Raw genomic sequence first — 60,909 nt, 5'->3', positions numbered from 1 at the left:
CTGCCTTTTCCTGCAGCTTTGGTCTCATCCTTCGACCATTATATGCATTTCGTCAGTGGAGCTGAAAGAACAGACCACTTAACCTTTCACCTCGTTAAATCAATTTACTTTAAACCCTAAATAAAACAGAAAACGCTGGAAAAACTCAGCAGGCCAGGCAACATCTGTGGAGAGAGATACAAAGTCAACGTTTCAGGTCTGGGACCCTTCATCAGTCCTGACGAAGGGTTTCGACCTGAAACGTTGTCTCTGTTTCTCTCTCCACGGATGTTGCCGGGCCTGCTGAGTTTTTCCAGCGTTTTCTGTTGTTATTTCGGATTTCCAGCATCCATAGAAACATAGAAGATAGGAGCAGGAGTCGGCCATTCGGCCCCTCGAGCCTGCTCCACCATTTAATGAGATCATGGCTGATCATCCAAATTCAGTACCCTGTCCCTGCTTTCTCCCCATACCCCTTGATCCCTTTAGCCTTAAGAAATATATCCAACTCTTTCTTGAATATATTTAATGAATTGGCCTCAACTGCCTTCTGTGGTAGAGAATTCCACAGGTTCACCACTCTCTGGGTGAAGAAATTCCTCCTCATCTCTGTCCTAAATGGCTTACCCCTTATCCTTAGACTGTGACCCCTGGTTCTGGACTCCCCGACCATCGGGAACATCCTTCCTGCATCTAGTCTGTCTAGTCCTGTCAGAATTTTAAAAGTTTCAATGAGATCCCCTCTCATTCTTCTAAACTCCAGCGAGTACAAGCCCAATCGTCCCAATCTCTCCTCATACGTCATTCCTGCCATCCCAGGTATCAGCCTGGTGAATCTTCGCTGAACTCCCTCCATGGCAAGAACATCCTTCCTCAGGTAAGGTGACCAAAACTGCACACAATACTCAAGGTGTGGTCTCACCAAGGCCCTGTACAACTGTAGCAAGAAATCCTTGTTCCTGTATTCAAACCCTCTCGCTACGAAGGCCAACATACCATTTGCCTTCTTAACCGCCTGCTGCACCTGCATGCTTACCTTCAGCGACTGGTGCACAAGGACACCCAGGTCTTGTTTCACTTCCCCTTCTCCCAATCTATTGCCTTTCAGATAATAATCTGCCTTCCTGTTTTTGCCACCAAAGTGGATAACCTCGCATTTATCCACGTTATATTGCATCTGCCATGCTTTTGCCCAATCACCCAACCTGTCCAAATCATCCTGGAGTTTCTCGGCATCCTCCTCACAGCACACACGCCCACCCAGCTTTGTGTCTGTTATGTCTGACATTTGGTGATAGGTACTCGATTGCCTTGGCCTGAGCACATGGAGTTTGATAGTGCTGTGATCATTGTATTGTGTATAGGTATTCGATTGCTTGTGCCTGGAATTGTGTGTGTGTGTGGCAGCCATATTAAAAGCAGCATGAACTGAACTCACTGACGGTCTCTGGATTATCTTTGCAAACGCAACATTTGGCGACAAGGATGGCTGAAATCTCTCTTCCACCACCTCCTCCCTTCCTTGCACTACCCGGTGAGCCCCCAATCCCATGGGTTCGCTGGTTACAGTCCTTTGAAACCTACCTCATTGCTCTTGGACTAGAAACTGTGAATACGGCTCGGAAAAAGGCACTGTTATCCCATTGCTTGGGAGCGGAGGGCCAGCGTGTTCTTGGGACATTATGCACAGCAGACTCGATCCAAACATATGATGAGGCTGTGGCTCTGTTAAGCACACACTTCTCTGCCCCACAAAGTGCCGTCCTGCGGCGATTCATTTTTAGACAGCGTCACCAACTCCTCGGCGAGTCAGTGCTAATTTGAGGGGGTTAGCTAGCTCGTGCAAGTTCGGTGCATTACAAGATAAGATGGTGCGTGATCAACTAATAGAGCACACAAACAACGTGCGAGTGCGTGAAAGACTGTTACTCAAGTCCGACGATCTGTCGTTGTCACAGGCAGTCAACATTGCCTTTCAAGTGGAGTCTGCAGCCGAATGTGCAGCGAAACTAGCACACACACCCAGTGACAGCGCCCTCGGCCCCGACAGCTCTGACACGGTAATGCTCGTGCGACGGCAGCAACACGCGCTACCGCGGCAACAGTGTGGAAACTGCGGATCTCGTTCACATGCTACCAGAGCGCAGAATTGCCCCGCGCGCGGCCAAGCCTGTCGCAATTGTGGAAAACAAAATCACTTTGCCAATGTCTGCCGCTCTGCCCCGGTTGCTACAAATGAACACTCTCAGTCCTCAAGCACTATAATTCACAACGTGAGCTCTGGGCCAGTAGTGGCTTTCAAATCATGCACAATTAACCTGAATGATGTGTGCATCCCGCTGTTGTTGGATACCGGTGCCAGCGTCTCACTGCTGAATGTGGACACATTCAAACGCTTTTACAGCTCCCTGCCACTCTCTGCGCCCTCCACTACCCTTTGCGGGTATGGTCATTCGAAAATTGGACTAGTGGGCTCAGTCAACCTCACAGTACGCTATGGAACAAAAGTTTTGCCAGATTTTTGTTTTCATGTGGCACGCCAAGGAGCTAACCTGATGGGACTGGATCTTTTCACTGACCTGGGTTTTTCTCTCTTGGACACCGGCGGGTCTGCGATTCTGCACGTCGCCTCACCATGGCACCAAACATGGCCAGCACTCTTCGAGGGTCTGGGCTGCCTGACTGCCTTCACCCACCAGCCCATGGTTGACTCCACTGTTACCCCTGTCATTCAGCCACTGCGCTGCATCCCGCTTGCTCTCCGTGACGGGGTCACAGCTGAACTAAAGCAGCTACTGGAAGCCGGCATCATCGAACCAGTTGATGCCTCCCCATGGGTCTCCAACCTGGTGGTTGCAACGAAAAAGTCAGGTGGTCTACGCGTCTGTGTCGATCTTCGAGCAGTGAATAAGGCCGTAATCCCTGACAAGTATCCACTGCCCACGTCAGAGGAACTCACAGCGCAGTTCTATGGTTCCATCCTGTTCTCGAAACTGGACCTTCGACAGGGCTATCTACAGGTTCCCCTCCACCCCAGCAGCAGGGACCTCACTGCTTTTGTGACACATGCTGGCGTCTTTCGGTACACCAGGATGCCATTTGGACTTAGCTCTGCACCCAGCTGCTTCCAAAAGGTGATGGCCTCTGTGCTCGCGGGCATTCCTGGGGTGGCCATCTACCTGGATGACATTGTCGTGCATGGGCCCTCGACCTCCACTCACGACGAACGCCTTCACAGAGTTTTCACAGCTCTAGCAAAACACAAGCTCACACTGAATGGCGAAAAGTGTGTCTTTGCTGTTTCAGAGATCGAATTTGTGGGGTTTCGGTTGTCGGCTGACGGTATATCCCCACTCCAGTCAAACGTGGATGCCATTCACAGCATCCCAGAACCCAGCTCTGCAGCACAGGTTGCCTCCTTCCTTGGCATGACTGGGTACTACCTGAAGTTTTTGCCCCAGTACTCAGCCACCACAGCCCCACTGCGCCAGCTCCTGCGAAAGGATGAGCCCTGGGTGTGGTCACAAGCCTGTACGGAAGCTGTTCGCCTCCTCAAATCGCAGCTCACGTCGCCTCCAGTGTTGGCTCACTTTGACGTCGCCAGCCCCACCCTCGTCACCTGCGACGCGTCCGCTGCAGCTGTGGGGGCGGTGTTATCGCAGATACAGAGTGGAGTGGAGAAACCAATCGCCTTTGCCTCCCGAGCCCTTAGCCCCACCGAACAGAAGTACTCAGTAGGCGAGCGTGAGGCGCTGGCGTGCATCTGGGCATGTGAGCGGTGGCACCTGTACACGTATGGCCGTGCCTTCACCCTGCGAACCGATCACCAGGCTCTCACTGCCCTGCTGTCGACATCCGGCACGGGCCACAGACCACTGCGTCTACATCGCTGGTCTGACCGCCTCCGCCAATATAATTTCAGTCTCCAGTTCACACCAGGATGTGACAATGTTGTTGCAGATCTGCTCTCCCGCACTGTCTCTGCCCCAGCCCCACTCGTCGGGTCTGAACAAGTGGAACAGGATATCGTCCAGATGCTGCACACGCCTCTCCAAACCACAGTCTCTCTCCAGGAGCTCAAAGAGGCCTCTGAACAGGATCCGGCCCTCACCCAGCTGTGCACCTTCATCAGAGATGGCTGGCCTCGCAAGGTGTCTGAGGAACTGTCTGCCTACTCCAGAGTTAAAGAGGAGCTCTCCTGCTGGAATGACTCCTGTGTTGCACGTGGGCTCTGCACTGTGGTCCCAAGTGCCCTTCGTGCGCGTGTTTTATCCATGGCGCATGAGGGCCACTTGGGCATAGTGAAGCTCAAACAACGATGCCGAGACCTAGTGTGGTGGCCGGGTATCGACAGGGAAATCGAGGCCCTGGTCAAGGACTGTGCAGCCTGCCTTGTAAGTGGCAAGACTGGCCACCAAGCTCCCCCACCCCTGCAACCCCTTGCCTGGCCCTCTCAGCCCTGGGAGCACCTGCAGCTGGACGTCTGCGGGGAGATCCATGGTGTCCCCCACCATCAACGGTTCCTAGTGGTGACCTATGACCTGCACTCAAAATGGCCAGAGGTCACTGCCGTGGGCTCTGTCACCTCTCGGGTCATCATTGATATCCTTGAGTCCCTCTTCTCCCGCTGGGGGCATCCAAAGGCCATCACCACAGACAATGGCCCCCAAATGGTCTCTTCGGAACTCTCCTCTTACCTTGAGAGCAAGGGCATCCGTCACATACACACAGTGTACTACCACCCCGAGTCAAATGCGGTGGGGGGGGGGGTGGAGCGTTTTAACCAGACACTGAAAAATGGCCTCAGAGCACACCTATCCCAGGGGTGTGCGTTTGACAAGGCCCTCCTCCACACACTGCTGCACGACAGAGCCTCCCAGCATTCCACTACAGGGGTCTCACCCGCATCCCTCATGCTAGGCCGTGAGCTCATGCTGCCCCTTGGCAGGCTCCGCCCCTCGCTAGCTCAGAGCCCTGCTCCACCGGCTCAAGCCACAGTCGCTAGACAGCAGGAGAAGATGAAACTCCGCTTCGACCAGTCGAAGAGGGCCAAGGCGCCCAACATCTCAGTCTCCGATTGGGTCAGAGTCCGCAGGCCTCACCGCAATAATAAGATGGCGTCATTCTGGTCCTCCCCTCGCCAAATCAGCTGCCAACTTGGACCAGCCACTTTCTGCCTCACTGACGGCTCTCGGTGGCATGCCAGCCGCCTGCGGAAGGTGCCAGCACCCCCTGATGCGGGATTATACGGACCTAACCCCCAAGCCTTACCCCCAGAGTGGCGGGATGCACATGTGGCTCAGCCAGCCAACCCTCAAGCAAATGTTGTGCCTCAGCCTGCTCCTCATAGTCCCCACTTCGGCCTGCTCCTCACCAGTCCACACCTCGGCCTGTTCGTACACGTTCTCGCCCTGGCCACCTACAGGACTTTGTCACTACATTTCATGTTTGAAATTCTGTGAGGGGGGAGGAAATGTTATGTCTGACATTGGTGATAGGTACTCGATTGCCTTGGCCTGAGCACATGGAGTTTGATAGTGCTGTGATCATTGTATTGTGTATAGGTATTCGATTGCTTGTGCCTGGAAGTGTGTGTGTGTGGCAGATATTAAAAGCAGCATGAACTGAACTCACTGACGGTCTCTGGATTATCTTTGCAAACGCAACAGTGTCGTCTGCAAATTTGGAGATATTACATCTAGTTTCCTTGTCTAGATCATTAATATATATTGTGAATAGCTGGGGTCCAAGGACTGATCCCTGCGGTACCCCACTAATCACTGCCTGCCACTTGGAAAAGACCCGTTTATTCCAACGCTTTGCTTTCTGTCTGCCAACCAGTTCTCTATCCAAGTCAATACCTTGCCCCCAATCCCATGTGCCTTAACTTTACACGCTAATCTCTTATGCAGGACCTTATCGAAAGCCTTCTGAAAGTCCAAATACACCACATCCACTGGTTCTCCCTTATCTATTTTACCAGTTACATCCTCAAAATATTCCAGTAGATTAGTCAAGTACGATTTACCTTTTGTAAATCCATGTTGACTTTGTCCGATCCTGTCACTGTTTTCCAAGTGCTCTGCTATTACATCTTTTATAATGGACTCTAGCATTTTCCCCACTACCGATGTCAGGCTTACCGGTCTGTAATTCCCCGTTTTCTCTCTACCACCTTTTTTGAATAGTGGGGTAACATTAGCTACCCTCCAATCCATGGGTACTGTTCCAGATTCCATCGAATGCTGGAAGATGACCAGCAATGCATCAACTATTTCTAGGGCCACTTCCTTAAGTACCCTAGGATGTAGATTATCAGGCCCTGGGGATTTATCGGCCTTCAATCCCATCAATTTCCTTAACACCATTTCCCTACAAATACTGATTTCTTTCAGTTCCACCCTTTCATCAGACCCTATGTTCCCCGACATCTCTGGGAGGTTATTTGTGTCCTCCTTTGTGAAGACAGAACCAAAATATGTATTTAATTGGTCGGCCATTTCTTTGTTCCCCATTATAAAGTCCCCTGATTCTGACTGCAAGGGACCTACGCTTGACTTCACCAATCTTTTTCTCTTCACATATCTATAAAAGCTTTTACAGTCAGTTTTTATGTTCCCTGCAAGCTTACTCTCATATTCTATTTTCCCTTTCTTAATTAATCCCTTTGTCCTCCTTTGTTGAATCCTAAACTGCTCCCAATCCTCAGGTTTACTGCTTTTTCTGGCCAATTTATATGTCCTCTCCTTGGATCTTATGTTATCCCTAATTTCCCTTGTTAGCCACGGTTGAGTCACCTTTTTTGTTTTATTTTTATGCCAAATTCTGTAGTTCATAATAATAATAATAATCAACTTTTATCGTCATTGTTAGTGCACAAGTGCAGTACAACAAAATGTAGGCTTGCGGCTCCCGAGAGTGTACATTTAGATTAAGACATTTAACATACATTTGGCTTGTGACATAAACATAAACATAACCATAATAAAGTGCATTGACAGATGTGCAGGCTTTAGAGTTTATTTGTGGAGTTCAGTAGGATGACAGCCCTGGGAAAGAAGCTGTTCCTAAATCTGGTCGTTTGGGTGCAAATGCATCTGTAGCGTCTCCCAGATGGCAGGGGGGGCGAACAAACTGTGGCTGGGGTGGGTAGGGTCTTTGATGATGGTCAATGACCTCCGTAGACAGCGTTTCTGGTAGATGTTCTCAATGGTCGGTAGCCGGGTGCCGGTAATGCATTGGGCAGTTTTGACTACCCGCTGCAGGGCTTTCCGGTCATAGTAGCTACAGCTGCCATACCATACTGTGATACAGTTTGTCAGGATGCTCTCTATTGTGCAGCGGTAAAAGTTAGAGAGGATCCGGGGTGACAGGTTGCATCCCTTCAGCCTCCTTAGGAAATATAGGCGCTGCTGGGCCTTCTTCACCAAAGAGGAGGTATTGAGGGACCAGGAGAGGTCTTCTGTGATGTGGACTCCGAGGAACTTAAAGCTGCCCACCCTTTCCACCACAGTCCCTTGGATGTGGATGGGGGTGTGTCTTCCGCCTTTAGACTTCCTGAAGTCCACAATGATTTCCTTGGTTTTCTTGATGTTAAGGGCCAGGTTGTTGTCGGCGCACCACTTCATGAGGTATTGGACCTCCTCCCTGTAGGCTGACTCATCGTTGTTGGTGATCTGGCCTACCACCGTGGTATCATCCACAAACTTGATGATGGTGTTGGAACCATGAACAGCCACACAGTCGTGGGTGAAGAGGGAGTAGAGGAGGGGGCTCAGCACACAACCATGCGGTCTTTGAATGTTTGCCATTGCCTATCCACCGTCAACCCTTTGAGTGACATTCCCCAATCAATCTTACCCAACTCGCGCCTCAGACCATCGTAGTTTCCTTTATTTAAATTCAGGACCCTAGTCTCTGAGTCAACTACTTCACTCTCCATCTTAATGAAGAATTCGATCATATTATGATCGCTTCGACCCAAGGGGCCTCGTACAACCAGATTGCTAATTAATCCTTTCTCATTACATAATACCCAGTCTAAGATGGCCTGATCTCTGGTTGGTTCCTCGACATATTGGTCCAGGAAACCATCCCTTAAACACTCCAGTAATCCCTCCTCCACAGTATTGTTACTAATTTGGTTAGCCCAATCTATATGTAGATTAAAGTCACCCCTGATGACTGCTGTGCCCTTATTGCACGCTTCTCTAATTTCCCTTTTAATGCGGTCCCCAACCTCCGCATTACTGTTTGGAGGTCTATATACCACTCCCACTAATGTTTTCTGCCCCTTGGTATTTCTCAGTTCTACCCATACAGATTCCACCTCATCAGAGCTAATATCCTTCCTTACAATTGTATTAATCCCTTCTTTAACCAGCAATGCTACCCCACCTCCCTTTCCTTTTTGCCTACCTTTCCTGAATATTGAATAACCCTGGATGTTGAGTTCCCAGCCTTGGCCACCCTGGAGCCACGTTTCCGTAATCCCAATCAAATCATATTCGTTTACCTCTATTTGCGCAGCTAATTTATCCACCTTATTATGAATGCTCCTCGCATTAAGACACAAAGCCTTCAGGCTTGTTTTTTGAATGCTCTTAGACCTATTAGAATTATTACTTACTGTGGCCATGTTTGATTTAAACCGTTGATTTCTCTGACTGCCACTTTTGTTTTTCTCCTTCCTATCTTTTGCTTTTATCCTTGTTTCCCTTTCCTCTGTCCCCTTGCTCAGGTTCCCAAGCCCCTGCCATTTTAGTTTAAACCCTCCCCCAGAGCACTAGCAAACACTCCCCCTAGGACATCGGTTCCAGCCCTGCCCAGGTGCAAACCATCCGGTTTGAACTGGTCCCACCTCCCCCAGAACCGGTTCCAATGTCCCAGGAATTAGAATCCCACCGCCTCGCACCATTCCTCTAGCCACGTATTCATCTGAAATATCCTTCTATTTCTACTCTGACTAGCACGTGGCACTGATAGCAATCCTGAGATTACTACCTTTGAGGTCCTATTTTTTAATTTACCTCCTAACTCCCTATATTCCGCTTTTAGGACCTCATCCCGCTTTTTACCTATATCGTTGGTACCTATATGTACCACGACAACTGGCTGTTCACCCTCCCCTTCCAAGATGTTCTGCAGCCGCTCTGAGACATCCTTGACACTTGCACCAGGGAGGCAACACACCATCCTGGAGTCTCGTTTGCGGCCGCAGAAACGCCTATCTATTCCCCTTACAATATTACAATAGAATCCCCTATTACTATAGCTCTCCCCCTCTTTTTCCTCCCGTCCGGTGCAGCAGAGCCACCCCTGGTGCCAGGAAGTTGGCTGCTGCTGCCTTCCTCTGGTAAGCCATCGCCCCCAACAGTACTCAAAGTGGTGTATCTGTTTGAGAGGGGGATGTCCACAGGGGACCCCTGCACTATCTGCCTGTGCCTAGTACTCTGTCTGTTGGTCACCCATTCCCTTTCTGCCTGTCCAACCTTTGCCTGCGGTGTGACCAACTGATCAAACATGATATCCACGACCTCCTCAGCCTCGCGAATGGTCCAGTATGAATCCAATCGCCGCTCCAGCGCCGCTATGCAGTCTGCCAGTAGCTGCAGCTGGACACACTTCCTGCACACATAGTTGTCAGGGACACAGGAAGTGTCCCTGAGTTCCCACATAGCGCAGGAGGAGCATACCATGGTTCTGTCTTCACAAAGGAGGACACAAATAACCTCCCAGAGATGTCGGGGAACATAGGGTCTGATGAAAGGGAGGAACTGAAAGAAATCAGTATTTGTAGAGAAATGGTGTTAGGGAAATTGAGGGGATTGAAGGCCGATAAATCCCCAGGGCCTGATAATCTACATCCTAGGGTACTTAAGGAAGCGGCCCTAGAAAGTTGATGCTTTGCTGATCATCTTCCAGCATTCGATGGAATCTGGAACAGTACCCATGGATTGGAGGGTAGCTAATGTTACCCCACTATTCAAAAAAGGTGGTAGGGAGAAAACGGGGAATTACAGACCGGTAAGCCTGACATCGGTAGTGGGGAAAATGCTAGAGTCCATTATAAAAGATGTAATAGCAGAGCAATTGGAAAACAGTGACAGGATCGGACAAAGTCAACATGGATTTACAAAAGGTAAATCATGTTTGACTAATCTACTGGAATATTTTGAGGATGTAACTGGTAAAATAGATAAGGGAGAACCAGTGGATGTGGTGTATTTGGACTTTCAGAAGGCTTTCGATAAGGTCCCGCATAAGAGATTAGCGTGTAAAGTTAAGGCACATGGGATTGGGGGCAAGGTATTGATTTGGATAGAGAGCTGGTTGGCAGACAGAAAGCAAAGAGTTGGAATAAACGGGTCTTTTTCCAAGTGGCTGGCAGTGACTAGTGGGGTACCGCAGGGATCGGTCCTTGGGCCCCAGCTATTCACAATATATATTAATGATCTAGACAAGGGAACTAGATGTAATATCTCCAAGTTTGCAGACGACACAAAGCTGGGTGGGCGTGTGTGCTGTGAGGAGGATGCCGAGAAACTCCAGGATGATTTGGACAAGTTGGGTGATTGGGCAAAAGCATGGCAGATGCAATATAACGTGGATAAATGCGAGGTTATCCACTTTGGTGACAAAAACAGAAAGGCAGATTATTATCTGAATGGCAATAGATTGGGAGAAGGGGAAGTGCAACGAGACCTGGGTGCCCTTGTGCACCAGTCGCTGAAGGTAAGCATGCAGGAGCAGCAGGCGGTTAAGAAGGCAAATGGCATGTTGGCCTTCGTAGCGAGAGGGTTTGAGTACAGGAGCAAGGAAGCCTTGCTGCAGTTGTACAGGGCCTTGGTGAGACCACACCTTGAGTATTGTGTGCAGTTTTGGTCGCCTTATCTGAGGAAGGATGTTCTTGCCATGGAGGGAGTTCAGCGAAGATTCACCAGGCTGATACCTGGGATGGCAGGAATGACGTATGAGGAGAGATTGGGTCGATTAGGCTTATACTCACTGGAGTTTAGAAGAATGAGAGGGGATCTCATTGAAACTTATAAAATTCTGACAGGACTGGACAGACTAGATGCAGGAAGGATGTTCCCGATGGTCGGGGAGTCCAGAACCAGGGGTCACAGTCTAAGGATAAGGGGTAGGCCATTTAGGACAGAAATGAAGGGGAATTTCTTCACCCAGAGAGTGGTGAATCTGTGGCATTCTCTACCACAGAAGGCAGTGGAGGCCAATTCATTAAATATATTCAAGATACATTTCTTAAGGCTAAAGGGATCAAGGGGTATGGGGAGAAAGCAGGTACCGGGTACTGAATTTGGATGATCAACCTTGATCGCATTGGATGGCGGAGCAGGCTCGAGGGGCCGAATGGCCTACTCCTGCTCCTATCTTCTATGTTTCTATGTTTCTAATCAAAATATGTATTTACAGGAAACTCTCTTTTAACCGGCAAAATTCAGGAGAAGGTTCAGGTAAGTTTTACTATATATTAGTGGCCGTGTAACCGGGGCTCCTGGATCTGTGGCCGTGTAACCGGGGTTCCTGCACCTGTGGCCGTGCAACAGAGGCTCCTGCACAAGTGCCGTGTAACCAGGGCTCCTGCACCTGTGGCCGTGTCCGGAGCTCTCGTACCTTGGTAAGTATACCTCTCTGTAATCCGGACTTTTTGATCAACCGGTACCACGCCGGTCCCGTCGGTGCCGGATAAAAAAGAGTTTCCTGTAATTGGTCTGCCATTTCTTTGTTCCCCATTATAAATTCCCCTGATTCTGACTGCAAGGGACCTACGCTTGACTTCACCAATCTTTTTCTCCTCACATATCTGTAAAAACTTTTACAGCCAGTTTTTATGTTCCCTGCAAGCTTACTCTCATATTCTCTTTTCCCCTTCTTAATTAATCCCTTTGTCCTCCTTTGTTGAATCCTAAACTGCTCCCAATCCTCAGGTTTACTGCTTTTTCTGGCCAATTTATATGTCCTCTCCTTGGATCTTATGCTATCCCTAATTTCCCTTAATAGCCACGGTTGAGCCACCTTTTTTGTTTTATTATTATGCCAAACTGGGATGAACAAATTCTGTAGTTCATCCATGCGGTCTTTGAATGTTTGCCATTGCCTATCCACCGTCAACCCTTTGAGTGACATTCCCCAATCAATCCTACCCAACTCGCGCCTCAGACCATTGTAGTTTCCTTTATTTAAATTCAGGACCCTAGTCTCTGAGTCAACTATTTCATTCTCCATCTTAATGAAGAATTCGATCATATTATGATCACTCCGACCCAAGGGGCCTCGTACAACAAGATTGCTAATTAATCCTTTCTCGTTACATAATACCCAGTCTAAGATGGCCTGATCTCTGGTTGGTTCCTCGACATATTGGTCCAGGAAACCTTCCAGTAAACACTCAAGGAATTCCTCCTCCACAGTATTGTTACTAATTTGGTTAGCCCAATCTATATGTAAATTTAAGTCACCCATGATGACTGCTGTGCCCTTATTGCACGCTTCTCTAATTTCCCTTTTAATGCCGTCCCCAACCTCCGCATTACTGTTTGGAGGTCTATATACCACTCCCACTAACGTTTTCTGCCCCTTGGTATTTCTCAATTCTACCCATACAGATTCTACATCATCAGAGCTAATATCCTTCCTTTCAATTGTGTTAATCCCTTCTTTAACCAGCAATGCTAACCCACCTCCCTTTCCTTTTTGCCTATCTTTCCTGAATATTGAATACCCCTGGATGTTGAGTTCCCAGCCTTGGCCACCCTGGAGCCATGTTTCCATAATCCCAATCAAATCATATTCGTTTACCTCTATTTGCGCAGCTAATTCATCCATCTTATTACGAATGCTCCTCGCATTAAGACACAAAGCCTTCAGGCTTGTTTTTTTACCGCTCTTAGACCTATTAGAATTATTACTTACTGTGGCCATGTTTGATTTAAACTGTTGATTTCTCTGACTGCCACTTTTGCTTTTCTCCTTCCTATCTTTTGCTTCTATCCTTGTTTCCCTTTCCTCTGTCCCCCTGCTCAGGTTCCGAACCTCCTGCCATTTTAGTTTAAACCCTCCCCCACAGCACGAGCAAACACTCCCCCTAGTACATCGGTCCTGGCCCTGCCCAGGTGCAAACCGTCCAGTTTGAACTGGTCCCACCTCCCCCAGAACCAGTTCCAATGTCCCAGGAATTTGAATCCTTCCCCCTCGCATCATTCCTCTAGCCACATATTCATCTGAAATATCTTTCTATTTCTGCTCTGACTAGCACGTGGCACTGGTAGCAATCCTGAGATTACTACCTTTGAGGTCCTATTTTTTAATTTACCTCCTAACTCCCTATATTCAGCTTTTAGGACCTCATCCCGTTTTTTACCTAGATCGTTGGTACCTATGTGCACCACGACAACTGGCTGTTCGCCCTCCCCTTCCAAGATGTTCTGCAGCCACTCTGAAACATCCTTGACCCTTGCACCAGGGAGGCAACACACCATCCTGGAGTCTCGTTTGCAGCCGCAGAAACGCCTTTCTATTCCGCTTACAATAGAATCCCCTATTACTGTACACTCCGCAGTATTTTGCTATCGTATTACTTTAAACCCTGTTTCTTTTCTCTTCCACAAACTGCAGCAAGACTCACCCCAAATCTGCCCAGCTCCCCATTGAGTTAGAGCGCTAGGTCAGCTGGAATTTATAAAGCACCTGGGAGACAGAAAATCCTCCCGAGGAGATTCACAGAGGAGCAGTCACAAAGGACAAGTCTAGTGACACTGCGTTGTCAATAGTGGTTTCTAACCTTCACCCCCTAACCCTAACCCTAACCCTAACCTTAACACCCTAACCTTAACACCCTAACCCTGACCACTATCCCTAACCCTAACCCTAACCTTAACACACTAACCCTAACCCTAACCCAAACCTAACCCTAACCCTAACCCTAACTCTAACCCTGACCACTAACCCTAACCCTAACCTTAACACCCTAACCCTGACCACTAACCCTAACCCTAACCCTACCCTTAACACCCTAACCCTAACCCTAACCTTGACCACTAACCCTAACCCTAACGTTAACACCCTAACCCTAACCCAACCCCTAACCCTAATCCTAACCCTAACCCTAACCTTAACAACCTAACCCTAACCCTAACCCAACCCCTAACCCTAACCCTAACCTTAACACCCTAACCCTAACCCTAACACTAACCCAAACCTAACCCTAACCTTAACACCCTAACCCTAACCAAACCCCTAACCTAACCCTAACCCTAACCTTAACACCCTAACCCTAACCCAACCCCTAACCCTAACCCTAACCTTAACACCCTAACACTAACCCAACCCCTAACCCTAACCTTAACACCCTAACCCTGACCACTAACCCTAACCCTAACCTTAACACCCTAACCCTGACCACTAACCCGAACCCTAACCTTAACACCCTAACCCTAACCCAAACCTAACCGTAACCTTAACACCCTAACCCTGACCACTAACCCTAACCCTAACATTAACACCCTAACCCTGACCACTAACCCTAACACTAACCCTAACCTTAACACCTTAACCTCTAACCCTAACCCAAACCCTAACCCTAACCTCTAACCCTAACCCAACCCCTAACCCTGACCACTAACTCCTAACACCGACCCCTAACCCTAACCTCTAACCCTAACCCAACCCCTAACCCTGACCACTAACTCCTAACACCGACCCCTAACCCTAACCCCTAACCCTGACCACTAACTCCTAATACCGGCCCCTAACCCTAACCTCTAACCCTAACAAAACCCTTAACCCAACAGAAGAACTTAAGAATATAGGAGCAGGAGTCGGCCATTCGGCCCCTCGAGCCTGCTCTGCCATTCAATGAGATCATGGCTGATCTTCTACCTCATCTCCTCTTTCCTGCACTATCCCCATATCCCTCGATACCCTTAATATTCAAAAATCTATCGATCTCTGTCTTGAATATACTCAGCGACTGAGCCTCCACAGCCCTCTGGGGTAGAGAATTCCAAAGATTCACCACCCTCTGAGTGAAGAAATTTCTCCTCATCTCAGTCCTAAATGGCCGACCCCTTATTCTGAGACTGTGACCCCTGGTTCTAGACTCCCCAGCCAGGGGGAACATCCTCCCTGCATCTACCCTGTCAAGCCCTGTAACAATTATGTATGTTTCAATGAGATCACCTCTCATTCTCCTAAACTCTAGAGAATGTAGGCCTAGTCTACTCAATCTGTCCTGGTAGGACAATCCCCCCATCCCAGGAATCAGTCTGGTGAACCTTAGTTGCACTCCCTCTATGGCAAGTTTATCCTTCCTTAGGTAAGGAGACCAAAACTGTCCACAATACTCCAGGTGTGGTCTCACCAAGGACCTATATAATTGCAGTAAGTGATGTAATAAAACTCACTACCCACTTGGTTTGAATATAAAGCAAGGCTTTAATCAACTTGTTTCAGAACATGGAGGTCTAGTTGTACTTCACTAGTTCCTTGTCTTACAAAATGTCCCTGGTTAGCTGGGCCCACGCCCGAGTATTTATACTCCCTGGGCGGCGCCACCAGCTGGCCGTCCAGCGTTATTTCACGAGTAGTTTCTTGATGAATGATGAGATTTATAACAGTAAGCACTAACTCGTAACACCAGCCCCTAACCCTAACATCTAACCCTAACCATAACCCTAACCCTAACCCTAATCTCAACCCCTAACCACTAACTCCTAATCCTAGCACCTAACCCTAACCTCAATCCCTAACCACTAACTCCTAATCCTAGCACCTAACCCTAACCTCAATCCCTAACCACTAACTCCTAATCCTAGCACCTAACCCTAACCTCAACCCCTAACCACTAACTCCTAATCCTAGCACCTTAACCCTAACACATAACCCTAACGTCTAACCCAAAACCTTAAATCGTGCGTTGCCAATAGCGTGACGCAGGTTCGATTGTGGTGCCAATAGACGCTGTGACATCATCGTTGATTGCAGGTTGGTTACACTAGTTACTTCAAATTAATAAATGGATTGCCGAGCCAAGGAAGGAGATATTCGGAGGGCGACCAAAAGCTTGGTCAAGGAAGCGTGTTTTAAGGGGGCTCTTAAAGAAGGAGAGGGCGGTGAAGAGGCGGAGGTGTTTATGGGGGAATTTACAAATCATGGGGCCTCGATGGCTTATGGCATGGCTGCCAATGGTGGGGTGAAGGGAGGGAGGGATACACAAGAGGAATGGAGAGTTTGGAGGGGTGTAGGGGCTGGAGGAGGTTACAGAGATAGGGAGATGTGAGGCCATGTAGGGATTTGAACACAAGGATGAGAATTTTAAAATCGAGGCGTTGCCGGACCGGGAGCCAATGTAGGCCAGCGAGCACAGGGGTGGTGGGTGAACGGGACTGGGTGTGAGTTAGGACACGGGGCAGTGAGCTCAGGGGGTGATGGGTGAACGGGACTGGGTGTGAGTTAGGACACGGGGCAGTGAGCACAGGGGGTGATGGGTGAACGGGACTGGGTGTGAGTTAGGACACGGGGCAGTGAGCACAGGGGGTGATGGGTGAACGGGACTGGGTGCGAGTTAGGACACGGGGCAGTGAGCACAGGGGGTGATGGGTGAACGGGACTGGGTGTGAGTTAGGACACGGGGCAGTGAGCACAGGGGGTGATGGGTGAACGGGACTGGGTGTGAGTTAGGACACGGGGCAGTGAGCACAGGGGGTGATGGGTGAACGGGACTGGGTGCGAGTTAGGACACGGGACAGTGAGCACAGGGGGTGATGGGTGAACGGGACTGGGTGTGAGTTAGGACACGGGGCAGCGAGCACAGGGGTGGTGGGTGAACGGGACTTGGTGTGAGTTAGGACACGGGGCAGTGAGCACAGGGGGTGATGGGTGAACGGGACTGGGTGTGAGTTAGGACACGGGGCAGTGAGCACAGGGGGTGATGGGTGAACGGGACTTGGTGTGAGTTAGGACACGGGGCAGCGAGCACAGGGGGTGATGGGTGAACGGGACCTGGTGTGAGTTAGGACACGGGGCAGTGAGCACAGGGGGTGATGGGTGAACGGGACTTGGTGTGAGTTAGGACACGGGGCAGCAGGGTAACCACTTGATGTGCCAAATAACTGCCCGAATCCGAAGTTAAAGCTCAAGACTGAAGCCTTTTATTAAATAAGAATCATGGCAGAGTTAACAGAGTACATCATCGACCGAGCCCTTGGTAGAACATACCAGGAGAGGGGCGGGGCCAGGGAGGAGCATTAGTGGTTCCCCCCGGTGGAACATTCCAGACATTACAGTACAAGTACAAATATCAGAACACAGTTATTTCATCACATTCACCCCCTGCTATAGATTCAGTCTGTCAGGAGGTCTGATAATCCACTGGGAACGACGTAGCTCTTGCTGAGGCTCCTCCCGGAGTACTAACTCCGGTTCATTCGAATTCCCAGAATCATCAGTATTTTCCACACTGAGGGTTTGTGTCTCTGAAGGTCCAATACCACGATTGAAAACTCTACTCTCAGAGTCGAACTCTTTTCGAGCTCCAGCAGGTGCAAGATCTTTAATAGAGACCGTATCCTCTCGCCCATCCGAATATTGAATATACGCATACTGGGGATTAGCATGGAGGAGTTGTACTTCCTCCACCAGTGGATCAGTCTTGTGGCCTCTCACATGTCTGCGCAACAACACAGGGCCCGTGGTCGTCAACCATGTGGGTAACGATACTCCATTAGTAGCTTTTCTTGGAAAACTAAATATCCTTTCATGAGGGGTGGCATTCGTCGCTGTACACAAAAGAGACCTTATGGAATGCAGCACGTCTGGCAGGACATCCTGCCAGCGAGAGGTCGGCAGGCCTCGTGACTTCAGAGACAGTACAATAGCCTTCCACACTGTCGCATTTTCTTTCTCGACCTGCCCATTACCACGAGGGTTATAGCTGGTAGTTCTACTCGTTGCAATCCCCTTCGATAGCAAAAACTGTCGTAATTCTTCGCTCATAAAGGAAGAACCCCTATCACTATGTATATAGTTAGGCATGCCGAACAAGGAAAACAGTTGGCAGAGGCATTTAATTACAACAGCACTAGTCACATCTGGACAGGGGATAACAAAAGGGAACCGATTGTACTCGTCTATAATATTAAGAAAATAGACATTACAGTCGCTCGATGGAAGGGGACCTTTAAAATCGAGACTCAAACGCTCAAATGGTCGAGTTGCTTTAATAAGATGAGCTGGCTCGGACGGCTTATAGAAGCGGGGTTTGCATTCAGCACAAACATGACAGGTTCTGGTCATTGTCCGGACCTCCTCAATAGAGTAGGGTAGATTGTGGGACTTAATGAAGTGGTTCATTCTGGTAACACCAGGGTGGCAGAGTGCGTCGTGGAGACTTTGAAGCTTATCTGTACCTAGACTAGCACATACTCCTCGTGACAAAGCATCCGATGGCTCATTAAATACTCCAGGCCTGTACTGAATATCATAGTCATATGTTGACAGTTCTATTCGCCATCTTAAAATCTTATCATTTTTGATCTTGCCTCTCTGCTTAGTGTTGAACATAAAGGCCACAGATCGCTGGTCAGTAATGAGCGTAAAACGTTGGCCAGCAAGATAATGTCTCCAATACCTGACTGCTTCAATAATTGCCTGTGCCTCCTTTTCCACTGAAGAATGTCGAACTTCTGGTCCTTGCAATGTACGAGAGAAGAAAGCTACTGGTCTACCAGCTTGGTTAAGAGTTGCTGCCAACGCAAAATCAGATGCATCACTTTCCACTTGAAGTGGGATCTTCTCATCCACGGCACATACCACTGCCTTCTCAATGTCCCGTTTGATATTAAGGAAAGCCTCCTGAGCTTCCACCGATAGCGGAAAAGACGTCGACTTAATAAGAGGTCGGACTTTATCTGAGTAGCTAGCCACCCACTGGGCATAGTACGAGAAGAATCCCAGACACCTTCTTAAAGCTTTTACAGTGTGAGGTAAAGGTAATTCCTTAAGTGGGCGTAATCTTTCAGGGTCTGGCCCGATTACCCCATTCTCCACAACGCAACCAAGAATACACAAACGTGTAGTATTGAAGGTACACGTGTTTTCATTGTAGGTCAGGTTTAACCTCTTTGCAGTCTCTAGGAACTTCGTGAGATTTTGATCATGCTCCCGTTGGTCACGCCCACAGATGGTAACATTGTCCAGGTACGGGAATGTTGCTTCCAACGCGTATTCATCCACCATACGATCCATCTCCCGTTGGAAGACGGATACCCCATTCATCACTCCAAAGGGCACCCGAAGGAATTGGAACAGGCGCCCATTAGCTTCGAAGGCCGTATAAGGTCGGTCTTCTATTTTGATGGGGAGTTGATGGTAGGCAGACTTTAAATCAATGGTGGAGAACACGCGGTACTGAGCTATCTGGTTCACCATCTCAGAAATACGAGGCAAAGGATAGGCGTCTAATTGGGTATACAAGTTTATAGTCTGGCTATAATCGACCACAAGTCTTTTCTTCTCATTAGTTTTAACCACCACCACCTGGGCACGCCACGGGCTACCACTGTGTTCGATGATTCCCTCCCGTTGAAGCCTTTCCACTTCCTCTTTTATAAATGTTTTATCTTCTGAACTATACCGTCGACTCTTAGTCGCTATAGGTCTACAATTAGGAGCAAGGTTCGCAAACAAAGAAGGCGGACTTACGTTTAAAGTAGAAGGGCCGCAGACTGTGAGCGGAGGCTGAGATCCACCATACTTAAGGGTAACGCTCTCATGCTGACACTGGAAGTCCAAGCCTAATATTAAGTTCACACACAACTGAGGTAATATGAGGAGTTTAAAGTCCTTATACTCCGTATCCTTAACGGTCAATGTGACTTTACAATATCCAGTTACCTCCGAAGTAAGGGATTTGGACGCCATCACAATTTCACTTCGAGTAGGATACACCTTCAATGAACAGGAGTTAACAAGGTTGGGGTGTATAAAACTTTCAGTACTGCCACAGTCTATCAAACACCCAGTAGGACGACCATTAATCTTAATGTCCATCATAGATTTTGACAAGGAACACGGTATGGTCTGGTCAACCGTAGCCGAGGCTAGAGTAAAATGATAGGCGGCAGTAGAGAAGACATCGGGTACAGGATTACCCTTACACACTTTACTAAAATGTCCCCGTTTCTTACATTTAAAACAGGTAGCCTCTCTGGCTGGGCAACTTTGCCTGGGGTGTTTAGATTGGCCACAAAAATAACACTTAGACCCATGGGGCACAGCCGCAACAATAGGATTAAGTGGGGGCTCCATTGGTGTTATGGATGCCTCCATACTCGGAACACACGAGGCTGAGAGAGATGCATGGGCTGATGCATACACTTCTGAATTCTTCTGGGCTACATCTAACGATCGAGCAGCAGCGACAACCATTTTTAAAACTAACGAGTCGTTCTCGAGGAGTCTCTGTCTAATATAATTAGATCGGAGGCCAGATATGAAAGAATCGCGGATGGCTTCTTCCTGATACACTATGGCAGAGACAGCCTTGTAGTTGCAACCCTTAGCCAAAGCCTTAAGGTCCTACAGGAAATCGTCCAGAGATTCCTCGGGTAATTGCCTGCGAGTAGACAGGAGATACCTGGCGTATACTTCGTTAACCGACTTAAGGTACTGGGCTTTAAGAGCTGGGAGGGCCTCTTCATATGTAGTAATATCTTCAATTATAGAGTCAGTTTGATGACTTACTAAGTTGGTTAGAAGACCCAACTTGTTAACCGTCGGATCGGTCGATGATGCGATGAAGTGTTCAAAACATCGGAGCCAATGCGTAAATTTCTTCGACGCATCTGCCGAATGGGGATCGATATTCAGACGCTCTGGTTTCAAAAATCGATCCATCTTCCAAAAGTTGTTATTTAATAAAATTGATGTGCCAAATAACTGCCCGAATCCGAAGCTAAAGCTTAAGACTGAAGCCTTTTATTAAATAAGAATCATGGCAGAGTTAACAGAGTACATCATTGACCGAGCCCTTGGTAGAACATACCAGAAGAGGGGCGGGGCCAGGGAGGAGCATTAGTGGTTCCCCCCGGTGGAACATTCCAGACATTACAGTACAAGTACAAATATCAGAACACAGTTATTTCATCACACCACTGCACGATCGCACCCAGACAAAGACTGGAACGTAGAACCTCAGCGAGGTTCTGATTCTAGATCAATCTATTGGCAACACAAAAAAAAAACCCAGCATTCTGGAACCTTCTTGTTTTTTTTTAGAAAAAAAAGAGAATTTGGAAAACAGGCTCGAAGGAAACGGCACAAACTGATCAATAAAGGAGGGGAGAGAGTCACACCCCAAACCCTCTCACCAAACCTTCAATGGGATGAGAGATTTCCTGGCCATCTGTACGTTTAATCTTGACGTTTCCGGAGGAATAACGCACATCAGCCATGAATTGAGTGATTTGGTCATTCCTCCGCCTCCTCCTTCTGTATTTTCTTCTTCCCTCGTTCTTTCCTTCCTACCTGCGAATAGTCAAACATGCCGACCTGCACGGATGAGGTCGCGGAGGTCAAGGTGGATGAGGTCAGCGAGTGCAGGGAGCGTGGCTACCTGCTGACCCAGAAGAAGATTGGCTCGGGGTCATTCTCCAAGGTTTACCTGGGCATCCCCACCCAGGAGAAGATCGGCTGCAACTTCCGACTGTCTCTGGGGCTCCGGAGTAAGAAGGACAACATGGTGAGTGTGGCGGGGTGGTGGGGGGCTTTGGGAAACACTGCGGGCGTGGGGGGAGGGGGAGGGGGAGGTAGTGGGTGGCGCAGCGCGCTGTGCCACGGAGATTGGCTCAAACCCCAACCCCCGCCCCTTGACCCTCCCCCATGGAGCAGGCTGCTCTATAAGATCTTTAAAAACAAAGGGCTAAAAATTCAGTTTGGGGCGCCAAGCTCGCCTGGGCGCCGGAATTACCGCTGCGAGCGGAGCCACTTGCGCCATCCCGATATTCAGTTTCTGCGCCCCAAACGGAAGCGGGCCGCTACTCGAGGCTCCCCGCGCCCCGCTTGGGGCGCTCACCCTGAATATCGGCGTGCTAAGGGCCGCAGCGCCACACGCTGCGGCACGGCACGCTGCGGTACTGCAGGCCTTCCTCCCACTGTTAAGGAGGAGGTGCCTGCAACAGCGCGATCCCCGCTCGCGAGTGCCGGCAAATGAGCCCGGCACCAAGGAGAAGTGCCGGGCTCTCGGGAAACAGCCAGCAATGCCGCGGGGGGGGGGTTAGGAGGCCGGGGACGGAGGTGCTGGCAGGCGGCCGCCGAAAAAGCGGCCGCCCGCACCTCCACCTTAACTAGCGCCACTACCGCCACAGGTAGGCCCCGTGAACCGGTCGCGATTTGCGACCGGCGTTAAAGAGGCGGGCGCGACCAAATATGGTGATCGGGGCGGGAGCGGGGCGCTGCGCACACTGATGACGTCATCGGTGGCGGCGCAGCGCTACAGGCTAACGCCGCCATTAGCGCCCCGCTAAATATCGCGTGAGGTGTGGCCAGTGGCGCTAAAGCCACTGAGTGCCCTCTTTGGGTGCAAACTGGTGGCGCAGCCCACTGAATTTCGAGGCCAAAGTTCTTACCCGTTCTCGGGGGTCCAGGGCACTGGGATGTTGCCTGGTTTGAGGAACTCCAAATACAAAGAAAGGCCAAACAAATTGGGTCTTGTCCTATCAGAACAGCACAGATTCCAGGGCGATATGACGGAAATGATAAAGATGGGATTGGGGTAAGTAGAAGTAGACTGTTTCCTGCAGTCATAGGTATACATATCAGAAATGCGAGGGTAGACATATCAGGAAAGGATGAACAGGCTGGGTCTCTTTTCTCTTGAAAAAAGAAGGCTGAGGGGTGACCTAATAGAGGTCTTCAAAATTCTGAAAGGTTTTGATAGAGTGGATGCAGAGAGAGTGCTTCCACTTGTGGGGAAGAGCATAACTAGAGGCCATCAATATAAGATAGTCACTAAGAAATCCAATAGGGAATTCAGAAGGAACTTCTTTACCCAGAGAGTGGTGAGAGTGTGGAACTCGCTACCACAGGGACATAAGAACATAAGAAATAAGAGCGGGAGTCGGTCCTTTGGCCCCTCGAGCCTGCTCTGCCATTCAATGGGATCATGGCTGATCTGATCTTGGGCTCAGCTCCACTTCCCTGCCCGCTCCCCATAAACCTTGACTGTTTATCGTTCAAAAATCTGTCTCTCTCCACCTTGAATATATTCAGTGACTCCGCCTCCACAGCTCTCCGGGGTAGAGAATTCCAAAGATTCACGACCCTCTGAGAGAAGAAATTCCTCCTCATCTCCGTCTTAAATGGGCGACCCCTTATTCTGAAACTATGCCCCCTAGTTCTAGATACCCCCACGAGGGGAAACATCCTCTCTGCATCTACCCTGTCAAGCCCCCTCAGTACCTTATATATTTCAATAAGATCCCCTCTCATTCTTCTAAACTCCAATGACTATAGGCCCAACCTCCTCAACCTTTCTTCATAAAGCGTAGTATAGATGCATTTAAAGGGAGGATAGACAAGCATATGAGGGAGAAGGGAATAGAGGGTTATGCCGATGGATTTAGATGAGGAAAGACAGGAGGAGGCTTGAGTGGAGCGCTCCCTCAGTACTGTCCCTCCGACAGTGCAGCGCTCCCTCAGTACTGTCCCTCCGACAGTGCAGCGCTCCCTCAGTACTGCACCTCCGACAGTGCAGCGCTCCCTCAGCACTGACCCTCCGACAGTGCAGCGCTCCCTCAGTACTGACCCTCCGACAGTGCAGCGCTCCCTCAGTACTGTCCTTCCGACAGTGCAGCGCTCCCTCAGTACTGCCCCTCCGACAGTGCAGCGCTCCCTCAGTACTGACGCTCCGACAGTGCAGCGCTCCCTCAGTACTGTCCCTCCGACAGTGCAGCGCTCCCTCAGTACTGCTCCTCCGACAGTGCAGCGCTCCCTCAGTACTGCCTCTCCAACAGTGCAGCGCTCCCTCAGTACTGACCCTCCGACAGTGCAGCGCTCCCTCAGTACTGACCCTCCGACAGTGCAGCGCTCCCTCAGTACTGACCCTCCGACAGTGCAGCGCTCCCTCAGTACTGACCCTCCGACAGTGCAGCACTGCCTCAGTACTGCCCCTCCGACAGTGCAGCGCTCCCTCAGTACTGCCCCTCCGACAGTGCAGCGCTCCCTCAGTACTGCCCCTCCGACAGTGCAGCGCTCCCTCAGTACTGCCCCTCCGACAGTGCAGCACTCCCTCAGTACTGCCCCTCCGACAGTGCAGCGCTCCCTCAGTACTGTCCCTCCGACAGTGCAGCGCTCCCTCAGTACTGCCCCTCCGACAGTGCAGCGCTCCCTCAGTACTGCCCCTCCGACAGTGCAGCGCTCCCTCAGTACTGCCCCTCCAACAGTGCAGCGCTCCCTCAGTACTGACCCTCCGACAGTGCAGCACTCCCTCAGTACTGACCCTCCGACAGTGCAGCACTGCCTCAGTACTGCCCCTCCGACAGTGCAGCGCTCCCTCAGTACTGACCCTCCGACAGTGCAGCGCTCCCTCAGTACTGCCCCTCCGACAGTGCAGCGCTCCCTCAGTACTGCCCCTCCGACAGTGCAGCGCTCCCTCAGTACTGCCCCTCCAACAGTGCGGCACTCCCTCAGTACTGCCCCTCCGACAGTGCAGCGCTCCCTCAGTACTGCCCCTCCGACAGTGCAGCACTCCTTCAGTACTGCCCCTCCGACAGTGCAGCACTCCCTCAGTACTGCCCCTCCGACGGTGCAGTGCTCTCTCTGCACTGTCGAAGGGTCAGTACTGAGGGACCACATCACTGTCGGAGGGGCAGTACTGAGGGAGAGCCGCCCTGTCAGAGGAGCAGTACTGAGGGAGCGCTGCACTGTCGGAGGGGCAGTACTGAGGGAGTGCCGCACTGTCGGAGGGGCAGTACTGAGGAACCGCCGCACTGTCAGAGGGGCAGTACTGAGGGAGTGCTGCACTGTCGGAGCAGTAATACTGAGGGAGTGCTGAACTGTCAGAGGGGCAGTACTGAGTGAGTGCTACACTGCTGAAGGGGCAGTACTGAGGGAGTGCTGTACTGTCGGAGGGGCAGTACTGAGGGAGTGCTGCACTGTCGGAGGGGCAGTACTGAGGGAGTGCTGTACTGTCGGAGGGGCAGTACTGAGGGAGTGCTGCACTGTCGGAGGGGCAGTACTGAGGGAGTGCTGCACTGTCGGAGGGGCAGTACTGAGGGAGCACTGCACTGTCGGAGGGGCAGTACTGAGGGAGCGCTGCACTGTCGGAGGGGCAGTACTGAGGGAGTGCTGCACTGTCGGAGGGGCAGTACTCAGGAAGCACTGCACTATTGGAGGGGCAGTACTGAGAGAGCGCTGCACTGTTGGAGGGGCAGTACTGAGGGAGCACTGCACTGTTGGAGGGGCAGTACTGAGGGAGTGCTGCACTGTTGGAGGGGCAGTACTGAGTGAGTGCTGCACTGTCGGAGGGGCAGTACTGAGGGAGCGCTGCACTGTCGGAGGGTCAGTACTGAGGGAGAGGTACACTGTCGGAGGGGCAGTACTGAGGGAGCGCTACACTGTCGGAGGGGCAGTACTGATGGAGCGCTGCACTGTCGGAGGGGCAGTACTGAGGGAGCGCTGCATTGTCGGAGGGGCAGTACTGAGGGAGCGCTGCACTGTCGGAGGGGCATTACTGAGGGAGCGCTGCACTGTCGGAGGGTCAGTACTGAGGGAGCGCTGCACTGTTGGAGGGGCAGTACTGAGGGAGCGCCGCACTGTCGGAGGGGCAGTACTGAGGGAGCACTGCACTGTCGGAGGGGCAGTACTGAGGGAACGCTGCACTGTCAGAGGGGCAGTACTGAGGGAGTGCTGCACTGTTGGAGGGGCAGTACTGAGGGAGTGCTGCACTGTCAGAGGGGCAGTACTGAGGGAGTGCTGCACTGTCGGAGGGGCAGTACTGAGGGAGCGCTGCACTGTCGGAGGGGCAGTACTGAGGGAGCACTGCACTGTCGGAGGGGCAGTACTGAGGGAGCGCTGCACTGTCGGAGGGGCAGTACTGAGGGAGCGCTGCACTGTCGGAGGGACAGTACTCAGGAAGCGCTGCACTATTGGAGGGGCAGTACTGAAAGAGCGCTGCACTGTTGGAGGGGTAGTACTGAAGGAGTGCCGCACTGTCGGAGGGGCAGTACTGAGGAAGCGCTGCACTGTTGGAGGGGCAGTACTGAGAGAGTGCTGCACTGTTGGAGGGGCAGTACTGAGAGAGCACTGCACTGTCGGAGGGGCAGTACTGAGGGAGTGCTACACTCTCGGAGGGGCAGTACTGAAGGAGTGCTGCACTGTCGGAGGGGCCGTACTGATGGAGCACTGCACTGTCGGAGGGGCAGTACTGAGGGAGTGCTGCACTGTTGGAGGGGGAGTACTGAGAGAGCACTGCAACGTCGGAGGGGCAGTACTGAAGGAGCGCCGCACTGTCAGAGGGTCAATACTGAGGGAGCACCGCACTGTCGGAGCGGCAGTACTGAGGAAGCGCTGCACTGTTGGAGGGGCAGTACTGAGAGAGTGCTGCACTGTTGGAGGGGCAGTACTGAGAGAGCACTGCACTGTCGGAGGGGCAGTACTGAGGGAGTGCTGCACTGTCGGAGGGTCAGTACTGAGGGAGCACTGCACTGTTGGAGGGGCAGTACTGAGGGAGTGCTGCACTGTCGGAGGGGCAGTACTGAGCGAGTGCTGCACTGTCGGAGGGGCAGTACTGAGGGAGCGCTGCACTGTCGGAGGGGCAGTACTGAGGGAGTGCGACACTCTCGGAGGGGCAGTACTGAAGGAGTGCTGCACTGTCGGAGGGGCCGTACTGATGGAGCACTGCACTGTCGGAGGGGCAGTACTGAGGGAGTGCTGCACTGTCGGAGGGTCAGTACTGAGGGAGCACTGCACTGTTGGAGGGGCAGTACTGAGGGAGTGCTGCACTGTCGGAGGGGCAGTACTGAGCGAGTGCTGCACTGTCGGAGGGGCAGTACTGAGGGAGCGCTGCACTGTCGGCAGGGCAGTACTGAGGGAGCGCTGCACTGTCGGAGGGTCAGTACTGAGGGAGAGGTACACTGTCGGAGGGGCAGTACTGAGGGAGCGCTACACTGTCGGAGGGGCAGTACTGATGGAGCGCTGCACTGTCGGAGGGGCAGTACTGAGGGAGCGCTGCAGTGTCGGAGGGGCAGTACTGAGGGAGCGCTGCACTGTCGGAGGGGCAGTACTGAGGGAGCGCTGCACTGTCGGAGGGGCAATACTGAGGGAGCGCTGCACTGTCGGAGGGGCATTACTGAGGGAGCGCCGCCCTGTCAGAGGGTCAGTACTGAGGGAGCGCCACAGTGTCGGAGGGGCAGTACTGAGGGAGCGCCGCACTGTCAGAGGGTCAGTACTGAGGGAGCGCCGCACTGTCGAATGAGCTGTCTTTTAGATGAGACGTTAAACTGAGGCCTCGTCTGTCCTCTCTGGTGAACGAGAATGATCCCATGGCAGGGGAGTTCTCAACCAACACCACTAAAACAGATGATCTGCTCATTATCGCCTTGCTGTTTGTGGGATCTTTCTCTGCCAGATTGGTTGCCACATTACAGTGGCTGTAATTTATTGGCTGTGAAACGCTGTGGGACGGCCTGAGGTTGTGAAAGACGCCCTAGAAATGCAAGACCGTTCTTTCTTGGTGCTAATAATGAAGTAGAGCTGTGAGGAACAACACTCTGAAGTTTGTTCATACCCCAATCCCTAGGTCGCTATCAAGATAATCCCCATCTCTCAAACCTTCCAGCAGCAGTCTCGATACTGCCTGTCCCGGGAGATCAACGCTTTACAGACAACCTACAAGCACCCGAACGTGGTAAGTAGATGAGTCGTTCGAAGGCCTTCCCTCGGCGCCCCCCCCCAATGCCCCCCCCCCACACTGTACCGCCTAATGTGGTATAGCACTGCTGCAGCGAGCCCGGGCTTCGCTTCCAACTCCGCGCTTAGCGTTTGGAGGGCCTACAGAGGGCCTCGACTCCCCCGTACTAGGGCAGAAACAATCCTCGGCCCCTAATCAGTATTCACTCACCCCTGTTGTTGAAGTGGCACTTACTGAGATCCAGAGCTGGGGTCCCCTGGGAACCAGAGCTGGGGTCCCCTGGGAACCAGAGCTGGGGTCCCCTCGGAACCAGAGCTGGGGTTCCATCAGAACCAGAGCTGGGGTCCCCGGGATCCAGAGCTGGGGTTCCCTCGGAACCAGAGCTGGGGTCCACTCGGTACCAGAGCTGGGGTCCCCTCAGAACCAGAGCTTTGGTTCCATCAGATCCAGAGCTGGGGTCCCCGGGATCCAGAGCTGGGGTCCCCTCGGTACCAGAGCTGGGGTTCCATCAGAACCAGAGCTGGGGTCCCCGGGATCCAGAGCAGGGGTCCCCCCAGTACCAGAGCTGGGGTCCACTCGGTACCAGAGCTGGGGTCCCCTCGGAACCAGAGCTTTGGTTCCATCAGATCCAGAGCTGGGGTCCCCGGGATCCAGAGCTGGGGTCCCCTCGGTACCAGAGCTGGGGTCCCCTCGGAACCAGAGCTGGGGTTCCATCAGAACCAGAGCTGGGGTCCCCGGGATCCAGAGCTGGGGTCCCCTCGGTACCAGAGCTGGGGTCCCCTCGGATCCAGAGCTGGGGCCCCCTCGGAAACAGAGCTGGGGTCCGCTCGGTACCAGAGCTGGGGTCCCCTCAGTACCAGAGCTGGGGTCCCCTCGGATCCAGAGCTGGGGTCCCCTCGGATCCAGAGCTGGGGTCCCCTCGGATCCAGAGCTGAGGTCCCCTCGGTACCAGAGCTGGGGTCCCCTCGGATCCAGAGCTGGGGTCCCCGCGGATCCAGAGCTGAGGTCCCCTCGGTACCAGAGCTGGGGTCCTCTCGGATCCAGAGCTGGGGTCCCCTCGGATCCAGAGCTGGGGTCCCCTCGGATCCAGAGCTGGGGTCCCCTCGGATCCAGAGCTGAGGTCCCCTCGGTACCAGAGCTGGGGTCCCCTCGGATCCAGAGCTGGGGTCCCCGCGGATCCAGAGCTGAGGTCCCCTCGGATCCAGAGCTGGGGTCCTCTCGGATCCAGAGCTGGGGTCCCCTCGGATCCAGAGCTGGGGTCCCCTCGGTACCAGAGCTGGGGTCCCCTCGGTACCAGAGCTGGGGTCCCCTCGGAACCAGTGCTGGGGTCCCCTCGGTACCAGAGCTGGGGTCCCCTCGGTACCAGAGCTGGGGTCCCCTCGGTACCAGAGCTGGGGTCCCCTCGGAACCAGTGCTGGGGTCCCCTCGGTACCAGAGCTGGGGTCCCCTCGGAACATCACACACCTTATCGGGAACATTTCCCCACAACAGGCTGGTCAGTGTCCTGGGCTCAATGTTCCTGAGGATGTGACAGCTGATATATCAATGAGAGTGTTCCTTGCTCTCTGTGACCAGAGCTCCCCCGATGGGACAGTCGGTAACTTGCCTGTCGGGCGCACTGTGTCATGCAGCAGTGAGAAGGTGCCAGGCCCGTGTCGAGTCAGCCCGTCTCCAATGGGGTGCAGGCGGAACTGGCGTGGGTAGGGGGGCGGGGCGGATAAAGATCAACCTCGCTGTTCCCTGCCCCTCATTTTACCCCCACTCCCCCGCCCTCTTCGACTATCCAGTGACACCCCCACCCCACTTGAAAGTGCCCGCAGGCCACTGGGTGTCGGGTGTGCGATGCTCCCCATGGTTGGACAGCCCACTGATAGTGGGGAAGTTCAGGGGAGGGGGGGTTCACTGCTGGCTGCAGCAGGAGTCAGTGCCTTCAGCAGGGTGGAGTGGTGAGGGGGGCGACTGGGGGAAATAAATAAAACAAATTAACTCTTGCCCCTCCTCCCCTCCCCCGCAGATCCAGCTGTATGAAACCTTCCGCTCGCCGTCTCGCCTCTACCTGGTGCTGGAGCTGGCGTCGAAGGGAGACCTGCTAGAGCACATCAACCGCATCTCCAATAAGAAGATGGCCCTGGGGCTGCGGGAGGGTGAAGCTCAGCAACTCTTCCACCAGCTGGTGGGAGCCGTGTCCCACTGTCACACCAAACACATCGTGCATAGGTACCAGGTGACCGGCGGAGAGCCTCCCCGACCCACGACCCACCCCAGCCCACCCGCCTGCCCAATCCCTCAGCCCAATCCCCACCCACAGCCCACCCACTCCCCGCCCCCAGCCCGCCTGCCCAATCCCCACCCACAGCCCACCCGCCCAATCCCCCAGCCCACTCCCTAACCCCAGCCCAGCACACTCCCCCAGCCCATCCACACCCCGCCCCAGCCCACCCGCTCCTCCAGCCTGCCAGCCCACTCCCCACCCCCAGCCCGCCCACTCCCCACCCCCCAGCCCACCCACTCCCCACTCCCCACCCCACTAACACTCCCCATTACATCCCCAACCCCTCCACCCGCCCTCCCCTCACCCCCACCCCGGGAGATTCTGTCAGGACTAGACAGATTAGATGCAGGAAGGTTGTTCCCGATGGCTGGGGAGTCCAGAACCAGGGGTCACAGTCTAAGGATAAGGGGTAAGCCATTTAGGACTGAGATGAGGAGGAATTTCTTTGATGCGCCTCAATAACTTCAAAACTCGAAGTTGGCAGAATAAAACAAGGCTTTTATTAGCAAAGAAAAGATGCCGGTGTCTGCACCTAGCTTCACCTAGCGTGCTGCTGTTCTACTGCAAGACAAGCCTGGACTTGTCTTAAGTAGGGCCAGGTATGGGTGGAGCCGACACACAAAGGGTACACAACACAATACAAGGTACAAACACCGGAGCAGGCAATACAATATATACAGTTAACTACAGAGTCTGATGAATGGCATATTTCATCACATTCACCCCTTCTACAGATTTAATCTGTCCGGGGGTGTGATAGTCCTCTGTGACCGACGTAACGGTTGCGGTGCCGCGGGTGCCGGCTGGGTGTCCCGGGTGGTCTCCTGGGTCTCTGCCGGGGGCGCCACTGGGGTTGTTGAAGGAGTAGGTGGTGGGGGGGTAGGTGGTGGGGGTACCGTTGGCTGGTGTTCTTCCGGGGGTGATGAAAGAATAGTGGGTGGAGTGGGTGGGTAATAGTTGTTGTGGTTGTTGTTGTTGTTGTTGTAGTCATTGTCGTTGTTGCTGTTGTTACCGGCTGGGGCGAGGTCTTTTATGGACACAGTGTCCTCCCGTCCGTCGGCGTGCCGGACATACGCATATTGTGGGTTGGCGTGGAGCAGGTGCACTGGCTCCACGAGAGGGTCCGTCTTGTGACCCCTCACATGCTTTCGCAGAAGTACCGGACCTGGGGTGGAGAGCCATGACGGTATGGATACGCCTGAGGTGGATTTCCGGGGAAACACAAACATTAGCTCATGAGGCGTGGCATTAGTGGCGGTACACAATAGTGACCGTATTGAGTGGAGCACATCTGGGAGGACTTCCTGCCAGTGGGAGATAGGGAGGCCCTTGGTCCTTAGAGTTAGGGTGACTGCCCTCCATACTGTCCCGTTCTCTCGCTCCACCTGACCGTTACCCCGGGGGTTGTAGCTGGTGGTACGGATCGTGGCAATCCCCTTGGACAGCATGTACTGGCGTAGCTCTTCACTCATGAAGGCCGCCCCCCTATCCGTGTGGATATAGCTTGGCATACCGAACAGGCAGAACAGGCTGTTGAGGCATTTAATGACCGTGGCGCTGGTCATGTCTGGGCAGGGGAAGGCGAATGGGAAACGGGAGTATTCGTCCACAATGTTCAGGAAGTAAACATTGCGGTCGACGGACGGGAGGGGGCCCTTGAAATCTAAGCTAAGCCGCTCAAAGGGCCGTGTAGCTTTGATTAGGTGGGCTCTATCAGGGCGGTAGAACCGAGGCTTGCACTCAGCGCAAGTGCGGCAGTTCCTGGTCAGGGACCGAACTTCCTCAATCGAGTAGGGTAAGTTGCGGGACTTTATGAAGTGGAACAGCCGTGTGACCCCTGGGTGGCAGAGGTCGTTGTGGAGGGTCTGTAGCCGATCCCCGGTGGCGTTGGCACACATCCCCCGTGAGAGGGCGTCGGGGGATTCGTTAAGGGCCCCCGGCCGGTAAATGATGTCGTACTCGAAGGTGGAGAGCTCGATCCGCCACCTAAGAATCTTATCATTTTTAATCTTCCCCCTCTGTTTATTATTGAACATAAACGCTACCGACCGCTGGTCGGTAAGTAGGGTGAAGCGTTTGCCGGCTAGGTAGTGCCGCAGTGGCGCACTGCCTCCACGATGGCTTGGGCCTCCTTTTCCATGGAGCAGTGTCTGATCTTGGGCCCCTGGAGGGTCCTCGAGAAGAAAGCTACGGGCCGCCCTGCCTGGTTGAGGGTGGCCGCCAAGTCAAAGTCAGACGCATCACTTTCCACTTGAAAGGGAGTGTTCTCGTCCACTGCCTGTAGCGTGGCCCGCTCAATATCCTGCTTAATGCTTTTGAAGGCAGCATGGGCCTCAGCAGAGAGCGGGAAAGAGGATGCTTTCAAGAGGGGACGGGCTTTATCGGAGTAGTTAGGGACCCATTGGGCATAATATGAGAATAACCCCAGGCACCTTTTCAGGGCTTTGGGAGTGTTGGGCAGGGGCAGCTCCCGTAGGGGGCGCAATCGGTCGGGGTCTGGTCCGATTTCCCCATTCTCCACCACGCTGCCTAGTATGCAGAGGCGCGTGGTGTTGAAAACGCACTTGTCCTCGTTGTAGGTGAGGTTGAGTTTTTGTGCGGTTTTCAGAAACCTCGCGAGGTTTGAGTCGTGGTTCTGTTGGTTGTGGCCGCAGATGGTGACGTTGTCGAGATAGGGGAAGGTTGCCTGCAAGTGGTGGTCATCGACCATGCGGTCCATCTCCCTCTGAAAGACCGAGACCCCATTCGTCACCCCAAAGGGGACTCTGAGGAACTGGTAGAGGCGTCCGTTTGCCTCGAAGGCGGTGTACGAACGGTCCTCTGGTCTGATAGGGAGCTGGTGGTACGCTGATTTGAGGTCGATGGTGGAGAATACCCGGTATTGGGCGATTTGGTTCACCATCTCGGATATGCGGGGTAACGGGTAGGCGTCTAGTTGGGTATAGATGTTGACTGTTTGACTATAGTCAATCACCATCCGCTTCTTCTCGCTACCCCTCACCACCACCACTTTGGCACGCCACGGGCTGTTGCTGCGTTCAATAATGCGCTCCTTCAGGAGCCTGTCTACCTCGGTCGCGATAAACCGCCTGTCCTCCCAGCTGTACCTCCTGCTTTTGGTCGCTATTGGCCGGCAGTTAGGGGTAAGGTTCGCGAATAGCGAAGGCGGCTTTACCTTCAGGGTAGCCAGACCGCACACTGTGAGGAGCGGCTGGGTCCCACCGAAATTGAGCGTGATGCTTTGGTGGTGGCACTGAAAATCCAGGCCCAAGATCACGCTCACACATAAATCCTTCATAATTAACAGTTTAAAATTGTTATATACAGTGTCTTTAACGAACAATCGTACCGCGCAGTAACCCGCAATAGTCGATATCTGGGTTTTGTCGGCCATAGAGATCCTGCCCTGAGTAGGGACTATAGTTAGAGAGAGTCGTTGTACCAGATCAGGGTGAATGAAGCTCTCTGTGCTCCCGCTGTCAATTAAACATTTAACCTTGCACCCGTTTACCTCAATGTCCACCATCGATTTGGATAGTGGGTGCGGTCTGGACTGGTCCACTGTGATCAACGCCACTGTAGGGCCCTGATCGGGACAAGATGGTGGGCCACACGAGGCCGGGTAAGATGGCGTCCACGCTGTCTGCTCGCGAGATGGCGGACCCCACGAGGTCGGACAAGATGGCGTCCAAGATGGCCGCTCCCACGGCGCGCACGCGGCGGTGGCGGTTTTGCCTGCGGGGTTCCCTCTGCACACCTTCCCAAAGTGCCCCTTCTTACCGCACTTAAAGCAGGTGGTGCCTTTCGCCGGGCACAGGTTCCTGGTGTGCTTCGGCTGCCCGCAGAAGTAGCATTTGGGGCCCCGATGCGTCGCGGCGGTCGTAGGGCTTCTGGGGGGAGAGCAGGGCCCCGACGGTGTTGGGCTACCGGGCGGGGAAGCAGAGGTGGCGTGGGCCGCGCGGCCTGCCAAGTAGGAGTCAGAGTTCTTCTGAGCCACATCCAACGATCGCGCTGTGTCCACAGCCTGTGTCAGATCTAGGCCCGTTTTCTCTAGCAGTCTCTGCCGGATGTAATTAGAGCTAAGGCCTGCGATAAAGGCATCCCGAATCAGCTCGTCTGTGTATACCGTGGCTTTCACGTCTTTGCATTTGCAGTCTTTGCCAAGCACTTTTAGGGTGACTAGAAAGTCCTCTAGCGACTCTCCGGGTCGCTGTGTGCAGGTAGCAAGCAGGTGCCTGGCGTACACCTCGTTGGTAGGCCGCTGATAGCGAGCCTTTAGAATGTTGCAGGCATCTAGGTAGGTGGCGGCGTCTTGTATGAGTGGAAAAACCCGGTGGCTTACCCGATTCTGCAGGATCCCGAGTTTCACATCTCCGGTGGCTTTAGAGGCTGTGACGGCTTCGGAGTTGGCCATAAAGAATTCCAAGCACTGGAAACATAGAAACATAGAAACATAGAGATAGGAACAGGAGTAGGCCATTCGGCCCTTCGAGCCTGCTCCGCCATTCAATGAGATCATGGCTGATCTTCGTCTGAGATCATAGCTGATCTTACCAGTTCAGTACCCCGTCCCCGCCTTTTCTCCGTAACCCTTAATCCCCTTAGCCTTCAGAAATATATCCAATTCTCTCTTGAAAATATTTATTGAATTAGCCTTCACAGCCCTCTGTGGCAGGGAATTCCACAGGCTCACCACTCCTTGAGTGAAGAAATTCTTCCTCATCTCTGTTTTAAATGATTTGCCCGCTATTTTTAGACTGTGGCCCCTGGTTCTGTGCTCCCCTGCCATTGGAAACATTCTCTCTGAATTCAGCCTGTCCAGGCCTGCCATAATTTTATATGTTTCGATGAGATCCCCTCTCAATCTTCTAAACTCCAGTGAGTACAAGCCCAAACTATTCAATCTCTCCTCGTAGGTCATTCCCGCCATTCCAGGTATCAGCCTGGTGAATCGCCGCTGCACTCTTTCCATGGCAAGAACATCCTTCCGCAGATGGGGCGACCAAAACTGTACACAATACTCCAGATGCGGTCTCACCAGCACCTTGTACAGCTGTAGTAAGGTATCCCTATTCCTATACTCGAACCCCCTTGATATGAAGGCCAACATACCATTTGCCTTCTTAATCGCCTGTTGCACCTGCATGCTCTCCTTCAGTGACTGGTGCACAAGAACACCCAGGTCCCTCTGCACTTCCCCATCTCCCAATCTATTGCCATTTAGATAATAATCCACCCTCCTGTTTTTACCCCCAAAGTGGATAACCTCGCATTTATCCACATTATAGTGCATCTGCCACGTATCCGCCCATTCCCCCAACCTGTCCAAATCGCACTGTAGCCTCCTGACATCCTCATCAGAGCCCACCCCTCCTCCTAGTTTAGTGTCGTCAGCGAATTTGGAAATATTGCATCCAATTCCCTGATCCAGATCATTTATATATATTGTGAACAGCTGGGGTCCCAGGACAGATCCTTGCGGCACCCCGCTGGTCACTGCCTGCCACTCCGAAAATGAGCCGTTTATTCCAACTCTCTGTTTTCTATCCGCCAGCCAGTTCTCTATCCACGTTAATACTTTGCCCCCAATCCCATGAGCCTTAATTTTGCATGATAATCTTTTGTGTGGAACCTTATCGAAGGCTTTCTGGAAGTCAAGGTACACCACATCCACTGGCTCTCCCCCATCTATTTTACCAGTTACTTCCTCAAAAAATTCCAGCAGATTAGTCAAACACGATTTACCCTTTGTAAATCCATGTTGACTCTGTCCGATCCTTTCCCCATTTGTCAAGTGCTCCGCTATTTTATCCTTAATAATGGACTCTAGCATTTTGCCCACAACCGATGTAAGGCTTACTGGTCTATAATTCCCTGCTTTCTCTCTACCCCCCTTTTTAAATATTGGGGTAACATTAGCTACCCTCCAATCCACGGGTACTGTTCCCGAGTCAATGGAGTTCCGGAAGATGATCCTTAGAGCATCTGCTATCTCCAGGGCCACCTCCTTAAGTACCCTAGGATGTAGTTTATCAGGCCCCGGGGATTTGTCGGCCTTCAGTCCCCTCAACTTACCCAACACCATATCCCTAGAGATACTAATTTCTGTCAGCTCCTCCCTCTCATTAGTCCCTATGTTTGCCGATATTCCTGGGAGGTTATTTGTGTCCCCCTTTGTGAATACAGAACCAAAGTATGAGTTTAATTGGTCTGCCATTTCCTTATTCTCCATTATATATTCTCCCGAATCGGACTGCAAGGGACCGACTTGGGATTTTACCAGTCTTTTCCTCCTGATATACCGATAAAAGCTTTTGCAGTCTGTCTTTATGTTTGCTGCAAGTTTACTTTCGTATTCTATTTTCCCCTTCCTGATTAATCCCTTTGTCCTCTTTTGCTGTATCCTGTACTGCCCCCAATCTTCCGGTCTGGTGCTTTTTTTTGCCAGTTGATATGCCCTTTTTTTTGATTTTATGCTGTCCCTAATTTCCCTCGTTATCCACGGTTGAGTCACCTTTTTAGGTTTATTTTTATGCCAAACCGGTATAAACATGTTCTGGAATTCTTCCATTCTATCTTTGAATGCTTGCCATTGTCTATCCACTGTCAATCCCCCCAGAAACACCACCCAATCAATCTTACCCAATTCCCGTCTCATACCCTCGTAATTCCCTTTATTTAAGTTCTGGACCTTAGTCTCTGATTCAATTTCCTCACTCTCCATCTCGACTGAGAGCTCGATCATATTATGATCGCTCTGACCCAAGGGGCCTCGTACAAGAAGATTGCTGATAAGTCCCTTCTCATTGCACAATACCCAGTCTAAAATGGCCTGATCTCGAGTCGGCTCCTCGACATATTGGTCCAGATAACCGTCCCGAAAACATTCCAGGAATTCCTCCTCCTCAGAATTTTTACTAATTTGGGTAGTCCAATCAATATGTAAATTAAAGTCACCCATGATGACAGCTGTGCTCTTATCGCACGCTTCTCTAATTTCCCTTTTTATGCCTTCCCTCACCTCCATATTACTATTTGGAGGCCTATATATCACACCCACTAACGTTTTCCTCCCCTTGCTATTTCTCATTTCTACCCATACAGATTCCGTTTCATCCGAGTTAATATCCTTCCTTTCCATTGCATTAATCCCCTCCTTTACCAGCAATGCTACCCCACCTCCCCTACCTTTTTGCCGATCCTTCCTAAATATTGTATATCCCTGGATGTTAAGTTCCCAGCCTTGCCCACCCTGCAGCCACGTTTCTGTAATCCCAATCAAATCATACTTGTTTACCTCTATTTCCACAACTAATTCATCCACCTTGTTCCTAATGCTTCTAGCATTAAGATACAAAGCCTTCAGGCTTGCTTTTTTCACACTCTCATTATGAATTAGTTTGGCCCTTTGTGTTTCTCTCCTTTGCTTATTGCTTCTCACCTTTCTACCATCTATTTCTAACTTCATATGACTTCCCTCTTTTCCACTACCTAGGTTCCCATCCCCCTGCCAAATTAGTTTAAATCCTCCCGAACCGCCCTAGAAAATATTACCCCGAGGACATCGGCTCCCTCACAGTTCAGGTGTAGACCGTCCCCTTGGTACAGGTCACTCCTCCCCAAGAACTGGTTCCAATGCCTCAAGAATTTAAATCCCTCTCCCTTGCACCACTGCTCAAGCCACGTATTTAGCTTATCTATCTTACTCCCTCTAAACTTATTAGCTCGTGGCACTGGTAGCAATCCAGAGATTACTACCTTTGAGGTCCTACTTTTCAATTTAGCTCCTAACTCCCTAAATTCAGCTTGTAGGACCTCCTCCCTTTTTTTACCTACATCGTTGGTACCTACATGTACCACGACAACTGGCTGATCCCCCTCCCCCTTCAGAATGCTCTGCACCCGCTCCGAGACATCCTTGACCCTTGCACCAGGGAGGCAACATACCATCTTGGAGTCTCGGTCTCGGCCACAGAAACTCCTATCTATCCCCCTTACAATTGAATCCCCTATCACTATAGCCCTATCCCTCTTTTTCCCGCCCTTCTGTGCAGCAGAGCCAGTCATGGTGCCCTGAACCTGGCTGCTGGTGCCTTCCCCTGATAAGTCATCTCCCCCAACAGTACCCAAAACGGTAAACCTGTTTTGGAGGGAGATGACCGCAGGTGACTCCTGCACTACCTTCCTGCCTTTACCCTGCCTTTTGGTCACCCATTTACTGTCTGAGCTAGCCTTTACCTGCGGTGTGACCAACTCACTGAATGTGCTATCCACAACATCCTCAGCATCGCGTATGCTCCAGAGTGAGTCCATTCGCAGCTCCAGCGCCACCATGCGGTCCGCTAGGAGCTGCAGCTGGACACACTTCCTGCACACATAGTTGTCAGGGACAGTGTCCCTGATTTCCCACATGGCACAGGAGAAGCATGACACGGGTCCGAGCTGCCCTTCCATGACTTAACCCTTACAATACCCTTTTATTTACTACGATTTAGCTTAATTATTGAATTCTACTTAGAATAAGTTTGTGAAAGTACTCACCAACCAGTCACCTACCTGTTTTCTGGTGTTGTATTTTCACTGCCGCCTCCTGTCCTGGAACCTTTTCCACCTAGGTTAGGCTCCTGAAATAAAATAAATTGAACCTACCTTTTCAACTTCCCCTAACCCCTAAAAGGTTAGAGGAGGTGGAAGGGTGGGAGACACTACACTGTAGTGTTTCGGGTTTAGCAACAGCTCCACCTATATAAGAGTTACTGGCCTCCTGCTCTCCCGACTGCACCAGCTGTGAAAGAAAAAGCCCGCGAAAGGTGAGCTTTTAAACTCACCAGTTACTGGCCTCCTGCTCTCCCGACTGCCCCAGCAGTTACTGGCCTCCTGCTCTCCCGACTGCCCCAGCTGTGGTCTCGGGCTTCGCCTCTCTCCGGTTTTTATACCGGGCTCCGACTCACTGCTCCCGACTGGTCTCGGGCCTCGCTGGTCGCCGGGTTTTCTCGGCCAAACCGTGCCGATGCATCCGAAGCATGCGGGTCCAAATCCAAGTGTTCCGGTTTCAAAAGTTGATCCATCGTTAAAAGTTTGCTAATAAAATTGATGCGCCTCAATAACTTCAAGACTCGAAGTTGGCAGAATAAAACAAGGCTCTTATTAGCAAAGAAAAGATGCCGGTGTCTGCACCTAGCTTCACCTAGCGTGCTGCTGTTCTACTGCAAGACAAGCCTGGGCTTGTCTTAAGTAGGGTCAGGTATATGTGGAGCCGACACACAAAGGGGGCGGTGCCCTATACACAATACAAGGTACAAACACTGGAGCAGGCAAAAAATATATACAGTTAACTACAGAGTCTGATGAATGGCATATTTCATCACATTCTTCACCTAGAGAGTGGTGAACCTGTGGAATTCTCTACCACAGAGGGCAGTGGAGGCCAGTTCATTAAATATATTCAAGAAGGAGTTAGATATATTTCTTAAGGCTAAAGGGATCAAGGGATATGGCGAGAAGGCAGGGACAGGGTACTGAATTAGGATGATCAGCCATGATCGCATTGAATGGCGGAGCAGGCTCGAGGGGCCAAATGGCCTACTCCTGCTCCTATCTTCTATGTTTCTATGAGAGTCACGACGGCACGTCATGGGGTAATCTGCCCTCCTTTCCCGGAAGGTTCACCCCGAACCTCCGGTCCCAGCCTAACGACCAGTCAGGTCGCATCAAACCTGCCAACAGGTCGGTGCCTCAGAACTGCCAGTGGCATAAATCCCCGTACCCCCTCCTGCATTCCCCCCTCCCCGTACTGGGGTTGTCACTTCACTCTGTATCTAACCCTGTGCTGTACCTGCCCTGGGAGTGTTTGATGGGACAGTGTAGAGGGAGCTTTACTCTGTATCTAACCCATGCTGTACCAGCCCTGGGAGTGTTTGATGGGACAGTGTAGAGGGAGCTTTACTCTGTATCTAACCCGTGCTGTACCTGCCCTGGGAGTGTTTGATGGGACAGTGTAGAGGGAGCTTTACTCTGTATCTAACCCGTGCTGTACCTGCCCTGGGAGTGTTTGATGGGACAGTGTAGAGGGAGCTTTACTCTGTATCTAACCCATGCTGTACCTGCCCTGGGAGTGTTTGATGGGACAGTGTAGAGGGAGCTTTACTCTGTATCTAACCCATGCTGTACCTGCCCTGGGTGTGTTTGATGGGACAGTGTAGAGGGAGCTTTACCCTGTATCCAACCCGTGCTGTACCTGCCCTGGGAGTGTTTGATGGGACAGTGTAGAGGGAGCTTTACTCTGTACCTAACCCATGTTGTAGCTGGTCTGAGATGCCTGATGGTGACACTGGCTCCATGAAATGCCAAGTGTTGCATTCACTGTGCTCAGGCCCTCAATTTGATACGCACGAGCTGTTGTAAGGATTTGACGTCGGCTTGTAATATGTTCTGAAAAAATTCTTTCACAGAGATCTGAAGTGTGAAAATATTTTGCTTGATGAAAGAGGATCGATTAAGCTGACAGGTGAGCGAATGTTAACTGAACAAATGTGAAGTAATATAAATTGGGAAGGACAGCCAGGGATGAGCCGGACAGGCTGTGGGCAGAATGAGCCACTGGGTGAACCTGCGACGACACAATGACGTAAGTATGACACGGGACCGATGTTTGGTCTGAGCAAGCGCAGACGCGCGGGCTCGTGTGATGTCAGACCCATATCCGCGCCACGCCCATTCCACCACATCCCTGGGTCCACTCGCAAACGTGGCCTGGCCCCGGCCAGCTCGCGCTCCTCCCCCGAAGTCACACCCGTCCTCAATCTACATTCCAACCCAACCCAAAGTCACTTTCCTGGTGGCCGACAGCGATTTCTGCTCTCTCTCTTGGGTGGTCGCAAAAGATCCCCCGGCACTATTTTGAAGAAGAGCAGGGGAGTTCTCCCCGGTGTCCTGGCCAATATTTATCACTCAATCAACATCACTAAAAAACAGATTATCTGGTCATTAATCACATCGCTGTTTGTGGGAGCTTGCTGTGCGCAAATTGGCTGCTGCATTTCCCCACATTACAACAGTGACCACACTTCAAAAGTACTTCTTTGGCTGTAAAGCGCTTTGAGATGTCATGAAGTCGTGAAAGGCGCTATAGAAATGCAAACTTTCTTATTTTGGTTGAAGGATGAATCTTGGCCAGGCAACCAGGGCGACCTTCGTTGCACTTCTTCGAAATTATGCCATGGGATCGTTTACGTCCACCTCAGAGATCAGACAGGGCCTCGGTTAAATGTCTCATCCAAAAGACGGCACCTCCGACAGTGCAGCACTCCCTCAGTACTGACCCTCCGACAGTACAGCACTCCCTCAGTACTGCCCCTCCGACAGCGCAGCGCTCCCTCAGTACTGACCTTCCGACAGTGCAGCGCTCCCTCAGTACTGCCCCTCTGACAGTGCAGCACTCCCTTAGTACTGACCCTCCGACAGTGCAGCGCTCCCTCAGTTCTGCCCCTCCGACAGTGCGGCGCTCCCTCAGTACTGCCCCTCCGACAGTGCAGCGCTCCCTCAGTACTGCCCCTCCGACAGTGCAGCGCTCCTTCAGTACTGTCCCTCCGACAGTGCAGCGCTCCCTCAGTACTGACCCTCCGACAGTGCAGCGCTCCCTCAGTACTGCCACTCCGACAGTGCAGCGCTCCCTCAGTACTGACCCTCCCAAAGTGCAGCGCTCCCTCAGTACTGCCTGTCTGACACTGCAGCGCTGCCTCAGTACTGCCCCTCCGACAATGCAGCGCTCCCTCGGTACTGCCCCTCCGACAATGCAGCGCTCCCTCAGTACTGACCCTCCGACAGTGCAGCGCTCCCTCAGTACTGCCCCCCAACAGTGAAGCGCTCCCTCAGTACTGCCTGTCTGACAGTGCAGCGCTCCCTCAGTACTCACCCTCCGACAGTGCGGCGCTCCCTCAGTGCTGCCCCTCTGACAGTGCAGTGCTCCCTCAGTACTGCCCCTCCAACAGTGAAGCGCTCCCTCAGTACTGCCTGTCTGACAGTGCAGCGCTCCCTCAGTACTGCCCTCCGACAGTGCAGCACTCCCTCAGTACTGCCCCTCCGACAGTGCAGCACTCCCTCAGTACTGACCCTCCGACAGTGCAGCACTCCCTCAGTACTGCCCCTCCGACAGCGCAGCACTCCCTCAGTACTGACCCTCCGACAGTGCAGCACTCCCTCAGTACTGCCCCTCCGACAGCGCAGCACTCCCTCAGTGCTGACCCTCCGACAGTGCAGCGCTCCCTCAGTACTGACCGTCCGACAGTGCTGCGCTCCCTCAGTACTGCCCCTCTGACAGTGCAGCACTCCCTTAGTACTGACCCTCCGACAGTGCAGCGCTCCCTCAGTACTGCCCCTCTGACAGTGTGGCGCTCCCTCAGTACTGCCCCCTCCGACAGTGCAGCGCTCCTTCAGTACTGTCCCTCCGACAGTGCAGCGCTCCCTCAGTACTGCCACTCCGACAGTGCAGCGCTCCCTCAGTACTGACCCTCCCACAGTGCAGCGCTCCCTCAGTACTGACCCTCCGACAGTGCAGCGCTCCCTCAGTACTGCCCCCCAACAGTGAAGCGCTCCCTCAGTACTGCCTGTCTGACAGTGCAGCGCTCCCTCAGTACTCACCCTCCGACAGTGCGGCGCTCCCTCAGTGCTGCCCCTCTGACAGTGCAGCGCTCCCTCAGTACTGCCCCTCCAACAGTGAAGCGCTCCCTCAGTATTGCCTGTCTGACAGTGCAGCGCTCCCTCAGTACTGCCCCTCCGACAGTGCAGCACTCCCTCAGTACTGCCCCTCCAACAGTGCAGCGCTCCCTCAGTACTCACCCTCCCACAACGCTGCGCTCCCTCAGTACTGCCCCTCCGACAGTGCAGCGCTCCCTCAGTACTGCCCCTCTGACAGTGCGGCACTCCCTCAGTACTGACCCTCCGACAGTGCGGCGCTCCCTCAGTGCTGCCCGTCTGACAGCGCAGCACTCCCTCAGTACTGACCCTCCGACAGTGCAGCGCTCCCTCAGTACTGACCTTCTGACAGTGCAGCGCTCCCTCAGTACTGCCCCTCTGACAGTGCAACACTCCCTTAGTACTGACCCTCCGACAGTGCAGCGCTCCCTCAGTACTGCCCCTCCGACAGTGCGGCGCTCCCTCAGTACTGCCCCCTCCGACAGTGCAGCGCTCCTTCAGTACTGTCCCTCCGACAGTGCAGCGCTCCCTCAGTACTGCCACTCCGACAGTGCAGCGCTCCCTCAGTACTGACCCTCCCACAGTGCAGCGCTCCCTCAGTACTGCCTGTCTGACAGTGCAGCGCTCCTTCAGTACTGCCCCTCCGACAGTGCAGCACTCCCTCAGTACTGCCCCTCCGACAGTGCAGCGCTCCCTCAGTACTGACCCTCTGACAGTGCGGTGCTCCCTCAGTACTGACCCTCCAACAGTGCAGCGCTCCCTCAGTACTGACCCTCCGAGAGTGCAGCGCTCCCTCAGTACTTCCCCTACGGCAGTTCAGCGCTCCCTCAGTACTGCCTCTCCGACAGTGCAGCACCCCCTCAGTACTACCCCTCCGACAGTGCAGCGCTCCCTCAGTAATACCCCTCCGACAGTGCAGCGCTCCCTCAGTACTGACCCTCCGACAGTGCAGCGCTCCCTCAGTACTGCCTCTATGACAGTGCAGCACCCCCTCAGTACTACCCCTCCGACAGTGCAGCGCTCTCTCAGTATTAACCCTCCGACAGTGCAGCGCTCCCTCAGTACTGACCCTCCGACAGTGCAGCGCTCCCTCAGAACTGCCCCTCCGACAGTGCAGCACCCCCTCAGTCCTACCCCTCCGACAGTGCAGCGCTCCCTCAGTAATATCCCTCCGACAGTGCAGCGCCCCCTCAGTACTGACCCTCCGACAGTGCAGCACTCCCTCAGTGCTGCCCCTCCGACAGTGCAGCGCTCCCTCAGTACTGACCCTCCAACAGTGCAGCGCTCCCTCAGTACTGCCCCTCCGACAGTGCAGCGCTCCCTCAGTACTGCCCCTCCGACAGTGCAGCGCTCCCTCAGTACTGACCCTCCGACAGTGCAGCGCTCCCTCAGTACTGCCCCTCCGACAGTGCAGCGCTCCCTCAGTACTGCCCCTCCGACAGTGCAGCGCTCCCTCAGTACTGCCCCTCCGACAGTGCAGCGCTCCCTCAGTACTGACCCTCCGACAGTGCAGCGCTCCCTCAGTACTGACCCTCCGACAGCGCAGCGCTCCCTCAGTACCGACCCTCCGACAGTGCAGCACTCCCGCAGTACTGACCCTCCGACAGTGCAGCACTCCCTCAGTACTGACCCTCCCACAGTGCAGCGCTCCCTCAGTACTGACCCTCCGACAGTGCAGCGCTCCCTCAGTACTGACCCTCCGACAGTGCAGCACTGCCTCAGTACTGCCCCTCCGACAGTGCAGCGCTCCCTCAGTACTGACCCTCCGACAGTGCAGCACTCCCTCAGTACTGACCCTCCGACAGTGCAGCACTCCCTCAGTACTGACCCTCCGACAGTGCAGCACTCCCTCAGTACTGTCCCTCCGACAGTGCAGCGCTCCCTCAGTACTGACCCTCCGACAGTGCAGCGCTCCCTCAGTGCTGCCTCTCCGACAGTGCAGCGCTCCCTCAGTACTGACCCTCCGACAGTGCAGCACTCCCTCAGTACTGCCCCTGCACTGCAGACAATTGACGAAGGACGAGGACGGAAAGTTTACCTTTGTCGCAGTCACAAAGGATGTAATTTGTGACTTTGATGAAAGCCGTTTCGGTACTGTGGCAGTTTACACCTCAATTAAGTCTCCCCTCAGCCTCCTCTGTTCCAAAGAAAACAACCCCAGCCTATCCAGTCTTTCCTCATAGCTAAAATTCCCCAGCCCAGGCAACATCCTCGTAAATCTCCTCTGTACCCTCTCTAGTGCAATCACATCTTTCCTGTAATGTGGTGTCCAGAACTGTATGCAATACTCTAGCTGAGACCTAACTCGTGTTTTATACCTTCTTAACCACATTATCTACCTGGCCTGCTGCCTTCAGGGATCTGTGGACATGCACTCCAAGGTCCCTCTATTCCTCTACTCTTCCCAGTATCCCACCATTTAATGGCCCAGAACTTGGTGTCGGGGGCTTGCCGCGGGTGCAAGCCCCCGATCTGCACTCACCCTGCGCGCTGACATCTGAAGCCCGGGCCTGCTTGCATTTCCTGTCACAGGCCCGGTTCAGATGTCAGCGCGCAGTGCTTACCTGATCCAGCGGCGTAGTTAGTGCGATGTGCCGGCTGGGATCAGGTGAGCACTGTACAACCAATCAGGGGAGGGGAAGGTTCATTCATGAGTTTGAGAGTAAGAACTGTCAAACTCATGAAAACTACGGGGGCCCAAAACACTATTTAAACTTTAAATAAAAATTTAAAAAACATCCCAATCATTAAATTAAGTATAAATAAGTTTAACAAAAAAATTAATCAATAATTTTTTTTTTGAAAAAATAAATTTTTAATAAAAAGGGTCTAAAACTAAACTTACCTTATTGTAGATTCTTTAAAATAATAAAACTGTGGGAAAAAAATTCTAAACTGCAATAAAACACCACTTACCTGTAAAAATAAATACTTACGTGTGCTTTTTACAAGCGTAAAGACCGGAGGCCTTTAGACATGTGCAAATCCCCCAAAACAGAGGAAATCCAAGACGCACGCGCCGCCCCCTACAGCGCACGCGCTAGCCTCTTCACCTCTTGGGTTAGAGGAGAGGAAATGCTGGTTTTCAGCGCATGCGCTGTGCATGCTGAAAACCGGCATTTCCTCCGGCCAGACGCCTGAGTACCCCTTCCGTACTCACGCGTTTGGGGAGGAATTACTGCCCCATTGTGTATTCACTTGCCTTGTTAGCCCTCCCCAAATGCATTACCTCACACTTCTCCAGATTGAATTCCATTTGCCACTGTTCTGCCCACCTGACCAGTCCATTGATATCTTCCTGCAGTCTGCAGCTTTCTTCTTCATTATCAACCACACAGCCAAACAAAATCAGACACTGAGCCATGTAAGGAGACAGTAGGACAGGTGACCAAAAACTTGGTCAAAGGTTTTAAGAAGTGTCTTAAAGGAGAGTGGAAGGAAGGCTTTAGGGAGGGAATTCCAGAGCTCAGGGCCTGGACAGCTGAAGGTCTGACCACCAATGGTAGAGCGATTAAAATCGAGGATGCTCATGAGGCCAGAATTGGAGGAGTGCAGAGATCTCGGGGTGTTGTTGGGGCTGGAGGAGGTTACAGAGATAGGGAGGGGCGAGGCCATGGAGGGATTTGAACACAAGGATGAGAATTTTTAAATCGAGGCATTGCCGGACCGGGAGCCAATGTAGGTCAGCGAGCACAGAGGTGGTGGGTGAACGGGATATAGGAAGCCTTTTTGGAAATGATTGGGGGTGAAATTCTACTTGGGCGTGCGCACAAGGCGGGCTGGCAGTGGATGGGTCCCCATTGAGGGCAACGGAGTGTAAAATCGGGAGGAGGGGAGGGTGGGCATGTATAACAGGTGGCCAATCGACCCCGCCCAAGTTAAATTTAACCCCTATTAACTCTTACTGGGCGTACTGGGGTAGGACATTTAGGACTGAGATGAGGAGAAATTTCTTCACTCAGAGGGTGGTGAACCTGTGGAATTCTCTACCACAGAAGGCTGTGGAGGCCAAGTCACTGAATATATTTAAGAAGGAGATAGATAGATTTCTAGACGCAAAAGGCATCAAGGGGTCTGGGGAGAGAGCGGGAATATGGTATTGAGAGAGAGGATCAGCCATAATCATATTGAATGGCGGAGCAGGCTCAAAGGGCTGAATGGCCGACTCCTGCTCCTATTTTTCTATGTTTCTAAGTTTCTCCAGGACTGGCAGATAGCTAACCTAATACCTATATTTAAGAAGGGAGATAGAACATGTCCAGGGAATTATAGACCAGTCAGCTTAACATCAGTGGTAGGAAAAATAATGGAATCCCTACTAAAGGAGAAAATAGAAGAACATCTAGAAGCCAAAAATATAATAATGAATCGTTAGCATGGATTTCAAAAGGGAAAGTCTTGCTTGACCAACCTCATTGAATTTTTTGAAGAGGTAACAGAGAGAGTAGACAAGGGTAATGCAGTAAATGTAATTTATCTAGATTTTCAAAAGGCCTTTGATGCGGTTCCACATAATAGACTAACGAATAAGGCCAGAGAATGCAGAGTCAGGGGAGAAGTAGCAGAATGGATAGCTAGCTGGCTTCAAGTCAGAAAGCAGAGAGTCGGGGTAAAGGGTAGCTATTCAGTGTGGCAGAAGGTGGGCAGTGGTGTTCCACAAGGATCAGTGCTGGGACCGCTGTTGTTCACAATTTATATTAACAATTTAGACTTGGGAATCAAAAACACAATTTCTAAATTTGCGGATGACACCAAATTGGGGGGATAGTTAATACTGAGGAGGACTGCAACAAATTACAGGAAGACCTTAATAAACTTGCAGAATGGGCAAATAATTGACAAATGAAATTCAACACAGATAAATGTGAGGTATTACATTTTGGTAGGAATAATAGGGAGGTCACTTATCACTTGGAGGGTGCGAGTCTGGGTGGGGGAGAGGAACAAAGGGATCTCGGTGTACAAATACACAAATCACTAAAAGTAGCAACACAGGTTAACAAGGCCATAAAAAAAGCAAACCAAGCACTAGGGTTTATTTCTAGAGGGATAGAATTGAAAGGTCGGGAAGTTATGTTAAACTTGTATCGAACCTTGGTTAGACCACACTTAGAGTACTGCGTACAGTTCTGGTCGCCATATTATAAAAAGGATATAGAGGCACTGGAGAGGGTGCAGAGAAGATTCACAAGGATGATACCAGAAATGTGAGGGTATACATATCAGGAAAGGATGAACAGGCTGGGTCTCTTTTCTCTTGAAAAAAGGCTATGGGGTGACCTAATAGAGGTCTTTAAAATTATGAAAGGTTTTGATAGAGTGGATACAGAGAGAATGTTTCCACTTGTGGGGAAGAGCATAACTAGAGGCCATCAATACAAGATAGTCACCAAGAAATCCAATAGGGAATTCAGGAGAAACTTCTTTACCCAGAGAGTGGTGAGAATGTGGAACTCGCTGCCACAGGGAGTGGTTGAAGCGAATAGTACAGATACATTTAAGGTGAGGCTAGACAAGGAAAGACGGGAGGAAGCTCGAGTGGAGCATAGACGCCGGCATGGACTGGTTGGGCCGAATGGCCTGTTTCTGTGCCGTATATCCTATATAATCCTATGTACAAACTGTGTTGTGCCTGCCGTGAGGATGCCATTACTGGGGTTCCTCCCTCTGCCAGTAACCCCCTCCCCCCGGACGGTGCTGCTTCTGTCGTTAACGGTATTGCGGTTCCTCCCTCAGATTTCGGATTGGCCACCAAGTGCAGGAGGAACGGGCTGATGACCACCTTCTGCGGGTCGATGCCATACACAGCACCCGAGATCCTCCAAGGCCAGAGGTACAAAGGGGAACACGCCGACATATGGAGCATGTAAGAGCAGCAAAGACACATCCCGACATAATTAGTCATTAATCCCGAACGCTCCACTGTCCTCACTCTCTCTCTCTCACTCACTCTCACCCCACCTGCTCCAAAGTCTGAAGGCAAAGTTTCTCGTTTCTGCATTGCATATTTAAAAAAATATATTTTTTATTCATTGATGGGATGTGGGCATCGCTGGCTGGCTAGGCCTGCATTTAGTGCCCATCCCTAATTGCCCTTGAGAAGATGGTGGTGAGCCGCTTTCTTGAACCGCTGCAGTCCATATGGTGTAGGTATACCCACAATGCTGTTAGGAAGGGAGTTGCAGGATTTTGGCCCAGCGACAGTGAAGGAACGGCGATACAGGTCCAAGTCAGGATGGTGTGTGGCTTGGAGGGGAACTTGTAGGTGGTGATGTTCCCATGCGTCTGCTGCCCTTGTCCTTCTAAGTGGTGGAGGTCGCGGGTTTGGAAGGTGCTGTTGAAGGAGCTTTGGCGAGTTGCTGCAGTGCATCTTGTAGATGGTACACACTGCAGCCACAGTGCGCCGGTGGTGGAGGGAGTGAATGTTTAAGGTGGTGGATGGGGTGCCAATCAAGCGGGCTGCTTTGTCCTGAATGGTGTCGAGCTTCTTGAGTGTTGTTGGAGCTGCACTCATCCAGGCAAGTGGAGAGTATTCCATCACACTCCTGACTTGTGCCTTGTAGATGGAGGGGGTGGTAGTGGTTATGCGTGTTATAGCTGGATTGTCAGTTTTGGGCCGTGTATCCAGTCTGTGTGTTATAGCTGGATTGTCAGTTTTGGGCAGTGTGTCCAGTCTGCGTGTTATAGCTGGATTGTCAGTTTTGGGCAGTGTGTCCAGTCTGCGTGTTATAGCTGGATTGTCAGTTTTGGGCCGTGTGTCCAGTCTGTGTGTTATAGCTGGATTGTCAGTTTTGGGCAGTGTGTCCAGTCTGCGTGTTATAGCTGGATTGTCAGTTTTGGGCCGTGTATCCAGTCTGTGTGTTATAGCTGGATTGTCAGTTTTGGGCCGTGTATCCAGTCTGTGTGTTATAGCTGGATTGTCAGTTTTGGGCCGTGTATCCAGTCTGTGTGTTATAGCTGGATTGTCAGTTTTGGGCCGTGTGTCCAGTCTGTGTGTTATAGCTGGATTGTCAGTTTTGGGCAGTGTGTCCAGTCTGCATGTTATAGCTGGATTGTCAGTTTTGGGCAGTGTGTCCAGTCTGCGTGTTATAGCTGGATTGTCAGTTTTGGGCAGTGTGTCCAGTCTGTGTGTTATAGCTGGATTGTCAGTTTTGGGCCGTGTGTCCAGTCTGCGTGTTATAGCTGGATTGTCAGTTTTGGGCCGTGTGTCCAGTCTGTGTGTTATAGCTGGATTGTCAGTTTTGGGCAGTGTGTCCAGTCTGCGTGTTATAGCTGGATTGTCAGTTTTGGGCCGTGTATCCAGTCTGCGTGTTATAGCTGGATTGTCAGTTTTGGGCCGTGTATCCAGTCTGCGTGTTATAGCTGGATTGTCAGTTTTGGGCCGTGTATCCAGTCTGCGTGTTATAGCTGGATTGTCAGTTTTGGGCCGTGTATCCAGTCTGCGTGTTATAGCTGGATTGTCAGTTTTGGGCCGTGTATCCAGTCTGCGTGTTATAGCTGGATTGTCAGTTTTGGGCCGTGTATCCAGTCTGTGTGTTATAGCTGGATTGTCAGTTTTGGGCCGTGTATCCAGTCTGCGTGTTATAGCTGGATTGTCAGTTTTGGGCCGTGTATCCAGTCTGTGTGTTATAGCTGGATTGTCAGTTTTGGGCCGTGTGTCCAGTCTGTGTGTTATAGCTGGATTGTCAGTTTTGGGCCGTGTGTCCAGTCTGTGTGTTATAGCTGGATTGTCAGTTTTGGGCCGTGTATCCAGTCTGTGTGTTATAGCTGGATTGTCAGTTTTGGGCCGTGTATCCAGTCTGCGTGTTATAGCTGGATTGTCAGTTTTGGGCCGTGTATCCAGTCTGTGTGTTATAGCTGGATTGTCAGTTTTGGGCCGTGTGTCCAGTCTGCGTGTTATAGCTGGATTGTCAGTTTTGGGCAGTGTGTCCAGTCTGCGTGTTATAGCTGGATTGTCAGTTTTGGGCCGTGTGTCCAGTCTGTGTGTTATAGCTGGATTGTCAGTTTTGGGCAGTGTGTCCAGTCTGCGTGTTATAGCTGGATTGTCAGTTTTGGGCAGTGTGTCCAGTCTGTGTGTTATAGCTGGATTGTCAGTTTTGGGCCGTGTGTCCAGTCTGTGTGTTATAGCTGGATTGTCAGTTTTGGGCAGTGTGTCCAGTCTGCGTGTTATAGCTGGATTGTCAGTTTTGGGCCGTGTATCCAGTCTGTGTGTTATAGCTGGATTGTCAGTTTTGGGCCGTGTATCCAGTCTGTGTGTTATAGCTGGATTGTCAGTTTTGGGCCGTGTGTCCAGTCTGCGTGTTATAGCTGGATTGTCAGTTTTGGGCCGTGTATCCAGTCTGTGTGTTATAGCTGGATTGTCAGTTTTGGGCCGTGTATCCAGTCTGCGTGTTATAGCTGGATTGTCAGTTTTGGGCCGTGTGTCCAGTCTGCGTGTTATAGCTGGATTGTCAGTTTTGGGCCGTGTATCCAGTCTGTGTGTTATAGCTGGATTGTCAGTTTTGGGCCGTGTATCCAGTCTGTGTGTTATAGCTGGATTGTCAGTTTTGGGCCGTGTATCCAGTCTGTGTGTTATAGCTGGATTGTCAGTTTTGGGCCGTGTGTCCAGTCTGTGTGTTATAGCTGGATTGTCAGTTTTGGGCCGTGTGTCCAGTCTGCGTGTTATAGCTGGATTGTCAGTTTTGGGCCGTGTGTCCAGTCTGCGTGTTATAGCTGGATTGTCAGTTTTGGGCCGTGTGTCCAGTCTGCGTGTTATAGCTGGATTGTCAGTTTTGGGCCGTGTGTCCAGTCTGTGTGTTATAGCTGGATTGTCAGTTTTGGGCCGTGTGTCCAGTCTGCGTGTTATAGCTGGATTGTCAGTTTTGGGCCGTGTGTCCAGTCTGCGTGTTATAGCTGGATTGTCAGTTTTGGGCCGTGTGTCCAGTCTGCGTGTTATAGCTGGATTGTCAGTTTTGGGCCGTGTGTCCAGTCTGCGTGTTATAGCTGGATTGTCAGTTTTGGGCCGTGTGTCCAGTCTGCGTGTTATAGCTGGATTGTCAGTTTTGGGCCGTGTGTCCAGTCTGTGTGTTATAGCTGGATTGTCAGTTTTGGGCCGTGTGTCCAGTCTGCGTGTTATAGCTGGATTGTCAGTTTTGGGCCGTGTGTCCAGTCTGCGTGTTATAGCTGGATTGTCAGTTTTGGGCCGTGTGTCCAGTCTGCGTGTTATAGCTGGATTGTCAGTTTTGGGCAGTGTGTCCAGTCTGTGTGTTATAGCTGGATTGTCAGTTTTGGGCCGTGTGTCCAGTCTGTGTGTTATAGCTGGATTGTCAGTTTTGGGCAGTGTGTCCAGTCTGTGTGTTATAGCTGGATTGTCAGTTTTGGGCAGTGTGTCCAGTCTGTGTGTTATAGCTGGATTGTCAGTTTTGGGCCGTGTGTCCAGTCTGTGTGTTATAGCTGGGTTGTCAGTTTTGGGCCGTGTGTCCAGTCTGCGTGTTATAGCTGGATTGTCAGTTTTGGGCCGTGTGTCCAGTCTGTGTGTTATAGCTGGATTGTCAGTTTTGGGCCGTGTGTCCAGTCTGTGTGTTATAGCTGGATTGTCAGTTTTGGGCAGTGTGTCCAGTCTGTGTGTTATAGCTGGATTGTCAGTTTTGGGCAGTGTCCAGTCTGTGTGTTATAGCTGCATTTCCTGTTACCGTGTTGCCTCACCTGCAGAATTGGATGCCCGGCAGCTGAATACCCTCCTGTCCCATATATAAGTGTTTGCGTCTTGCTCCTTTGCAGCTCGTTCAGTTGATGTGTTTTTCTCTCTCTCCCCTCAGGGGTGTGATTCTATACGCCATGGTGACCGGGAAACTTCCATTTAATGAATTTCAACCGTGTAAACTGTTGGTGGAGATAAAAAATGGCATTCTGTTCCATGAGTGCTTGTCATCAGGTAACTAACTCCCTGCTTATTAAACCCTTTGATTATTCTTAACCAGACTGGTCAATCCCTCATGGCATTGCCCATGGGGAGTTAAGGCCAAGGGGATGAATTTCCTCGGGAATTCTCGCGCTCCATTGTGTGCGGTAATTTTAGCAGAAACCCCATTCACAAGCCCCGAGGAAATTCCCAGCACAAGTCTTCAGGTGAAGCGGGGTTAGAGGGAATATTTGGACCGGGGCACACAAATATAATTCAATTTGATGAAAGGTCATCGACCTGAAACGTTAACTCTGTTTCTCTCTCCACAGGTGCTGCCTGACCTGCTGAGTATTTCCAGCATTTTCTGTTTTTAGTTCAGATTTCCAGCACCTGCAGTATTTTGCTTTTGAACATAATTCAGTCCCCATTTTAAAGTCACACATTTGCTCCTTGCTATCTCCATCATAAATTCCTTTGTCCACATTTTTAATGGAAATTGTCTATGTAAACTTGTCACACTGTAATGACACCCTCTGCCCAGTGGTGGCGCTGCACTGCCTGTGCTGGCAGGAGGCTGTAATTACAACGTGACCAGTTCACATAGGGAGTTTCCATTATAAAGGTGGATGTAGAATTTATGATTTAAAAAGTTGACAGGAAGTGCACAGAGGCTGGGGTTATTTTCCTTGGAACAGAGGAGGCTGAGGGGAGATTTAATTGAGGTGTATAAAATTATGAGGGGCCTAGATAGAGTGGATAGGAAGGACCTATTTCCCTTAGCAGAGAGGTCAATAACCAGGGGGCACAGATTTAAAGTAATTGGTAGGAGGATTCGAGGGGAGTTGAGGAGAACTTTTTTCACCCAGAGGGTGGTGGGGGTCTGGAACTCACTGCCTGAAAGGGTGGGAGAGGCAGAAACCCTCATCGCATTTAAAAAGTACTTGGATATGCACTTGAAGTGCCGTAACCTCCAGGACTACGGACCAAGAGCTGGAAAGTGGGATTAGGTTGGATCGCTCTTTGTCGGCCGGCGCGGACGCGATGGGCCGAATGGCCTCCTTCCGTGCTGTAAATTTCTATGATTCTATGAAAGACAGAAAGAGATAAATGGAGAGAGAGACAGACAGACGGAGAGAGAGACACACACACAGAGTTTCCTTCCCCTAAAGGACATTTCTGAACCAGTTGGATTTTTACACTCCGAAGCTCCCTGGCCCGATGTTAATGTGGCCGCGGCTGCTGCTTCGAGTGTGGGCGATTGGTCGGTGCGCTCCCCAGTCGCCCAATACCCCAGGGGGTTCGATATTCCTCCGTGCGCAGACACTGCGTTCTCTGGCAGTTCATCTTGTTTGTAAGCAGAACTTCACTCCACCCGCTTTCGGGAAGCTTGGCTGCATTCGAGTTCGCTTTATATAAAAAAAGCCTCACCGAGCGGTCAATCCTAAAGCATCCGCCAGAACATTTAGTGAACAAGCACTTAAGGTGCTTAACAAACACTGCTCGGTGTAACCATGGGCGGCACTGCATCTGGCAGCAGTGGAGGGGTGGCGCAACAGCAGAAACTCTGATTTGCAAAAAAAGGGCTAGTCTGGGCTGGAAACAAATTACTGTACTCACAACAGAGAGGGAGAGAGAGAGACAGAGAGAAAGAAAGACTTGCATTTCTACAGCGCCTTTCACAACCTCAGGACATCCCAAAGTGCTTTACAACCAATGAAGTACTTTTTGAAGTGTAGTCACTGTTGTAATGTAGGAAACGGCAGCCAATTTGCACACAGAAAATACACAAATCATTGAAAGTAGCGACACAGGTAAACAAGGCCATAAAAAAAAGCAAACCAAGCACTAGGGTTTATTTCTAGAGGGATTGAATTGAAAAGTAGTGAAGTTATGCTAAACTTGTATCGAACCTTGGTTAGACCACACTTAGAGTACTGCGTACAGTTCTGGTCGCCATACTTTCAAAAGGATGTAGAGGCACTGGAGAAGGTGCAAAAAAGATTTACAAGGATGATACCAGAAATGCGAGGGTATACATCTCAGGAAAGGATGAACAGGCTGGGTCTCTTTTCTCTTGAAAAGAGAAGGCTATGGGGTGACCTAATAGAGGTCTTTAAAATTATGAAAGGTTTTGATAGAGTAGATACAGAGGGGAAGAGCAAAACTAGAGGTCATCAATATAAGATAGTCACCAAGAAATCCAATCGGGAATTCAGGAGAAACTTCTTTACCCAGAGAGTGGTGAGAATGTGGAACTCGCTACCACAGGGAGTGGTTGAGGTGAATAGTATCGATGCATTTAAGGGGAGGCTAGACAAGCATATGAGGGAGAAGAGAATAGAGGGTTATGCAGATGGAGTTAGATGAGGAGAGACGGGAGGAGGCTCGAGTGCAGCATAAACGCCGGCATGGACTGGTTGGGCCGTATATCCTATGTAATCCTATATGATGCGATCTCCGCCCAGCTCCCTCTTGAAGGCTGCGAGTCAGCGCCCACCGCACCAGGCAACACATCCCAGAGGCTCCCCGAACTGGAATAATCTATCGATAGTCATGCAATCCAGCCCTCTCAGTATCCGATAGACCTCGATCAGGTCTCCTCCAAGATCACGCTGCTCTAAAGTAAGTAGACCAAGGTCCTTGAGCCTATCTGAGTAACTAAGGTTCGATAAGCTAGGGATCATTCTTGTAGCTCTCCTCTGGACCCTTTCCCAAGGTCGCTCCATCACCCACCATGTGAGGGGGCCAAACTGGCCGCAGTACTCCAGACGTGGTCTAACCAACGACCTGTACAATGGCAGAACGGTGTCCTTTGCTTTATACTGAATTAATACAACCCGCTTTGCTTTCTCCTTCCAGTGATTGGTGATTAACAAATAGCGTTAACGCAAGAGATCAAAAAACATTTTATTTGTTGATATTATAACGTGTTTAATTCCTTCATTGCCAAAGCCTGCCAGGACCTGATCAGTAAGATGCTGCAGTGGAAGCCATCAGCCCGTCTTGAACTCAGTGAGATCCTTGCACACCCCTGGATGCTGCCCGCCGCATCCATCCGCTTCCAGAAAGTCAGAGTCTTCATGGCTGGCTCCTCGGAGAAGAAGCAATACAGAGAAACGACTGCCAAAGGTTTGCTGGTTCGCTCACTCCGCTTGCTGCTCGCCTGAAGTCGGCTTCCTTCTGTGCTCGCTGACCTACATCAGCTCCCGCAGGGCAACTCCTCCAATCTAAAATTCTCATCTCCCGTTCCAAATTCCTCCATAGCCTCACCCCCTCTCCCTATCTCTGTAACCTCCTCTGGCCCTATAACCCTCCGAGATCACTGCTCTCCTCCAATACTGGCCTCTTGCGCAGCCCGATTTTAACTGCTGCACTACTGGCGGCCGTGCCTTCCGCACCTGGACCCTAAGCTCTGGAATTTCCTCTCCGGCTCTCTCTCCTCCTTTAAGACTCTCCTTAAAACCAACCTTTTTGAACAAGCTTTAGGTCACCCGTCCTAGTACCTCCTTATTGGGCCATGGAGGGGCTTGAACACAAAGATGAGAATTTTAAAAATCGAGGCGTTGCCGGACTGGGAGCCAATGTAGGTCAGCGAGCACAGGGGTGATGGGTGAACGGGACTGGGTGTGAGTTCGGACACGGTGCAGTGAGCACACGGGGTGATGGGTGAACGGGACTGGGTGTGAGTTAGGACACGGGGCAGTGAGCACACGGGGTGATGGGTGAACGGGACTGGGTGTGAGTTAGGACACGGGGCAGTGAGCACAGGGGGTGATGGGTGAACGGGACTGGGTGTGAGTTAGGACACGGGCAGTGAGCACAGGGGGTGATGGGTGAACGGGACTGGGTGCGAGTTAGGACACGGGGCAGTGAGTACAGGGGACGATGGGTGAACGGGACTGGGTGCGAGTTAGGATACGGGGCAGTGAGCACAGGGGGTGATGGGTGAACGGGACTGGGTGCGAGTTAGGACACGGGGCAGTGAGCACAGGGGGTGATGGGTGAACGGGACTGGGTGCGAGTTAGGACACGGGGCAGTGAGTACAGGGGACGATGGGTGAACGGGACTGGGTGCGAGTTAGGATACGGGGCAGTGAGCACAGGGGGTGATGGGTGAACGGGACTGGGTGCGAGTTAGGACACGGGGCAGTGAGCACAGGGGGTGATGGGTGAACGGGACTGGGTGCGAGTTAGGACACGGGGCAGTGAGCACAGGGGGTGATGGGTGAACGGGACTGGGTGCGAGTTAGGACACGGGGCAGTGAGCACGGGGTGATGGGTGAACGGGACTGGGTGCGAGTTAGGACACGGGGCAGTGAGTACAGGGGACGATGGGTGAACGGGACTGGGTGCGAGTTAGGATACGGGGCAGTGAGCACAGGGGGTGATGGGTGAACGGGACTGGGTGCGAGTTAGGACACGGGGCAGTGAGCACAGGGGGTGATGGGTGAACGGGACTGGGTGCGAGTTAGGACACGGGGCAGTGAGTACAGGGGACGATGGGTGAACGGGACTGGGTGCGAGTTAGGATACGGGGCAGTGAGCACAGGGGGTGATGGGTGAACGGGACTGGGTGCGAGTTAGGACACGGGGCAGTGAGCACAGGGGGTGATGGGTGAACGGGACTGGGTGCGAGTTAGGACACGGGGCAGTGAGCACAGGGGGTGATGGGTGAACGGGACTGGGTGCGAGTTAGGACACGGGGCAGTGAGCACAGGGGGTGATGGGTGAACGGGACTGGGTGCGAGTTAGGACACGGGTCAGTGAGCACAGGGGGTGATGGGTGAACGGGACTGGGTGCGAGTTAGGACACGGGCAGCCGAGCTTTGGAACCAAGATGGGTTTTACCTGACAATCCGACAGTTTCATGGCCAGTTTAACAATGTACCGGCTTAAGTGCCCTTCCCAGCAGCAATCCCTGAAGCTGGAAACCAGGTCAAGATCTCCCTGTGACACAGAGGCCAATCAGCTGGCCATTGGGTGCAGACGGGATCAAACTCCCCAGCCACCACAAACAGCCCGTAGATACTCGGCCTCTCGGGTGAGTCATTGGGCAGACCCTGACACTGTGGCCCGAAGATAGCGAGCGCCTTCAACAGAAAGAGCTGGGGAAGGGGGGAAATGAGCTAATACCATTACTACCTTAAAGTGGAGTAATTAACAGTAGCAAATGCAGATTAACAGGGAGCTTTTGTGATCTTTCTCCCATATAACATAATTGGCAAAAGAACTAGGGGGCAAGATGATCGAAGGATAACAGCACAGAAAGAGGCCATTCGGCCCATCATGCCTGTGCCGGCTCTCTGAAAGAGCTCTCCAATTAGTCCCACTGCCCTGAGGATGAGGAGAATTCTTTTTTTTATGCAGCGGCTTGTTGTGATCCGGAATGCGCTGCCTGAAAGGGCGGTGGAAGCAGATTCAATAGTAACTTTCAAAAGGGAATTGGATAAATTCTTGAAGGGTAAAAATCTGCAGGGCTGTGGGGAAAGAGCAGGGGAGTGGGACAAAGAGCAGGTATAGGCACGATGGGCCGAATGGCCTCCTTCTGTGCTGTAAGATTCTGAGATACACGTACCCCAGACCAGTGGAAATTCCGACACAAAGGGACTACGTAACAGAGTAATAGACGGGGCTTCGATTTAACGTTTCATCCGAAAGACAGTGCCTACAGTACTGTGCTGGAATGTCAGCCTGGGTTATGTGCTCAAGTTTTATACCATAGTGTCAGAAATGTCAAACGGAGGAGGTTTATTGGGCGACACTGAGCTCGGGGGGGGGGGGGGGATGTAGGGTTTAAAAGCCTGTCTGGTGTAGGGAGCTCAGTTCCGAGGTCCTAGGACAGATGGAGGCGATGCGACGAGTCTCGATTTGAAAGGTGAGGAGGAGAATGCGGGGAGGGTGGTGTACTTTGGAAGGTGGTGGGCCGAGGGAGGAAAGCTCAGATGATTTATATTGCACCAATAAAAGAGGGGCAGCGAGCGGGATGGAGAGCTGCTGACACCCCTAGTTTGAGGTCACGCAGCGACTTGCTCCCTTCACCTTTTCAGCACACTGCTGCTAAGCATGCAAGGTGGGTGCAGAACATCTCCTCTAAAATAGAAACACCTGGCTCGGTTCAGATCCTCCCCCCCCAACCAAATAATAGCGGAGGTTGCAAACTCACTGTGTGGGGAAGTGCTGCACCATTTCAACATGTGGTACAACACTTCAGAGAGCCAACAGCCACAGCATCACCTTGCCTTTCTGCAACAGAGGCCAAGATTTGCTTTTATTCATTCCTTGGGAGGTGGGGCGTCGCTGGCAAGGCCGGCATTTATTGCCCATCCCTAGTTGCCCTCGAGAAGGTGGCGGTGAGCCGCCGCCTTGAACCGCTGCAGTCCGTGTGGTGAAGGTGCGCCCACAGTGCTGTTAGGGAGGGAGTCCCAGGATTTTGACCCAGCGACGATGAAGTAACGGCCGATATATTTCCAGGCCAGGATGATGTGTGAGTTGGAGGGGAACTTGGAGGTGGTGGTGTTCCCATGCGCCTGCTGCCCTTGTCCTTCTAGGTGGTGGAGGTCGCGGGTTTGGGAGGTGCTGTCGAAGAAGCCTTGGCGAGTTGCTGCAGTGCATCTTGTAGATGGTACACACTGCAGCCACGGTGCGTCGGTGGTGGAGGGAGTGAGTGTTTAAGCTTAAGGTGACGGAAAGGGGTGCTGATCTGCTTCCGTTACCAAAAGTGCTTTCTCTCTGCAGGAGGAAACCTGCCAGCGGCGAGAAGCCCGAAGGGGAAGAAAGTTCTCATCATCTGCGACTCCAGCGCCAGCAGAGTCAAACCCAAAGTGGCGCCTGCCAGGCGGATAAGTCCCGGCGCCAGCTTGCCCCAGGAAAGGCCCGGCGACTCCGCGAGCCCCCCGTCCCGCCAGCCGACGCCCAGCAAGACCGACGACCCGGGCAAACTCTTCACCCACGTGCCCAGGCCGCCGGCGGCTTCGAAACCCGCCCGCAGCTTCAAGAGGCCCGTCTCGGCCGCTTTGCGGAACTCGGAGCAGGCCAGGAGGCTCCTGGGCTCGCAGGACTGGGTCCGCTGCTTACGGCTCTCCAAATCCACCCAGCGAATCCTCCCACTGGCCGAGTACCTGCCGCGCCGGCTGAAAGGATTCTAGGGCGGGAGCTTCTCCCAGCTCACGTTCTCTCTCTCTCTTTGATTTTTGTTGTTGTTTTAAACGGATCCACTGGCATTTACCAATTCTTGTATCAAGAGAAGTTGACCAATAAATAACTACAAATGGCAGCCAGCTCGCGCCACAGATTCTGGGCTTCATTTCCGCCTTCGGCAGGTATCCCCGCGGTACAATAATCTGCACCAGCCGACCCCAGGTTTAATAGAGCTCCATCCGAAACTCGAGTACAGCCCCTACCGTTTACAGCGAACGGGATCCGCCCGCTATACAGCGGTGACCGATATCACGAGCAGGCCTTCTGACAGCACTCTGCTCTATAACAAGAACCTTGATAAGACGGCAACTAGCTTGATTTAAACTGCAAGTCAGTGCTGAGCATGAACTGTAATCCCACATCACCGAGAGGGGATTAGAAGGGTTTAAGTACACAAAACGGTCACCGCACATTAACCAGGTATTTAATTATGCTTTGAAAAGAAAAGAAAAACTTGCCAAAGTACTTTTGAAGTGTCGTCGCTTGTTGTAATGTGGGAATCGCAACAGCCAATTTGCGCACAGCAAGCTCCCACAAACAGCAGTGTGATAATGACCCAGATAGTCTGCTTTTTTTGTGTTGATTGAGGGATAAATATTGGCCAGGACACCGAGGATAACTCCCCTGCTCTTCTTCCAAATAGTGGCCATGGGATCTTTTACGTCCACCCGAGAGAGCAGACGGGGCCTCGGTTTAACGTCCCATCCGAAAGACGGCACCTCCAACAGGGCAGCACTCCCTCAGCAACTGCACTGGGAGTGTCAGCCTGGATTTTTGTGCTCAAGTCTCTGGGGTGGGACTTGAACCTACAACCTTCTGACTCAGAGGCGAGTGTGCTGCCCACTGAGCCAGGGCTGACACTGCTCTTGCATTCATTCGGTGCACCGTAATGAGGTGCGAACTAGGGTGCAAACACAGCTGTTTCTGCCCGAAATAAACAGAGCTTTTAAGACGCTA

The 60,909-nt window shown here is 51.9% G+C and overlaps 1 protein-coding gene across 2 annotated transcripts; it reads left to right on the top strand.

The window, feature by feature from the left end:
• The first annotated feature begins 21,250 nt into the window (after positions 1-21,250).
• LOC147116880 (testis-specific serine/threonine-protein kinase 5-like) lies at positions 21,251-60,033 on the top strand. 2 transcript variants are annotated; one of them, XM_085987316.1, is made up of 8 exons: positions 21,251-21,739; positions 27,797-27,904; positions 29,922-30,124; positions 40,631-40,686; positions 48,609-48,738; positions 52,670-52,785; positions 55,708-55,884; positions 59,491-60,033. In XM_085987316.1, the coding sequence occupies exons 1-8, from the start codon at positions 21,542-21,544 to the stop codon at positions 59,898-59,900; spliced, it is 1,398 nt and encodes a 465-aa protein (XP_085843442.1). In that variant the 5' UTR covers positions 21,251-21,541; the 3' UTR covers positions 59,901-60,033. The 2 variants fall into 2 exon arrangements, with proteins under 2 accessions (XP_085843442.1, XP_085843443.1); XM_085987317.1 differs by lacking the exon at positions 21,251-21,739 and adding an exon at positions 22,612-22,771.
• Positions 60,034-60,909: the final 876 nt, after the last annotated feature.

This window comes from Somniosus microcephalus, chromosome 5 (genome assembly GCF_052327205.1).
Source record: "Somniosus microcephalus isolate GS21.2 chromosome 5, FLI_Smic_1.0, whole genome shotgun sequence".
NCBI classification, from domain to species: domain Eukaryota; kingdom Metazoa; phylum Chordata; class Chondrichthyes; order Squaliformes; family Somniosidae; genus Somniosus; species Somniosus microcephalus.
This window is presented reverse-complemented; position numbering and strand designations above follow the sequence as displayed.

Coding starts and splice junctions, on each gene's coding strand:
- LOC147116880 (XM_085987316.1), top strand. CDS start 21,542: ATGCCGACCTGCACGGATGAGGTCGCGGAGGTCAAGGTGGATGAGGTC. Junction 30,125..40,630: donor ACCAAACACATCGTGCATAG/GTACCAGGTGAC, acceptor ATTCTTTCACAG/AGATCTGAAGTGTGAAAATA. Junction 52,786..55,707: donor CCATGAGTGCTTGTCATCAG/GTAACTAACTCC, acceptor TCATTGCCAAAG/CCTGCCAGGACCTGATCAGT.